This window comes from Prionailurus bengalensis, chromosome B1, assembly GCF_016509475.1.
Source record: "Prionailurus bengalensis isolate Pbe53 chromosome B1, Fcat_Pben_1.1_paternal_pri, whole genome shotgun sequence".
Classification (NCBI taxonomy): Eukaryota; Metazoa; Chordata; class Mammalia; order Carnivora; family Felidae; genus Prionailurus; species Prionailurus bengalensis.
In genome coordinates, this window is record NC_057344.1 from 72156919 (window position 1) to 72217866 (window position 60948).

The window sequence follows — 60948 nt, forward strand, 5'->3', positions numbered from 1 at the left end:
AAACCCAAAGGTTCCACCAAAAAAACTGCTAGAATTGATTCATGAATTCAGCAAAGTTGCAGGATATAAAGTCAACCCACAGAAATCGGTTGCATTCCTATACACGAACAATGAAGCAACAGAAAGAGAAATCAAGGAATTGACCCCATTTACAGTTGCACAAAAAAACATAAAATACCTAAGAATAAATCTAACCAAAGAGGTGAAAAATCTATACACTGAAAACTATAGAAAGCTTATGAAATAAATTGAAGAAGACACAATAAAATGGAAAAGGATTCCCCGCTCCTGTATAGGAAGAACAAATATTGTTAAAATGTCGACACTACTCAAGGCAATCTACATGGTCAATGCAATCCCTATCAAAGCAACACCAGCATTCTTCAAAGAGCTAGAATAAATAATCCTAAAATTTATATGGAAGGAGAAAAGGCCCCAAACAGCCACAGCAATCTTGAAAAAGAAAACCAAAGCATTAGGCATCACAATCCCAGAATTCAAGCTATCCTACAAAGCTGTAATCATCCAGATAGTATGGTAATGGCACAAGAACAGACACTCAGATCAATGGAACAGAATAGAGAACCCAGAAATGGACCCACAAACGTATGGCCAACTAATCTTTGACAAAGCAGGAAAGAATATCCAATGGAATAAAGACAGTCTCTTCAGCAAGTGGTGCTGGGAAAACCGGACAGCGACATGCAGAAGAATGAACCTGGACCAGTTTCTTACACCATACACAAAAATAAACTCAAAATGGATGAAAGACCTCAATGTAAGATAGGAAGCCATCAAAATCCTCGAGGAGAAAGCAGGCAAAAACCTCTTTGATCTTAGCTGCAGCAACTTCTTAACACGTCTCCAGAGGCAAGGGAAACAAAAGCAAAAATAAACTGCTGGGACCCCATCAAAATAAAAAGCTTCTGCACAGTGAAGGAAACCATCTGCAAAACTAAAAGGCAACCGACAGAATGGGAGAAGATATTTGCAAATGATATATCAGGTAAGGGATAGTGTCCAAAATCTACAAAGAACTTATCAAACTCCACACCCAAAAAACAAATCATCCAGTGAAGAAATGGGCAAAAGACATGAATAGACACTTCTCCAAAGAAGACATCCAGATGGCCAACTGACACATGAAAAAATGCTCAACATCACTCATCATCAGGGAAATACAAGTCAAAACTACAATGAGATACCACCTTACACCTGTCAGAATGGCTAACATGAACAACTCAGGCAACAACAGATGTTGGCGAGGATGCGGAGAAAGAGGATCTCTTTTGCATTGTTGGTGGGGATGCAAGCTGGTGCAGCCACTCTGGAAAACAGTACAGAGTTTCCTCAGAAAACTAAAAATAGAACTACCCTACAACCCAGCAATCACACTACTAGGTATTTATCCACGGGATACAGGTGTGCTGTTTCGAAGGGACACATGCACCCCAATGTTTATAGCAGGATTATCAACAATAGCCAAAGTATGGAAAGAGCCAAATGTCCATAGATGGATGAATGGATAAAGAAGAGGTGGTATATATATACAATGGAGTATTACTCGACAATCGAAAAGAATGAACTCTTGCCATTTGCAACTATGTGGACGGAATTGGAGGGTATTATGCTAAGTGAAATTAGTCAGTCAGAGAAAGACAAATATCACATGACTTCACTCATATGAGGACTTTAAGAGACAAAACAGATGAACATAAGGGAAGGGAAACAAAAATAATATAAAAACAAGGAGGGGGACAAAACAGAAGAGACTCATAAATATGGAGAACAAACTGAGGGTTACTGGAGGGGTTGTGGGAGGGGGGGATGGGCTAAATGGGTAAGGGGCACTAAGGAATCTACTCCTGAAATCATTGTTGCACTATATGCTAACTAATTTGGATGTAAATTATATATATATAAAAAGTTAAAATAATAGAAAAAAATAAAAGGAAAAAAAACTTAAAGCCTAATACAGAAACGGACACATAAACAAACAATGTGCTAACTATGGTAAATATTGTGGAACAGGAAGATAAGGAAGGACTAAATTTGCCTAGGAAATAGGAGTTTGCCAGCAGAGTATGGGGACAGAGCATTCCAGAAAGAGTATAGTGGAAAATTACAAAGGTAGGGACTAACATAGAAGGCTGGTAAATTTTGTATGTTTTGCTGGGGGTGTAGAGACAATGGATAGCTATTACGTGATTGTAGGCAGGAGAGTAATTTGGATCTGAGAGAGACCACTCTGGCAGCAATTTGGGAGTGTGGAATGCAGAGGGAGAACGATGGGAAGTAGAAAAACTTATAAAGAAGATCTTGTAACTGTTCCGATTAGAGATGATGACTGCCTGAAGTAGGATAATGTAGGCAGAATAAAGAAGACTTTAAAAAATATTCAAGATGCAAAAACTGGAATTTAAGTGGTTCAAACACAGAGCTGTTTGTTCACTGATGCATTCCAAACATCATACCTAGAAGACTGCCTGCCACAACTAGATGTTCAATAAATATATGTTGGATTCTGGGAAGATGGCAGTGCCACGGTAGTTTTTGAGTCTTCCTGAATCTTCCTTACAAACAAGCATAGCAATTAAAATTGCAAAGCCAAAAACCCACAGGTGCCTAAGCCAAAACAAAAGCACTTACTTGCAACCCAAATGTACCCAAAACCTATGGATTGGGAAACACTGATAACTAAAATCATCAGATGGTGTTATTATCTAGGAAATAGGAGGAAGAAACTGGGTGCTAAAAATCAGAGACTCCAGATATCTCAAATACATACTAGAAAGCTCAGTCAACTAATCTGAGACTTTAGCAACCAAAATGGGGAAGACCAATCGCCAGAAACCAATCACTGAGTAAGCATAAGGAGCCCAAGGGAAGGTCTGATGAGGATGGGATGGCATGGGATGTATGACATCTGAAAATCATCAACAAACTCTCCTTGCCAGAACAAACACCTGTACAGAGAAGAAGGAGCTAGGAATAAAACGCACACTGAACAGGACAGCAGAGTTGGGACAAAGAAAAGTGGAGATACAGGGGGGAAAAAAAGGAAAATTAAGAACACATGATTAAACAAGTCCTGGAACAAAAGAATACCACGTAAAACTGGAGAATTCAAAAATAATAATGATAGCAAAACGTGATGTATCAGAATACTTGGTCCAAATGTTTTTTTATCAGAAGAAATTGTACAGCATTCAATTCTTTGTTTTTGTTTTTGTTTTTAAGTTTATTTATTTTGAGAGAGGGGAGAGGCAGGGAGAGGGAGAGGGAGAATCCCAAGCAGGCTCCACGCTGTCAGTGCAGAGCCTGACACAGGGCTCGACTCCATCAACCAAACAGTGAGATCATGAGCTGAGCCAAAATCAACATGAGATGCACACTTAACTGACTGAGTCATGCAGGTGCCCCATATAGCATTCAATTCTTAAGACAAACATATAACTCGAAATCGTGGGACAAAGAAAAACTGAATTAAATAAATAGAAGGAAGAAATTAGTGATTAAAGCAGAAATTTAAAAGTTGGAAAATAGAAAAATAGTAAAACTAACCAATCCAAAACCCAGTTCTCTGAAAATGGAAAAAAGTCGCTAATTAACAGGATTAAGAGATAAATGAAGAAAACAAACACTATTTCAGGCAAAATAATCTTCAAAAGTGGGAAAAAAATTAAGTATCATAAAGGTTTATTTTGTGTGCCTATTAAAATACTTTTAAAAATCTGAATGAAATGGATAGTTTTCTTTTAAAAAACTAATATTGTTAAGTCTAATAAATTGAAAAGGTAAAGAGATCAGTTCCCAGAGAAGCAACAAAGAATACAATTAGAAAGCTATTCCACAAACCAAACAAAACAAAGGCACTAAATCTGGACAACTTCATTGGAAATTTTTTTCCAAACTGTTAACTATGCCCCCAAAATATTAGGCAAACTTTCACATCTGTTATGAGGAAATGTATGATTAATTCCCCAAACCTGACAAAACATACACAACTACAAACCATTCCTTTTTTATAAAAATTGACATAACCAACAGAGTGAAATGTTAGCAAACAAAATACAGTAACATATTAAAAGATAACACATACTTATTTAGGTTGTTAGGATGTGGATACAATAAGCCATCTAAAGTGGCAAGGAGAAAACCTTGCACAAAGTAGACGTGCAACTCCTGTTAGTCAAGATTATTGGTAGTCACAGATTTGACAAGTGAGATTATTCAAGGATATGAGAAGAAATCTTGAGAAACATCAGTGCCTAAAGGAGCTGTTGGGGAACAAAGTTAGAGGATTCATATTTCCCAATCTCAAAACTCACCGCAAAGCTACAGTAAACAGGACTGAGTGGTACTGGCACTGGGATAGACATAAATCTAGGGAGAGAACTGAGAGTCCAAAAATACACCCTTACATTTACAGTCAATTTACTTTCAAGAAGAGTGCCCAGATAATTCAATGAGGAAAGAATAGGCTTTTCAACAGAGGCTGCTGGGGTAAGTGGACTTCCACAAGCAGAAGAATGAATTTGGACTCCCAGGGTCATCATATACCAAAGCTAACTCAAGATGCACCAAACACCTAATGTAAGAGCTAACACTATGAACAAAACTATGAAGCTCTTGGTAGAAAATACAGGTGTAATTCTTTGTGACCTTGGATTAGGCAATGGTTTCTTAGGTATGCTATCTAAACCATAAGCAGCCTAAGAAAAATGTGCACAAATTTAACCATATCAAAATTTAAACCTTTTGAGCCTCAGAGTGCACTACAAAGAAAGCGAAAAAACCGACATATTAGGTGAAAAAAAAAAGTATTTCTAAATCATGATCTTATTAAGTCTAGTGTCCAGAATATAAGAACTCCTAAAACTCAACAATTAAAAACCAAATAACTCAGGGCGCCTGGGTGGCTCAGTTGGTTAAGCCTCCAACTCAGCTGACGTTATGATTTTTTTTTAATGTTTACTTATTTTTGAGAGAGACAGAGTGTGAGTGGGGAAGGATTCAGAGAGAGGGAGACACAGAATCCAAAGGAGGCTCCAGGCTCTGAGCTGTCAGCACAGAGCCCAACACAGGGCTCAAACTCAACAATTAAAAACCAAATAACTCAGGGCGCCTGGGTGGCTCAGTTGGTTAAGCCTCCAACTCAGCTGACGTTATGATTTTTTTTTTTAATGTTTACTTATTTTTGAGAGAGACAGAGTGTGAGTGGGGAAGGATTCAGAGAGAGGGAGACACAGAATCCAAAGGAGGCTCCAGGCTCTGAGTTGTCAGCACAGAGCCCAACACAGGGCTCGAATTCAACAATTAAAAACCAAATAACTCAGGGCGCCTGGGTGGCTCAGTTGGTTAAGCTTCCAACTCAGCTGAGGTTATGATTTTTTTTTTTAATGTTTACTTATTTTTGAGAGAGACAGAGTGTGAGTGGGGAAGGATTCAGAGAGAGGGAGACACAGAATCCAAGGGAGGCTCCAGGCTCTGAGCTGTCAGCACAGAGCCCAACACAGGGCTCGAACTCATAAGAGATCATGACCGGAGCCACAGTCCAACGCTTAACTGACTGAGCCACCCAGGCATCCCATAGCTGAGGTCATTATTTCATGAGATCATGATTTCACAGTTGGTGAGATCCAGCCCCCTTCGGCTCTGCGCTGACATGGCTCCTGCTTGGAATTTTCTCTCTCCTCTCTCTCTGCCCCTCCCCCACTGTGCTCGCTCTCAAAATAAATAAACATTCTTTTTTTTCAACGTTTATTTATTTTTGGGACAGAGAGAGACAGAGCATGAACGGGGGAGGGGCAGAGAGAGAGGGAGACACAGAATCGGAAACAGGCTCCAGGCTCTGAGCCATCAGCCCAGAGCCTGACGCGGGGCTCGAACTCACGGACCGTGAGATCGTGACCCGGCTGAAGTCGGGTAAACATTCTAAAAAAAGCAAATAACTCCATTTACAAAGGGGCAAATAATTTCTGTGTTTTTCAACTTTTCAGTACCTAAATGTCTTTTATGGATAATGTTATCAATAACATTTTGCAGAATAAACGCAGGGATAGGAAAAATGTCCACAAAATGGTGAGAGAAAACAAAATACCAGGAGTCTCCCAACGAATCCCTCCCACGAGGAGAAAATGATCATTCCTGTATTACAGATAATGATACCCTGAGGTTCAGAAATGTTAACAGGCCTTCTGACTAGCCCCTGCCACGTTCCTCCCCCTCGTGATGTAGTAATCATCCACATTTTCCTGCCTCAACAGTCAAAGATAAATTGTCACACCTCACCAAAGCCCAGAGCAGCTCAGCATGGCTTCCTACACCATCACCATCGCCCCTGGGCCTCTGTGGGGCCTCATGGGGTCTCCAGTCCCCGGCTCCAGAGAGCTGCCTGGATTCCTTTCCGGAGCTGTGAGAGGCCGACCCTGGGCGCCAGCGCCCAAAGAGAAGCGCAGGGGGGGAGAGGGCGCTGGGAGTGCAGGGATGGGGGGGAACGGGAGGGGGGAGGAAGATTAGGGGGACGTTGCAGATCCCCTGGATCCTCCACAGTGCTGCCGGGTGGCTCCTTCTCCAGCTCCGGAGCAGCACCTCCACTCACGCCTTCAAGACAGAGCCCAGCCTGAGGGCAGAGGCCAGTCTGAGGGCAGAGGCCAGCCGGCAGGCGGCCAATGGAGACCCCAAGGGCAGGCTGGTGCCGCCCACCCACCCAAAGAGCAGATAATTTGAATAGGAATTTCTCAAAAGAAGATATACAAATGACTAACCAGCACTTGAAAAGATGTTCAACATAAGCAGTCATGAGGGAAATACAAATCAAAACCGCAGTGCGATGGCACTTCACGCCCACTGGAATGGCTTGGATCAGAGAAATGGACAATAGCAAGTGTTGTCAAGGATGTAGAGAAATTGCAACTTTCATACACTGCCAGTGGGAAAGAAAACTGGTGCAGCCACCTTGGAAAACAGTTTGGCAGCTTGCCACAGTTAAACCTAGAGTTCCATATGACCTAGAAATGAAACTCCTACGTTTAATACCAGAGAACTGGGAATATATATGGACACAAAAGCTTGTACAGATGATCCTAAGTGTGATTCATATTAACCAAAAGTGGAAATAACTCAAATGTCCATGGTTTATGAAGGAATAAACAAAATGTGGCGAATCCGTACAAAAGAATATTACTGAACCATTAACAAGTAACGGAATACTGATTTATGTTACCACATGGACAAACCTTGAAAACTGTATGCTGAGCGCCGGACACAAAATGCCACATATTGTACAATTCTGCTATATGGAATGCTCAGAATGGGTAAATCTTTAGAAACAGGAAATAGATTAGTGTTGCCAGGGGCTGGGGGAAGGGGTTAATTGGGATTTACTGCTAATGATTACAGGATTTTGGGGGGGGGGGGGGCGGTCATGAAAATATTTTGGAATTAGTTGGTTGTACAACCTTGTGAATACACTTCTAAACAGTGAACTGTACACTTCTAAAAAGTGAATTTTATAGTATGTGGGTGAGCGCTCAACAAAAGAAATAAAACCCAGCAGACTACAAAAAGCCAGAATATGAATTAAAAGGGAGTCGCCAAAAAGTTAGTAAATTTTTAAGAAGTGTAAAATCCAGGTGCTTGGTGAATGGTTGTGCCTTATAGGAGTCCTTTAACCTTTTCTTCATGTTTTAAAACTCTTACCAAAAAAATGTTTGTGAAATAACTGAACAGAAACAATAAAAAGAGGATGAAAACAAACAAACGTGAAGGGCTCATCGGGGTCAGTGCAACAGAGACACGTCAAGGAATTGTAGAAATTCGGAAGATATGCAGAGCAAAGTGAACACACAGAACGCGTGCTGTGCAGGAGGCTTAGGCAGGAGAGAATCTGGAGACACTTCCTGAGCATCTGCTGCTGGAAGAGGTCCAGAGTCCCGCTCCTGTGGCATTGATTCATCTTTAAGTGAGACCCTCATAAAACCCTGCCTGGTCTCCCTGCTGCCCCCTGTCCCCGTCTTACCTTGATCCCCTCCTTTCTCATTCTCTACGTATTCTTTCAGTTCCTTAAATTGGATGGACACTACAAATATCACATATTGTAATTATTTGTACATGTGTCTTTCACTCCTGAAAGACTGAGATCCTCAAGGAATGATGTCATTTCCTATCGATCCATGGATCTGTCCCCCCGGGTCTCGTCTTGCTTCTGCATTTAGTTGGTACTGAAGAAAAAGAGCATCTGAGACTAAGCCTATCTAAGAGCAGCCATTCAACGTCATAACAACACTGAATCGAAATTAAAGTGCAAAACAGGGAAAATTATAAAATGTATGTATAAAAATGGCATTAATAACATGGCCAATAATGACATTAATATCATTTTTGGTGAAATAAAAACTGTCTAGAGACAAGTGGAAAAAATAATTTATTGCAGATTTTCTTACACAGGAACATGGAACATTTATACATGTATCGTTGTGCTGATGCGAAATACTAAATTTAAAGACACTCTTACACAAATGTAGTTGCACTATATTTTATAAAGGTAGATATTAATAAATTATTTAAGAACAACAGGCCAATTATTCCAATAGGGATGCATTCTATGTCAAAATTAAAGTTAACTTTTCTGAACCTGATGGCCTGGATATAACCACATTCTTCCAAGCTAAGAAAAAGAAGCTCATTTCGGGAAATAAATGGCCAGAAATGGCTCTTACAGGAGTATCCCAGTAGTACTCCCAATTTTATTCTCAGATGTGGTTAGAGCCCTGACATTTATCTCAAGCTAATGTAATAGCTCACTGTGAAACAGTGCAACTTTTTATAACATGTTGTTAAAGGGATTTAATACAAGGGATATAGTACAAACTACAGAATTTTAGAGGAATTATAATGCCACATGATTTGGGTGAGCAACCAAATATTTTAAGAACAGAAATGTGCATCCTGTATTTTTGATGAAAAATTAGCACAGTTCAAAATATTCATTATTTTCTTAGCATGGTATATTAATTCTTATTTTGGGAATCTGAAAATAAATTGCATTTTTTTCCCCTAAAAGTTAGAATTCACTCTTTTAGAAAATGGTTTCTATGATGATGTACACCAACACGATATAAACTTTGTTATATGTTATTATAGTCATTAAAATATACATGTACATATACATGGAACACTAAACAGATTTGGCAAACCATGATATGATATGTACACACGACCAAATACTGCTCAGTGTCATTTAATTAAATTCAACAACTACTTATTGGGTGCCTACCACTTGCAAATTACCATGTTAAGTAATGCTTGTAGTAGATCTTAAGACACATGAAATTCACATTATCCACATCTAAAGCCAAACTTTAGGTAATATACTAAACCTTGAAAATTACCAAAAGCAGAGCAAAGGTTGAATAACGAATAATGAGAGCTATGCCTAAGAGAAAGGCTTGGGGTCGTTGCAAAGGACAAAGCGAAATCTGTATCCACAGGGAATAATTGCTTGGCGTGTGACAGGGGACAACTGGAGCCCATTCTGCGGTCCCCGTCATCCCACCGTCTGAAATTCAGTTATCATCCTGTGCTGGTTCCTTTAAAGAGTGGAATAAATAAGGGTTCATTTTCAGTGATAATAAAGCTTGTAGTATCCCCCAAAGATTTTCTTTTCTTTTTTTTTTTTTTTAATATATGCATGCACATCTGTTTTTCTAAGTCTTCCCATCATAATTCTGGGTGAAACAAGGACCACCCACCTAAAACGAGCAACACTTGAGGTAGGGCTTAATTTATCAGAAGAGCCTCAGTAAGCATGCCAAAACCACAAGTAAATTATCTAAAGTAAAAACAGCAGAAAGAAGATAAAGATAAATATTTTAAAACTTGGCATTCCATTCCTTTTAGGACTTATGCTCTACCAGCATTTTTAGGGGATGTATACGTTCGGAAAAGGAAATATAATCAAGTAGTCTCACCCTCTCTAAAGAACCTCTACATCAACAAGGAACAAAGTATCAACTTTACTTCTGATATAGCGGCCTGTGTGTGGGAGTGCAGGAGCCCAGCGTGAATCAGGATTCCAGTTTGGAGGGCTGGTGTCTAAAGTCAACTCTAGCACGTAGAAGTACAACCGGAGTATAAACACAGCACTAGCACGGACCTGAGGTTCCCCTATGCAATCATTTAGATTCTGGAAAAGTATAAATCGGCTCTCCTTTCTAGGAAAAACGCACGAGGGCCAAGGATGTCTAAAGATCCCCAAACATTCCACAGGGAGATAGATTGGCCCTTAGAAGGATCTGAAGCTTCGTGATTAAGAAACCTCCCATAACTTGCAGTCCTGACTCTGGCCAGATGGTGATCTCAGAACCCCTTATGGAGCTAAGCAAAGAGGCCAGGGAGTCCCTCATTGTCCTCTCACCTCAGCCAGATTATGGAGGAAGAACCAAAAACTGGTCTTCCCCGTCTGGTGCTTTTAAGTTTAGTTTCATTAGAGGTAAAGCCGGCAACAATAAAGTATCCCCTAAGAAGTTTTCATTGTTCTAACTGGCTCATTAATGTTTCAGTACTTACAGTGCTTTACCTGAGAGTTCATTACAGCAAGTAAGAATTCTTTTCAAAGGAGACATATTTTCAGTGATTATAATTTAGCTCCTTGTATTTATATTCTGTCTTTAAAAAACGTAACTGCATGCTGATTAGTCATACCTGTGTTCCTGTAATTTTTCTGGATAGAAACCAAACTTGCATTGGCTCTTTTTTACCCTTCATGGACACTGGGCCTCTGTGCTCCAAATGGAATTGTGGATCTGAGTTTTCTGGTGTCATAAGACATCTAAAAGATAGGGGACAGGGAATAGGAAAAGACGTCTTGACTATGGTTGTATGGAGAAAGGGACATGAACCGAAGTTCGAAATCGAGACAGTAATGACACATGTTAAAATTGTATTTAAAAGTAACACAGGATTTTAGTAATGGTGGTCATGCAAGGAATTCCTAAGGTGGTGTAGATTCATTGAGAGTGGGAGTGATGATCCATTCTCAAATAAAAAATAAACAATCCTAAGAGCATAAGTGATGACTGTTTAAAAGTAACAAAATCATGCAGAGAGTTAAACCACATGCGAAGAGACATTTTTCTTGCAAATCAGTAAATACCAAGACCTGTTCTCTTACCTGTATGTGTATTCAGACACATTTATTTTTCCCTTTTCTCCAGTGGTTTCTGTTCTGCTTGTGAGGTTAACAGTATTTCCAAAAAGACAATATCGAGGCATCCTCTGCCCTATGACACCAGTAACTACTTCTCCAGTGTGTATCCCTATGGTTATCTGCAGAAATCAAAGCTTTGTTTCAATAAGCTCGATCACCAAAACACTAATTTTTGATTACTTTACGTCATAGAATAACGTAAAGTCATCATAAAGAAATCATAAGAATTCTCTGGAAGAACTCCAAGTGTATTGCAGACAAAATAAAAAACTCTCAGGGCACCTGGGTGGCTCAGTCGGTTTAGCGACCGACTTCGGCTCAGGTCATGATCTCAAAGTTTGTGAGTTCAAGCCCCACGTCGAGCTCTTTGCTGACAGCTCAGAGCCTGGAGTCTGCTTCAGAGTCTATGTCTCATTCTCTCTCTGCCCCTCCCCCACCTGTGCTGTGTCTCTCTCTGTCTCTCAAAAATAAATAAATGAAAAAAAAATTTTTTAAAAAAGAGATTAAAGGAAAGGTAAAAAAAAATCAAGCATTAATATAAAAAAAAAACTCTCACAAAATCTGTCTTCCAAGAGAAAGTGGACTTTTTCTAAAGTCAGAAGATTCCAAAGTTATGAATCTGGCAACTTATATGAGACGCAGGAAAGAGATTTTTAAAAAATAAACCAGAAAGGATAGGAAGTTTGGTCTCATCCTCTTGATTTCAGCACATGGAACAGACTAGGTAGTTTCAAAAAGGTGGACAGATTTCCCATCTCTGTGAAAAAATGTAATACAATGGGTTCAAAAATATTATAGTCTGTTGTCATGATGATGTCTTCCCTTAGACGTAATGACTGCCTGCCAAAGAATGTGAGTCAGTTGACCACAAAGGTCTGCTACTGCTATTATAGTATCTATTTTATTTACTAACCTGAACAGATTCTCCATCTACTTGAACCTGGCCAGCAATTTCCATCATATCCAAGGCCAGGTGGCAAATGGATCGTGCATGGTGGATGCATGGCTCTGGTAAACCACTCACTGTCATATACTTATCACCAACTGTCTCCACCTAACACAGCACATATATTTACACGGTCATTGGTTAGAATAAACATTACTGTTTCATTTGCTACCCTTCTATATAAACAACATTTCCCCAAGGCTACCAGTAACTTTAAACTTTCCTCCCATGAATTCGTTTAAAATTATAATACATTCAATTCCAACAAGATGAAACCTTGTAATTATTTGAAACTTGCACACAGCACTTGAGGTCTTTGATTACAGCCAGGCACGGACACAGCATTATTTCCCCCCTAGTAATTCCTGGTTTCTCATCTCAGATACGCTTATAATTCACTAGAACAATTTATTACCAGTATCTCCCTAAAATAATGATGGTTTATGACACAAGAGCCACTGCCCAACGTCCAATGGTTTATCATGTTCAATAACCATTTACATTTATGATGTGCTCACAAAATGTCACACTGTACCTCAGAAAACCACTATAAAATAAATAGTCCTTGTGGCACTCCTATTACTCCAGATGCCTGGAGATGGTCTGGTTAACATTCTTGCTTTTATGAAGCAATAATCCCCTGACTTCATTTTTTCCAATATTATATTTGTTTTCAATTGAAACAAAGCGCATAAATGCCTTATAAATGTTTATCTTCAGGTCGGTGTAATCTAAAAGCAAACCCGAGTCCCCAGTCCCCTTCTCATGCTCTAAGACTTCTTTACTATGCAAAGCATTTATGTATTTCAGTAAAAATGTCTCCGACAGAGCACTAAAACAAATGCTATGTTTACATGATGGGTGAGAAACAACCTGTGCAGATTCATTAATGTAAGTGCAAAAAGCTGCTGAACATTTCATTTGAACCAGGGAACCATCAGCTCTATTCATTTTGGTTACAGGGAAGAGAAAGGTTTACAACAAGAGGTAAATTATTTAAGAAAATGGTAAACAGTGGATACATGGAGGCCTACTGCACCAAGGCTGTAGGGCTATAGTCAGAGAATGGTGCCTCGGAACATAGGGTCTCAAAATTCAGACTCTGAAGGGCACTGCATTAGGATGTGGTCTGGACTTGCCTTATAAACAAATGGATTTTTCCGGGAGTCAGTCAGTGTGTCAAATCTGGTGTAGAGGTCATTGAGCAGGTTTACAATCTTCATGGCCCCTTCTCCAGATGCATGCTTGCTACAGAAGGCATTGAAGCCCACAATGCCACTGAAGAGGATGGTCACGTTGTCATATCTCTTGGCAGGCACTGGACGCTTGTGTCTCAGCTCATTGGCAACGGATGGAGGGAGGACAGAATACAACAGCCTATTCAGCGGGATGGGGAAAAAGCCGCAGGAAGAAATGCTGGGAATCACAGAGTTTTGATGTTGTTTGTACCGTAAAAACCTGGAGTCTTATAAGACACCCATTATTAGCCATCTATGTAAGTTTTCAAAAATATCATAATTTATTTGTTTTAATCACATGCAACACCTCCAAATCCAAACCAATTCAAACTAAATGGAAATAAGGCAACCAAATAGGCGAAGCAGAACCCTGGCAATAGGAAGTCAGAGTTTTCATCCGTGGTACTGAATTCTGACCTGTTATTACAGTATTCACAGTAGGAAAGTTGTCATTACCAGCACTTAGAACACTGTCTGAGTAGTATAATACCAGGACCGTGTTTATCTCTCAGGAATAAGAAGTTTACCTGAATTTGTGTAAATACCATTAAACCAAATAGATCTCCTCCCAGTCTCATCCATGCCTCTTTCTTCCGTGAAAGAAACGGAAAAAACAGGTGGAGCCTGGGCTCGTCAAGAAAAGACTGTACTTCTATAAGCAATCCTGTGATTTTTCGCATCAGGTACCACGCAGAGGGACAAGTGTGGTAAGCACAACGGGAGGAGAGTGAGAGCCGAGGGACTGATAGGACAGAAGCAGAAACTGGGGTAACCGATGGCTCTTGGCATGAGGATCCAGAGGAAGAAATGATGCCTCTCTACCTTTTTCTTCCCTAAAGCCAGAGGACGTACTGTGCTAAGCTGAATCTTACAAGCCTCATACAATGTGTTATTTTCAAGGATGAAGTTGTACCACATACCAATAAAACCTACAGTTTGAATTTCTTTTTTAAGCAGTGGGAGGAATTTGAGCCGCCTATCCCATATCCTTTTTGAAATCTGCAAAATATGTGGAGGGATTCAGGGATCTGTTGAGGGCCACAAGGAAAGTAAAGAGGCATCAAAGAAACCAGACATAGCTTTCAGCTTCTCTATACAAAGGTCAAGACAAGTGAATTAAGAAGCTATGTATAGACAGACATTAAATGTCGTTCTCTATTTCATCCATGTTATTAATAAATAGTTAACTGGCGTGTTTATGTGTGGGCACAGCATTCATTTCAGGGCAACCACACACATATCAATGCAAAGAAAAGTACAGAAAGTGATGCTGTTATCAATATTCTGGGTGTTCAAGTAGAATGAAATAGTTCTTAGGAGAAGTCAGACAGATCACTTCAATTCTCCGACAAGCCATCAAAAATGAATACCCAAGACCCTGGGTAAAATCTCTCATGAATGTCCAGTGATTTAGTGCCTTTAACGAATATATACAAGCAAGGCCAAGTAGTATGCACAGTGCATATCTGAATGAATTTTTGAAAATGAAGGCCAATTCTAAGTACAGTGTTCACTGCAACCCCGAGAACCCAGCCAGCCCTTGGCACACAGAGGATGCTTTGAACATATCTCTCATATGAAGGAAGGAATGAATGGATACTTCACATTTAAATACATACTTGGATTATTGTATTGATTTTCAGGGAGGTATTATGGCATTTATTCTTTCAACTTAGTTTCTAAAACTAGAAGACACATTTCCACTACCATTAAGACTGATGTATTTCTGTATGCATAATTTCTTTCTAAGTGATATGGAAGATTCTTACCTACTACTCCAGAGTACAACAGGTTCCATGCCTTTCTAGTTTAGTTACCAAACTTAACCAAAGTAGGGTCACAATACACAATGCCCTTCCTTACCCACAAGGTTACATTCTTACGTGTCTGTCTTTTTCTTTTCATCTTCCAAGGCTCTTAACGTGAGCTGCAGCCTATCTGTGAGGATTTCCAGTTCTTGGGTCAGTTTGTATTCCTCTCTGAATTGTTCTCCCAAGAGAACGAGATCGCGCGTGGCATCATGCAGAGGGATGTCACTTAGGTACAGACCTCTCCTTGTCAGATCGTCCAGGTTCATCACACTGATAGATAGGGAAATGAGGCGAAGTCAGTGCCAACTTGTGTACATGCTAACATCAAGCCTGACTACTGTCAAGGAGTAAAATCTGGTCATCTCCTACCATTCAATAGGTCAGGCTAAAGACAAAAAAAAAAAAAAAAAAATGGAGAGTTGCATGAAGACTATAACTTCATTCTTTCATATATTTAAAAATCTATCAAGGAGCAGGGGCGCCTGGGTGGCTCAGTCGGTTGGGCGTCTGACATCGGCTCAGGTCATGATCTTGGGGTCGCGAGTTCGAGCCCCGCGTCAGGCTCTGTGCTGACCGCTCAGAGCCTGGAGCCTGTTTCGGATTCTGTGTCTCCCTCTCTCTGACCCTCCCCCCCTTCATGCTCTGTTTCTCTGTCTGAAAAATAAATAAACATTAAAAAAAATCTATCAAGGAGCAGTGAACGTGACATACATTTTTGCCAAATCTCACTTTTTGATTCCATCAGCCTAAACTGAAAGATAAAGGAGAAAACTATCCTGTGAAAATTAACCTGGTATTTAACACGTGGCCGTTATGGACTGCAATCACATTTTCCCCTCATTATAAAGAGATGGAGAAAACTTTCTTTTTGCCCTCTGTAACAGGGATGATAATGCTTCTTTTGAGAAACCAGTTCATTGTTGCCTTATGCATCCATTGACTGTTGTAACTGGTTGCTTTTCTCTTTTAGATGCAGTGATAAAAAGTTTACAATCAGATTTATGACCTATCTTCCACATGTATTTTATGTGCTTATAACTTTATGACATGTATTTTATGTGCTACTCTTACTTCTCATTCTAATTTCTTCTACTGCTTTTGTTTGCTTTGAAAATTTTTCTCATTTTTGAAATATTATATAATCTTACTAAAGTGTATGCATATTTGTAACCTATGTTTTTTGTTTTTTTTTACCGAAGTTATTTTTAGATTAGCATAATAGGGGCACCTGGGTGGCTCAGTTGGTTGATCATCCAACTTCAGCTCAGGTCATGATCTCATGGTTCATGGGTTAGAGCACTGTGTCGGGCTCTGTGCTGACAGCTCAGAGCCTGAAGCCTGCTTCAAATTCTGTGTCTGCCTCTCTCTCTGCCCCTCCTCTGTCTCTCTCTCTCAAAAATAAACAAACATTAAAAAAAAAAGAATAGCATAATTGTATTGATTCAGTGATGATCTGATAAGTGACTGCTTTTTAAAAATTTATTTTTTGGTTAAAATATTTTAAGGTTATATTATTGGTTTGAATTCTTTAAATATAAAGTAATAACTTCTGGGCATTCACAATAAGAATTTCTCTAAAATGACATAAGGAGTTGTGACTTTACTGAAGAATTTTGGATTAATAAAATGTCTCCTTGTTATACATTCTCAGCAGAAATGTCCACAAATCAAAGCCAACATAAGCATGTCAAAATAGAAAAATAAAATGATCAAAGACTTTAGTAATGAACCATATGGTTTCTTTAGATTTTGTTAAAATGCATATGTATGTTAACCTGGAACAACTCGGCTCAATGGCAGAATAGACTCATCTGAAAAGAGGACAGATCACCTGCTAGCTGATATACAAGAACTGCCCGTGAACAGAGAAAACAAACAAACAAAAAAAGATTATAAGCTTAAAATAAAAATGGCTAAAAATTCTTGTATGGAGTTTAAAAACAATCAAATTATATCTCACTTTGTGTGTGTGTGTGTGTGTGTGTGTGTGTGTGTGTGTGTGTGAAAGAGTACCTGTGTGCACAAGAGGGAGTGGGGGAGGGGCAGAGGGAGACAATCTTAAGCGGGTTCCATACTCAGCAGAGCCCCACACAGGGCTCAATCCCATGACCCTGGGATCATGACCTGAGCCAAAAAGAGAGTCAGATGCTTAACTGACTGAGTCACCAAAGTGCCTCTATGTCTCATTTTTCTAAAAATTTACTTATTATCTTAATGAACTAGTAACATTTTTCCCCTAAATTTAAACTAATCATCTTAGAATTATTTATAAGTAAAACTGCTTTTAGTGGATCTCATTTAACACAAGTACAAATCTTTCTAAATACACGGACAGGTACCATATGACAAATTGTGAATGTGTCAATATGTGACCAATTTCTTCATATGGTAATTAACAAAGAGCCTCCAAATCTTCTGCTTCTGTTTCCAAAGAGACCTTTATCTCCATGAATAGAAATTGTCCCTATTGAACAGCTGTCATTCTACTAAAGCTCAACGTGAAAAGGGCAAAAGAAAAAAAAAAAAAAAAAACACATTGATAGCAGATAAAAATATAGTTAGAACAATGAAAGTGACTAATAAAAAGATATAAAGGGTTGATATTCTCTAAGTTTGTCTCTTTTATTTTCATGATGCATATTCTCAGGAAAAAATAATCATTAGTCTTATGTAGTCGTTAATAGTTAATAGTTAATATTAATAATATTAAAGGAAGTTATAAAGTTATAAAGTCGTTATAAAGTTATAAAGTCGTTAATAGTTAATATTAATAATATTAAAGGAAGTTATAAAGTTCAATAGATTTTTCAGAAATTTTCAGGCAGTATCTTTAAATGAAGAGTGATCATGGTGGACTTTAAATTAAATTTTTAGCCAGTAGCTCAGCAAAACATGCTGTAGTGAATGTGTTACTAAATAATGTGCATATAATGTTTCTGTCATACAAAGTTATAAATACACAAAATACCACCTAAAAAGTTCCAGTTACCTTTTTCTATTTTTCTAAGTAAATTTAGGTATGTTTTTCTTATTCTGAGTTGCCATGCATCTTTTGGTAAAATGTTTTTTCAAATTGGAAAAATACCATCCTACAGTTTTACTTCCTTCTGATGTTCATTACAAAAAACATAATTTACATAAGTTTCAATGTAATAATATATTTTGAATAGTATATCCTGATTAGAGTAGCTAAATATTTTCAATATAGGGTAGTTATATTTTAAATCTAGAAATAACTGTAGAAAGTAATTTTTCGGTGCCAAATATACCCATGTATTTATGTCATCATATTAAATGCTTTATGGAATTTCTTTTCTACGTGGTGCCTCTTTGGAAGATACAAAGCTAAGCATTAGCCACCAGCAGATTAGATTTTCCCATGATCTGATGGCACATACACTTGGCACATTGATTAAGACAGAACAAATTAAAAAAAAAAGAATACAGGATTTCTTCTGAGCTTGTTACAAATGTTAAATGAAATTATCCTTGTACTAGAGTGCTGTATGAACAGGGGTTGTAATACCTAATTATACTTGAAACATGTAGACATCATTAAATAAGATGCTTTTGAATTTCTCTGTTAGCTAAAAATGGGTATTTCTATCTATTATAATTGATCTAAAAATGATTACCTTGGTGAACACAGAAAAAGGATGCTATCGGCTTCAGGTAAGTAGATCATCTGCCCCTTGAGACGTAAGCAGCTGCTCTCAGTCCCAGTCAGCTCATCCTCACATTCTAATTTCTCTACATCCAACAGTCCTTCCTTGAAAAAGCAAGACACAGCTGTTAAACTAGTACCTTTCTCCCTACGCAACAAGTCAGCAAAAAGAAGGACATGTATACCTCATTTCCCACCAAAGTGTCCAGGGGGAATAAGGACACCAAGTAGATCAGGAAGGGCATTTCACAGAAATACTGCCAGGTAATAAGCAAAGTGATTACCTTGCGAACACTGCAGAAAAACGAATTGACTATCTCCTTTGGACCCAAAAAGATAATAGTCTTACTATGCTTGCATATTGTTTTAAAGCTACTGTGAATCTTATTTCTGATTTTCCAGTATGGCTCCAACATATAATACTAAGTTCTATGAAAAAAAAAGAAACCAAGTGTCTCTATTCCCCATACCTGCATTCACAGAGAGGCTGGGAGTAGTTCCAAATACATAAAGTATGTGTGGGTAAGACCTTTCCAAGGGCTTCAGGAAGGACAAAATATATATTCTAGGACACGTTTGCTGTATCACTCCCAAGAACAGAAACTATGAGATCTGGGTACTCCTTAAACATTCAACCAAAAGAATATTTTATCACTTTTAAATTCCCACAAAAATGGCACCAAGAATAATAGACAATTTAAGGAAGAATTAAATCAGTGGCTTTGGGTGAAGTTAAAAAAGTGTATTTTTTTTTTATCAGTTCTTCTGATGTCTAAAATAGTACATCGTAGCTGTACAGGGAGTAAAAGATATTTGTTTTATTATGTGAAATTGCATTGTCCCAACAATACAGTCTCAAAATTTACTTTTGTTAATTTTGATCAGTTAGTAAGAGTTCCAGTGCTGCTCAGGCAAACCAAAAATCAATAATCTTGCCTTTGAAACAGGACTCCCTCTGAGGTTTGGTTTGAATTTTTCTATACCTTCTCCATATAATAGAATAGTATAGTAGGTAACTTTCCATCAGGGACACTTCTAAGATATAACATCCCTTACTCACATTGAAAGAAATAATATTTTGATTACCTTGCTTCTCAATACAAAAACTGTATTGATGTGCGAAAGGATCCCATGGAAACTAATGTCAATATGAGGACGAACCAGAGAGAAGACAGACAACAGACTGCAGTTCCCAGGTTGGAGCTACAATGTGGATGAAAAGAAAGGATCATGTGATCAGTAGAAATAATTCTTATGATTTGAGATTAGATTAAGCCAGCTCAGTAAGACTTTAAAGTAGAAAATCATAATCATTTGGTAGGGGAGTTGCTTATGACTAGAAAGTTACCCATTTTCTCATTAAAACAATAGTATCCCCATGTAATTTTCCCATTGTCCCTGTGAGTGATTAAAACAGAAGAAGAATAAATAGCTGTCCTAGGGAAAGTTGCAATATGCTCAAATACACTTAGCTCAGTTTAAAAAACTTCTGTGATATACGATGTACCGCACATTACATGATATATAATCAATGTATTAAGTGAATAAATGGCCACATATAACAACTCTAGAGCCTTTGCCTCAGACCTCAAGGAAGTGTGATGTCATTTTACCTGGGGAAGCACTCTGTATATGGCATTGCCACACTGAGTAACCACCAGGTCCCGGTCAAATATTATGTGGAAAGGAAAAGCTTTGCAGAAGGTATACGGGCTGATGCGTGATTCCTGGGTACCGTTTTCTTCAAATCTATCAAGATCTTCATAAAAATCTTCTTCTTTTGACTCTTTTTCCTCAATTAAAAATTGAGTATGATCACATTCTTCATTTCTTTGCTGAATAACCTGGATTTTTCAGAGGGGGAGATGAGTTAATTGACTGCATTTCAGTTTACTTAAAATCCTAAATGCCTAAGAAACTGGTTATGAGAATTGCATTTAGAGAGTTAATTTTAAAATATGCATCAATGCAAATACTATGCATGTCTTAAATAGGAAACTATTTCTGGACATTGACTTATGCAATTTGAAGACTGAAAAATTACTTACAATAAAACTGCAAATCTGGTATGAATCCTTCAGCAGCCCAGATGGCTTCTTTGATAGAATTGGGAGAAAATCACCCCCTTGTCCTGGTAGGCTCAGCCCACTCAGCCAGGTACAATTGTACAGTGAATACCCCACAAACCATACAAAGTGGTTTTATTTAATATGATAAAAAATGATATGTGCAAACAGAAGGAAATGAAATAATAGAGCTACATATTTAAAAATACATGCAATGTCACTTTTTATCCGTCAAATAGCAATTATACAACATACCAAATTGGGTAAGATACAGAAAAAGAGTTATCTCGAATACCACAAGTGGGAGGGGATCTTGATTAAATTTTCTGAAGGGTAGATTGATAATATACAAGTAATCCCTAAAAAGTTGTGCATTCTTCAATCTAATTACAAGTCTAGGAACTCATTCTAGGGAAGCAATCATAATAGTGAGTAAAGCTCTATAATTTACAGAAATAGTGACATTTCTGAAATATTACGCATAGGCAAATACATTATTAAGGTATAGAAAAGATGTTTATTCGTTTGAGTTTAAGAAACCAGAAACAACACATCCTCTTCCAAAAGGAAAAACTGTATCTCAACTGTGGCCAGATCCAAATGGGAAGTAGTGGGCACAGTAGTTCTTCAGTTATAGCTCAATGAAGGCAGAATGTTGCTCTTTTTGGCTTTTTTTGCTCATGCATTCCCAGCAGCACACTCTGAGACTTAAGAACAAATCACAATTAACGTGACGCCCTTGTACATATTCTTTCAAATCGTTTCATGATGCAATTAGGATATTACTCCCGGGAGTCACACTCACCTACTACACTGGCTAAATATTAGTATTTTTATCGATGATTTAAACAGTCTGCTTCACTAAGGTTGTTTTCTCTAAAGTTTCATGAACAAAATAAGAGTCAGTCTTCAAATTCAAGCCCAGTTTTGATGGTCTGCTCTGGTTCCATTTTAGCTAAAGGAACTGAATTATGTGCAACCTAAATTTACTAATTAATTCCTCAATCTTGTTCCTTTGTTTTGATTAAATTGTCAAAATGAACTGCTTTTTTCAAAAAAAAAAATGTTTTTAATGTTTATTTATTTTTGAGAGAGAGAGAGAGAGAGAGAGAGAGAGCAGGGGACGGGCAGAGAGAGACAGAGACACAGAATCCGAAGCAGGCTCCAGGCTCTGAGCTGTCAGCACGGAGTCCTACGTGGGGCTCGAACTCACGAACCACTAGATCATGACCTGCACCAAAGTCAGACACTTAACCAACTGAGCCATCCAGGTGCCCCTAAATGAACTGCTTTCTGATCATATTTTTAAGCTCTTGTTGGCATATCACTTCTTGACACGGTATAATATTCCTTAAGTAGTTAAATTATCTGGTAACCCTAGACTCGTTAAGCTTACGGATTCAACATAAGAATACTTCAGGAAATTAAAGGTGTCTTTGACAAAAATTAAATATACCAAATATAACTAAAACTGAAAATATTCCAGAAGGTCTGTGTGGGAGCACTTAAATACATGAAGGTCACAAGGCAACAAAATATTGTATAAAGGAAACCGTGCAACTAAGTAAAATCTTGAATTTTATATAGAGTGTGCTCACGGCTGCCAATCTCCCATGCCAAGTACACTGATAACCATAGCAACTGCAATCTCCAAGTGCGCCCTGATTTGTGTTTTTTTCTTGAAGTTTCTACGTACTTGTCTTTTGCTCAACCTGCCTAAAAAAAAAAAACAAACACAAGAGTAGACACAGTATGCTAAAAGCCCCTGACAAAGGCTCACTAGGCATAAGTGTAGCGTTAGTTTGGGGTCAGGATCAAAAATAAGAAATGAAAGGCATAGAATATTTTGGCTAAATTCCAGTGAGATTCCTAGCCATGGATACATGTTGATTCTCTACCCACAGTTTTAATTTTTTAAATGTCTCTGGATTTGATAATGTCAAGTTACACAGAGTCCTACTTTCTAGTTGTAGAAAAACTAAGGATGCACCTGGGACTCACCAAAAGTGTCACACCAAGAATTGACATCAACTCTTGAAAGAAAGAAAACCACCGAATCTAACATGGCATTACTAGATTAAATATATGGGACACTTTTCCAATATAAACAATTTAAAGATGACAATTTTTATTTTGTATAATATTGTACTTAAAGTTTGGGCTTCTTGTATGTGCTAGAACATAACTCTGACATCTAAGAAATAGCCATAAAGAAAAAAAGTTGAAATAGGATATCTCTCTCCCTAATTCTCTCGAACTTCGAGCAACTAAAAAATGGCTCGTAAGGCTAAGCATTCTGGGCACACACCGAGCAGGTGACTGGGAGAGACTGCAGGGTCAAAAAGAGAGAAAAACAATGGTTTTCTTTATTACATAGCTGATGTAGCACTACCCTGATATTTTCACTCAAAACTTAGAGCACGTATTATCAATAGCAACACATTTTTTAAATATTAAGACCTGACTTCTTTCACCAAGTAATCCAATTTTTTCTAAAAGAACAAAATTTTTAGATCACAAAATGAAAGATCCCAACTATTATTTCAGGAACAGATAAAAAGAATCTACAGAGACAATGATCAGTAAAATAATATCTAATATTATATATGTATATCTTATATATCTTAGAATTTGACTATCCACATTTTGGGTTTTCTGTATTCTGAAGGCTACAGCTTAACCAGTCACTTTTCCTTCTGCTACCCAGCTGATGCATACAGGAAATGCAAGCTAGGTTTCACATTGCCTTAAGCAATGTATAATTGGAGAGAGATTTCTGCTGCCATAGGGACAAAATATCCTGTATAATGATTTCCAAGGCCAAATATAGAATATTGCTGGTGTAGCACTGTTATGGCTCATAAATATGCCTCTGGTGAGGTCCACTAGAAGTGACAGCTACAGGTAAATTCACAGTGTCATGTTTAATATTCTGTATGTCAGATGTGTTCAGAAGAGCCTCCATTACTGACCATTACCTTCATGTCTATTTCAGTGCCATGTATTTGTTGAGCTACTGTTTTGATGATTCCGATGACAATATCCTGAAGTCCTTCTCTCTCTGAGTAGTAGTGCAGAATGAGTCCTTTGCCCTTTTCTGCATCAGTGCACCTAAAGGAAGGCGCACGCATACCTGGGTAGATAGTAGCGAGGTGGTCATGCAGAGCATCAAGATTCTGTAATAAAGAGGAAGTGAGGTGAATAAATGATGCTTCCACAATGGCAGCTGACTTTGAGAAAGCAAGATAAGGAAACAAGGCTCAAATCTGACTTTAGTTGGTGGACTGACTGAATAAACATTCACATAACACAGCCTTCCCTTGTGCACGGAGACAACTACAAGGCAGGAACCACACGTGGAGAGAACTTAAGGCTAAAGTAGTAGAATTAATAAAAACATCTGAGCCTATTATCAGTTAATACATTTTAAAAAAGGATAAATAAACAAGTGGGATGCAAAAAGAATGGGCTAAAGCAAAGATATACGTATTTATAGGAGTTTGGGGAAGTTGTATATGCATGTTATGATAAACAATATGGGTGCCAAAAGTGACCCCATATTACCCTCTGTTTACATTACAAACCTAAAAATCATTCATTCAAAAAACTATATCAGAGTGATAAGCATATGAAAATATAAGCATACTACTTTGTGAAGTAATATTTCAGAATTAACATTTTCTAAATTAAAGTGGCAGAATTTCTTCATATTCATTAGTAGCCTCCAATCAAGATACAGCTTCATAGCTGACCTGTGAAATGATTCTCTTTTGGACCTGAATCTTGGAAAACTAAAACAAATAAATTTACCAATAAGTATTTTCTGTTCTTGCAGCTTTGCCATTAATAGACCATGCCAAACTAGCATGCATGCATTACTCACTAATACACAAAACTTGTTTGCATAAACATCACCAGGAGAAATGGTGCAAACAATATGTTTTCCTTAGTCCAACATGGTTTTTCAAATAACAGTTGATAATGTGTTAGTGTATGTGTGTGTATGTGTGTGAGTGTATGTGTGGGTGTGTGTTACACATATATGGTAGGATACCCACAACATAGCATGGTATAAGAATTAAGAACAAGGTAGCTTTAGAAGTTAGACTTTGATTTAAAACATGACATTGCCCTCAGCCCCATAACAGCATGGAACTGAATTGTCAACACTTAAATGAGAAAGGAAACAATTATCCCCTAGAGACTACATAAAGGGACGTAGCCTTGCTGGCACCTTCATTAGAGTCTAGTGAAACCTTAATGGACCCTGACCTCTAAAAATATAGTATAATAAATTTGTGTTGTTTTAGACCTTAATATCTGTGGTTATTTGTTATGATAGCAATAAAAACTAATACACCAAGCAAATACTAATCCATCAATAACCGATGATTATCACTAAAAACAAATGGGTAAAATAAAATAGTTTCAGAATGCCATGAGCATAAAAGAATGCATCAAAAAGGTGCTGGAGATAGGCCAAAATTGAACTATAGTTCCAGTTCCAAATGTCTCAAAGAAGTCAATTAGGGAAACAAAAGTATCTAGTAAGATATTAAGAGGTGAATACAAGGTAGCTCCATGGGTACCCAAATTTGAGAAATATTCCACCAAGGCACCAATGGCACTGTGGTTTAATTTTCTCTCCTCTCCTTTCAATGATTCATCCATTCTATAAAGTTATTTCATATGCATTATATATTATGAACCGTATGTGGTACAGGCTGGTGGCAGGGTAGAGGTTAAGATACAAATCTGCATGACATAAATCTTGACTTTAAGCAGTTCATGGCTCATATCATAAAAGAAATGTACAGAGTGGCTTTTGACGCATAAATATGAGAGCCAATAACTCAGACTTAAAGAGTGGGGTCCAAAGACTTCAAAGTGAAGAAAAGCCCTCAACTAGGTCGTGAAAGATTGACATTCTGATTCAGATAAATGTTTCCAGTCTTCTTGATTGGGTGAATCTGGTTTATTTTTTAATTGTCTTCATACCAAGTGATTTTTGTTTTCTTTCTAAAAATTACACCGGTTATAATCAACTCAGGCCAGCTCTTGACAAAAATTTCAGTTCGTCCTGTTTGCCTCTAGGGGTTGCTATTGCCATATAAAAGGAATCGAATATGGCAAACCCTGAGTATTGAACGGTTCATGTAAACGACAAGCCGCTGAAGGCCTAAAACTGTTTTATTTGGTTGAGTAGTACGAGGTTCTTCCTATAGTTTTCCTCATGAAGATTCTTCCCGAAAAGGGGAGGCACAAAGACTGTCTGACATAAAGATCCCTTCTACTACTACTGGTGTTGCAAAAAATGTGACAGAAAATCTGGTGAGAAGAAAAATCACCAGAAAAAGCTTGATACTTATTTCCATTTCTCTTAAAGTAAAAATTGAGCTATTTGCTGTGTTTATAGGAAACATCCTAACGTAATCAGCCCTAACGTACGATGCTGTAGCTGATTTCAAAGAAAAAAAAGTGGAGTCCAACAAGAACTTGAAAATATGTATCTTACTTTTTTTCAAACTGTCCTCTACAAAATGTTTAAATATATCATAAAGGCCAATATCATTTCCATACTCACCTATTTTCATCTTGTGTCATATTGTGCCATTAGCACATTTCTATATGCAGCTAAACAGATGACATGAGGCAGTAACAACTGGCACCATTACTGTGAAGCAGCACCATTGATGCTAACGAAGGTCAGAGATCGGCCAAGATAGCCCAAGACCACTTTCCCATGAGTCACACAAAGACAGGCACTGCACCTTAAATGTGGGCCCATTTTCAGGTGCCTGGGTGGGTAGCTCAGTCATTTAAGCTTCTGACTTTGTCTCAGGTCATGATCTCACGGTTCATGAATTCGAGCCCCCCACTGGGCTCTGTGCTGACAGCCCGGAGCCTAGAGCCTGCTTCAGATTCTGTGTCTCCCTCTCTCTCTGCCCCTCCCCTGCTCACACCCTGTCTCTCTCTATTTTTCTCTCTCAAAAATAAATAAATGTTAATTTTTTTTAATGTGGACCCATTCTAATTTAAATAAAAATACTTATAATACTAAGGTATTAGAATTGGTAATAAAATCGTGTTTAAATTTGTCACTTCAAAGCAAGAGGGACACTAAAACACATCAAGTCAGAATGTTCATCTTTGAAGTTTTTGTGGTAACCAGCTCTCCAGAGATTTGCTGTTTTATTGAATTTGTTATTAATTAAATGGACAAGTAAAGTGCTTTCCCGGAGCATAAAAAATTTAACACCACTTAATGTAATATTGATTTTCTTTAGATTGTATCTAACATAAAAAATACTCTTGAGATTTCTTTAGTTACAGCTTTCCTTACTTGGTTTTATTCTCTCAAAATTAAAGTGACGACCGCAGCCTGTTATATTAGAAATAGAATTCATGTTTAAAAATTAAATTGATTTCATTTGAGTATATTTATATTGCTAAAAATGTGCCTTATTTGTAGTTAGATTGTACTTATTTGCAGCAACCTCAAAGGCCACAAAAAACATTCTCAAAAAAGCCAAGGGAAAACCATGCCCACTTTGTCTAATATTATCTATATAAAACTAATTATTCATCCACATGGCTGTAGCAATGTATTCTAGAGAACAAGAGTTTCATATTAAAACTGGTATCCTATTTTATTTCTAAATGTACCCATGGGAGTAGGATTACAAAAAAAGACCTGAATGACCAATTACAAAGAAGTATATACATAAAAGAGACATAAAAAATATATATAGATACACATATTTCAGCACAGTGGATTCCCAGGAAACAATAAAGCAAACCTCAAATATGCTTTGACTTCGTTCTTCTTAGCTTTACAATGTTAGAAAACAAAAAAGGGATAGGGAGCAGGTCCATTCATCTATTTTCCCTCAAGAGGCCAAAAAGGTTGGTCAGGTTTTCTGAATTCACTTCCTAATGTTCTGATATCATTTTACTGCTTTTTCTACAAGCAAAATGAATATACTTTTTCTACTCAGGAATTCTGTTATCCATAAGTCCAATCTATCATGTCACCTAGCATTTATTATTTACAGAAGAAAAATTAGTGCTCTCATCCTGGAAAACTGTGCTGGAGTTCTGGATTCACTACAATCCACAGATGTAGGAAACAAATGAGTATTTATTATTCCTTTCAGAAATACTTTGAAGTTCCATATTTTCAAAGATCTTGGAATGGTTCAAAATAAATGCAAGTTGTCTCTATAATATGCACAGTAAAAATAACTTCATACATAATTACAGAGACAAAGTTTCCAGGAATTAACTACCTCATTTCCCTCCTTCCTTGGCATCTAATGAAAAATCTCTAAATGATCCACATAAGTGGGTGGAGTAAGTCCTTTCCTTGAAAGTTTTAAGAGAGATTTTTCAGTCTCCAAGTAGCCTCTTCCTAGAGAAGGGGGAAAAGGGAGTTGCCTGTGTTATTTGAGAACATTACTGAAGTGTAGAATGGGAAGAAATCTTAAAAAGCAGTCATTTCAAACCTCTCTTTTTTCAAGGAAGGAAAATGAGATAAAGTATCTCCATTGATTTTGCTTCTTACACTTCTGAGAAACACGACCAACACCATTTGTTACAAACAGCCTGCAATTTGCAACAAATTTTGTCGAGTTTGATAAGGAATAAGTCATTTTAGAATTTGAACATAAAAAAATTCAAACAAGCAGGCTCTAAATAAAGTGGAAAACTCAACCCCGTAAAATGGGAAGAACCAAGGTTGGGGTGTGAACAGCATGAGATCAGAACAAGTAAAAAGTTAACACTTTTAATGATATTCTTCCTGCCTCTTGGTGCTACTTCCTGCGATGTAGCCTTCCAACTGGAAAGACACAGAGAATCTTTTTAAAAAGAAATAATGTAAGGGTCTATTTAAAAAGAAATTAGGGGTGCCTGGGTGGCTCAGTCGGTTAAACGCCTGACTTCGGTTCAGGTCATGATCTCACAGTTTGTGGGTTCAAGCCCCATGTCAGGCTCTCTGCTGTCAATGCAAAGTCTGCTTCAGGTCTTTGGTCTCCCTCACTCTACTCCTCCTCCAACCTCTCTCTGTCTCTCAAAAATAAACATTAAAAAAAATTTTTTAATTGTTATCAGAGTCACTAAAATTATTTCACTGGTAATATTTTTAAAACTACATATAATTATCACTACCATCCTCTCAAGAGAAATATTTCAATTAAAGAAAAAAAGACAAATAGTCATAAAATTACCTGCCTAAATTGTTCACTTATTCTACTGTTTTTAAATTCATGTTTAAAAAAAAAATCCTGGTTATTTTGTGAAGAAATATACCAATTACTCAAAGAGAAAAAATATCTTACAATTCTAAAATACTCATCTTCCCTTACTTGTCAATTTTAGAATTACAGTTTAAAGAAATTGGCATTTTAGATGTTGAGAAAAAGTTCCTTTTGAAATTCAAAAGTTAAAAATAAAATGAATGGTGCATTTTTGTCTAAGAAATATTGTAAATAATTTAGGGAAGTATTAGAATTTCACAGCTGTTCAGGAAAATCCTCAGATTTCCCAAAATAGCATTTTGCACAAACATTGAAGAATTTTAGATCTGTCATCAATCCCAGATTGCTCCTGGTGGGCTGGCCAAAGCACAGCGTTGTGCTTTAAAAGCCAAAACCTTGAGCCAACATGAATTTGAGGAAAATCCCATCGCAGCCTGAACAGAGGTGCTCGTAGAGGAACATTCACATATATGAACCGAATGAATGAGTGAAACTGCCAGCATACCAAAATTAGGGAAGGAACCGGTGTTTCCAGAAGACAATAACAGAATATGTGTTTGATATTCAACTGAGATTCCGATGCCTATTTAAGCAAGCTCATAATTTCAATCGTGGCTAACCTCTAAGATGGCAAATTGCTCACTTATTAATTTATTAATTTTTCAATAATCAACCCTGGCAGCTTTCCATGCTCATTGCAATTTCATTTTACCTCTGTAAACTTATTAGGGAGGTAAAGAATATATAATGTATGTAATCATAATGTAACACCACTGAGAATGAATTGGTAGCCGTGCTATAGACTGACTTGGGTTTCATTCCCCAAGGCTATATATTATCCTTATCAAACATGGCCTATTCAAAGCTCTTGACTCATCCATTAATATGTATATAAGTGTACATATATGTAGTAATGAAAATAAAAAGTAATTTTTTTATGTAGACATAAAAAATAAAGAGGCAAACAATACGCAGAGTGCTGTCCCAATTATGCATTCCTGCATGTCAAAGCACCCCAAACTGATTGGCTGGAAACAATAATATATCTCTCACGGTTCTGCCAATTTTCTGGACTCAGGAAGTCCTTGGGTTGGAGTCAGATGAAGCTGGCGATGGTGTCATCATAATACTCTACCAGGCTGTTTTCCCAGGATAGATCACTCAAAAGACTGACAGTGGTTGTTGGCCCTTTGCTGGGAGTTCAGCTCGCGCTGCTGACAACCTACACGTGACCTCTCCATGTAGCTTGGGCTTCTCATTTCATGCTGCTGGGGTCCTGGAGGGAGCATCCTAAGAGCAACTATTCCAAGACACTCAGGTGCAAACTTAAAGACTTCTTATGAACAAGCTTAGGAAGTATCAAAATACCGCCATGTTCTATTGGTCAAATAATCACTAAAGCCAACCCAGATTCAAGGTAAGGCAAATTCCACCTCTTGATGGGAGTGACAAAATCATATTGCACAGGAGCATGTGACATAGATATTAATGCAGTGATTTTTGGAAAAATACGATCTACAATAATACAAACAGGACACTGGAAGTAAGAAGAGCATAAATTAAGTGGAAATGCTGTCAAACTGGATGTTCCTTACTAGCTATTTTTTTCTTTTGTCTTTTTTTTTTTTTTTAATGAAGCTTTCAAATCCTACATATCTCCTGTGGTATTTTAATCAATACAGTAGAGGCTTCAAATAGAAATTTACTACAGTAGCAGCATGAAACTACGTGTTTTATTCTTAATTTAAGAATAAGAAAATGGCAGAATAGAAGAAAAACTTGCTGATATAAGGTCTTATTTTTAGGACAACATATTCAAATAACATGTACACAATTCAAAATTAAAAATGTCTTCCTGTTTTCGTTCATCTCTTTTTGATAAATCATGTTTCTTTCCATTTACTAAATCACCTAAAGGATAATAATACATTCCAAAGTTTATCTACTTTTATCACTAGTCCACAAATCGATGGTTTCACAGGAGATTTAAAGAAAAACAATTCCAAACTATGTAATGTTTAGAAGTGTAATGTTTCTAAAAAGTTTCTTCTGAAAATGCTTCCTCAGTTGGGGCATCTGGGTGGCTCAGTTGGTTAAGCTTCTAACTCTTGATTTTGGTTCAGGTCACGGTCTCACAGTTGCAGGATTGAACCCTGCTTCAAGCCTCCTGTGAGGCTCTGCACGGACAGCATGGTGCCTACTTGGGATTCTCTCACTCCCTCTCTCCTCTGCTTCCCCCTCCTCCCCCCACTTACACACTGGTGTTCTCTCTCCTCTCTCTCTCTCTCAAAAAAGAAATAATCATTTAAAATAAATGAAAAACATAAATAAATAAATATTCCCTATACTTAGCCATTTAGTAGTTTTAGATGTTTTTTGTTAAGTCTTGAGGTAGATTAAAAATAAGCATGGTGTAAAAGTTTTAAAATTTAATTTGGAGGCACAAAAGATAAGCAGGGTCACAAATTTGATATTAGTAGCAAAGCCTTTTAAATAAGAGCTGTTCGTTATTTAAACTGTTTAAATTGTTAAATTTAAATCATTAAATTGTTTCAATTGACTAATCAAAGGAAATGATAAAATTTACATGAGAAACACTTTTCTGGAACTAAAATACAGATAATATCTATTCAGTGTGTTCTTAAATATAATATTTCTATAAAGAAGAAGAATTATCTGAATAAAATAGCTTGAGCCAAATACACACACACACACACACACACACACACACACACACAATTCAGAATTAACTAATTCTAACATTCAAAGACTCTCTATTACTCTTAAATACAGAGAACTGAGGGTTGATGGGGGGTGGGGGAGAGGGGAAAATGGGTGATGGACATTGAGGAGAGCACTTGTTGGGATGAGCACTAAATGTTGTATGTAAGCGATGAATCATGGGAATCTACTCCCGAAGCCAAGAGCACACTGTATACACTGTATGTTAGCCAGCTTGACAATAACCAAACAAAAACAAAAACAAAGACTATTGATTGCTTATTATATGCTGTTCCTGGTACTCAAAACTTTTGAAAATTATTTCAAGAAAAGCAAAAATAGAATATATGTTAAATTCTTAATAATGTGTACAATTGAGAGGCTGAGGACAGACAACTTCCAAGGACATCCTCTTTAGAACCATGATGAATGGTCAGGGCTGCCCAGCCTAAGGCATGGCCAAATGATTTCCCATGTTGTAATTCCAGTAGCTATTATACTGTTGCCTGGGAATTCCAAATGGAGATATTAGGACGATCATTTTATAAGTTTCCATAGATATAAATAATGTAACTTGTACGTTAATTAATAAACACTAATTTGCCCTGTCCACATGCGATGGACATTTCAAACTATAACTCATCTCTAAATAAAATTATAGAGTCTCCTCAAAATGAGTTTTTTTTATCTTTAATACAAGAATTAATCTTGAGCTCTTATTGCATTCGCTTCCTATTTTTGTGGAAACAAGCAAACCTTCATTCTTCAATCTTCAAAATGGTATTTATTCTTTCCCAGATACAAACTGTATCTGTGGAGATACCATCATTAAGAGATTATACATGGTCTCTGGCTCCATGAAGTTTACATTCCAGCCCAACAAACAGGAAATGATAATACAGTCTGAGAAACATGAAAACATGGGAAACAGCAATTGCCCTGAGGCCAGAGATTGGAGAGAGGAGTGGTGTCTTCCTGGACAAGTAGTTTGACCAGCAAGAAAAACAGGATTTATTTAGATGAAAAGTATCAGTAACAGTGCTCCAGACAAAGGGAAGAGCAGGTGCAAAAACTCAGAGGATAGAGACAGAAAGATAAAAACAAAGATTCTAAAGGAAATTCTGTTTGGCTAGGCTGGGGGAAAGGAAGAGGAAGGATGGATAGGGGATGTAAGTAGTTTGAATTGCTTTAAGTACTTTCCACATTTTCCAGTGAGTAACTGAAAAGCATTGAAGGGTTTAAGCAAGAAAATAATATAATGAGATATGTTTGCATTTCAGAAAAACCAGTAGAGTGGAAAAGAGATTGGAAGAGTCTTGAAGGGAGGCCAGGTAACCCATCCAATCTCTAGAGAATGACAGCTCCCACAGAAGGGTAGAGGAAATGAAAAAAAGTGGTAGAATTCTCAAAATACAGTATTTAAGAAACAGACTCTAAGGATTTGATTACTGATTAAAATCAGGGGGTGAAAAAGACAGAAGAGTTTTTAAACTCCATTTATTTTTTAATGTTTTTTATTATTTTGAGAGACAGAAAACATGCAAGCAAGAGAGAGAATCCCAAGCAGGCCCCTTGCTATCAGCCTGATACGGAGCTCGATCCCATGAACTGTGAAATCATGACCCAAGCCAAAAGCAAGATTCGGACACTCAACCAAATGAGCCACCCAGGTGCCCCTAAACTCTCTTTAAAATGAGACCCAGTTTATCTTTCTCTTTGGTGAAGGATTAAAGTCTACAAAAACTAATGTTTTGTTGATTTATGTAACAAAAAATGTAAATTTTTTATATGTGAATGAAGATCTGAAGACAATTTATGAAAATCAGTGGCTTTATTTCATAGGATCTTAAAAAAATTTATTGAAATCAGTTGCTTTATTTTATAATCACTTACACAGAATAAAAATATTCATTTAACTTCTATAGAAATAGGCTAATCATAAGGTAAATACCTACTTTTAAGAAAAGGAGTATTTTAGTACATTCAATTTGCTGTTAAGATATGCAATTTGAAAAAGAGGAAAAAAAAGAATTAGATAAAAAATATATAATGTTGGTGAAAACTTCACAATATTCTAACTTTCTAGTTTCTTCATTTTCACACACTGGGAGACAAAATCATGTGTAACTTAAAGACATGTTAACTAAAGCTGCCTACTGATTTGAGGAAAAGGGACCTAGGCTTCTTTGAAATAATACTGTCCAGTGGAAACAAAAGGCAATTATAGCCACTAAAGCAAGCCACAAATACTAGTCACATGTGTAATGTTCAATTTTATAGCCTTCATGTTTAAAAAAGAAAAAAGAAACAGGCAAAATTAATGTTCGTGATATATTTTATATAACTTTATATACCCAAAATATTATCATTCTAACATGTAATTTATATGAAATATTTATCAGCTATTTTGTGTTCTTTTAGTAATTCTTTTTGCCTTTGAAATCTCCTGTGTATTTTGCACATACCACATCACATTTCAAATATAGTAGTAGGGGCGCCTGGATGGCCCAGTGGGTTAAGCGTCTGACTTTGACTCAGGTCATGACCTCATGGTTCATGGGTTGAGGTCATGGTATCACTGTTCATGGGTTTGAGCCCTGCCTTGGGCTCTGCGCTGACAGCTCATAGCCTGGAGCCTGCTTCTGATTCTGTGTCTCCTTCTCTGCCTGCCTCTCCCCAGCTCACACCTGTGTGTGTGTCTGTCTCAAAAATGAATAAACATTAAAAAAAAAATCTTCAAATGCATATTAGGCACATGTGGCTAGCGGCTATCCTATTGGATGGTGCAATTCTAGAACCTGGAGAAACGCACCAATAGGCTGCTTGCTCCCTTCCTGGGCCATTACAAATTTAGCAAAAGGTCAATGAATAAAGGTTAAAAAAAAAAAAAAATTGTTACGATCCTTTGGATAGTTGTTTCCTTATGCAGATGTGGCCACTGAGAACAAAAGTTAAAAGACAGAGGAATCACAAATTGAAACTTTGCTAGTAAGGTGCCAAAAGGCAACAAAAGTATTAAAAAATGGAATTATGTATTCAAAAATCCAAAATCCCAATAAACTTTAAGTATCAAACTTTAATCCATTTAAAATAACTCATTTACATACAGCCTTTTAAAGTTTAATTTAAAAATCTCCTGGCAGCGACTTCATTTGGAAGTGGCAGGTTTTTTGTTTTTTTTTTTTTTGACACCAGTAGTTCTGTAAATCCATGGCAGGGGATTGCAAACCAGTTTCCATCTTGATTTAATGCTGTTTTAAGTTTGTAAGAAAAATGTCACTATGTAAACAGCAGACATTTTGATTAAACACGAAAGTTCTTATTTTGGCTGTTAAATCAATAATGCAGCTGGATTGAAAGTAGTTTACATTCCCTCAAAACTGGGCTTTGGTTCAGCTAGTATTGCACTGACATCATTTTCCAGCAAGATCTGGCTGCCTTCAGCAGCTGGTGTAGAAATATCCTTTACAAACAACCACATAATTTTCAACCTTAACACATTTCAAGAAGAGGGTCTTACAAATTCCTGTGCTTAAAATAGGGCGGTCAATCCAAAAATAGTCTCTCATCTAATGTGTAATTTACTGGTAAAAAATTTTAAGGTAATTTAAACAAGAATAGAAGACAAAGGCCTCTGGGGACATTAGTTCTTTCATTTCACCTGAAACCAACTTTGGAAGAGCGTTCCTACTTTCCTTTCTACAGTAGGCTAATTAATATGTAACTGGGAGCAATGCTTCTCACACTTGTTTTGAAAGCTCCTGAAAGTCACGGTGCTTTCTCCTCAACGTTGAGCCCAGGTCGAACTTCACAGATACTGATGTACTATTTAATTATGCTATACAAACTAGGAATGCCTTAAAAGAGAAAATAAGACCACATTATATACATTTAAAACATAAAACCAAGGGCGCCTGGGTGGTTCAGTCAGTTGAGCGGCCGACTTCGGCTCAGGTCATGATCTCACGGTCCCTGAGTTCGAGCCCCGCATCGGGCTCTGTGCTGACAGCTCAGAGCCTGGAGCCTGTTTCCGATTCTGTGTCTCCCTCTCTCTGACCCTCCCCCATTCATGAGCTGTCTCTTCCTGTCTCAAAAATAAATAAATGTTAAAAAAAAAATTAAAACATAAAACCACAATTACCAGTACATACAAACCATTAAAAAGGAGGCAGTGAAACAGATCACAACAGACCATGTTGAGATTTTCAGAGATCATTAATTTACAACTTGAATATTCAAGATCAGCAATCAAAAGTTAAAGAAAAAATATGAAACAAAAATGCTAAAATGTATGCAAGACTACCCAATAACCATAATTTTATATGAATTAGAAAAAGTCACTATGATTCCATTTTGGTAGGAAGACAACTCTCATCTAGTTGGCTGAGCAACAGTATTCTAAAGCCTCTGCTTAAGAATCCCTAACTCAGAACTTTTAACTACAGGACCTCAAATCGCTTACCTGTAGAAATTCTCTGACATTAGATCCCAGGACACGCAAGATTGTATCATAACCAGATTCTTGACAAAAGACAAAAAACATCTTCCCAAACATTTGGAGGATTTCTCCAGCATTGAGATCTATTTTATAGATTTGAGAGAACAACAATAAAATATATTATAGCTAGAATATTGTTAGTGGGAAGAATGAAAATAGGTGCGTAATGTAAAGTCAAAACATCCTCAATTTTTGTGCAAGTAGACATAGATTACAAGAGAAAATAATGGCCTGAACAATACAATGAAATCTTTGAAGACAACACATTGACAGGTAAGCAGTGTCAATTTGTACTTATATGTAAAATAATCAGTTTCTCAGCTTTCACGAGAAACTACTAAATTAATTTCTAGCTTTTTAAAACAGATATTTAATGTATTAACTTATTTTTTCTGCAAAGTACAGAAGGAAAATCATCAAGAATGCACATGACTTCATTCTGTGGTGAAAAATGGTTTTCTTCAGGTAAATACACATATTTAATAAGTTGGTTGCATATAGTGTCCCCCAATATTCTCTTCTTTCTTAATGCTCAATTATTAATATTTCCTAAAATCTTCAATTTTTTTTCTATAACATCAATTTTAATTGCTATCTCATTAACACAGGAACACAACAATTTATTTAATCAATCCACTCTTATGGAAAATGCAGACTTTTCCAATTTTGATAATACAAGTAATCCTGAAGTGAAAACATACATAAATCTTAATGCAAAAAAACATAATAATTATGAAAAATTCCCAAAGGGTTTGTAGATTTATTTAAGAGACTTTGACTAATGATGCAAAATTATTCTCTACAATGTGTTAATTTACCATCACATGAAAAATGTGTGCAATTTCCCCTTTATCTCTACTTTTGATTACACTAAACATTTAATTTTTTAAAACTTGCCAAATTTGTATGAAAAACTTATTTCAGATTTTTTTCAGTTTTGATTACTAATGAGGCTGAATATTTTTATTATTAACAATTTACTGTACTTTCTTTGTAATTCTTGTATTCTGCAATAGACATTTGCTCTTCTACTCACAGTTGGCAAAGCTAAAAAGCATCTTTTTATTCTACCCAAACTGTAGCCTGGTTGTAAATGAAGCACTGTGTCAATAACTTTGAGATCAACTTTTTTTTTCCGTGAAGCTCTTTTTAAATTTTGTCTACTTTGTATGAGCTTTCCCTGGCATAGACCTCAGTTTCTTGTTTCCTTTACCAACAGTTAACAGAATCCATGATCGCAAGAGAGATTTGAGGACAGTTTCCGCATACTACCCTTTTGTAATTACTATGTTGTTGACACCAAAATTAAAGTTATTATTACATTAAGTGTAATAATTTTTTTCCTCCCCCAACAGATGGCTTTCTGTGAGGGGGTGCAGAGAGCTTCTCCATTCTCCAAAGAGCTTGTAAAGGAAAACTGGGTCTCAGTGTAGCCTGGGCCTTCCCTCCACCATTGTGCAGTGTACAACCTGCATAACTATACAATGGGATGTTGGTTTGTGTATTCCTTTGGGCTTCTTCTACATGTAACTTAGACAAAGAACGAACATCACATTCAACTTACTGAGGACTTTGCTTGCAGCAGCAACCAAATCGTAAGTTTTAGAATCATCATATATTATTCTGACAAGAAACTGTCCTTCTTCATCTAACTGTGCCTCTTTTCTGGAAAACAAAAACAAGAGACGGGAAAAAAGTTGAAATAAAAGAGTAGCTACCACAGTTACAATGATTGCATAAACCATGGTTTTATACCTGAACTAGGATATTTTTGGCAAGTTTGTTGAAATCAATGTCATTTGCCTAAAAGTCTAGTGCTCAAGAAGGGATTATTTCACATTCCCCTCCTCAAATTAAAATGATATATTTAAGCATATTTTAGCAAAACTTACATGTATATAGTAATGCCCAATGCAATACCTGATAGTAAACAGAATCAAGAAATAAGTTTCGGTTTAACAAATGGTTGGCAAATATTTGTTGAGTCCCTATATGTACCAGGCATTGTTCCAGGGATTAGGGATAGAACCTTTAGCAAGTTAAACAAAAATACATGACCTCTTGCAACATATGCATTCTAGGAGGGGAGACAGACAGGAATAAAACTAGTACGTAACATATAATGGCAAGTAGTGTGAAGAAAAATAAAGACAGGTAGAGGGGGAGGGAGCTTGAGTACAAAAGCCAGGAAGCCTCACTGAGAGGCAAGTGAGCAGAGTCTGAAGAAGCTTTGGGACTGAGCCATGAGCAAGGTGGGGCGGGCTAGGCAGGAGCAGTCTGGGTGTCTGAGGACCAGCAGAGCCCAGCGTGCCTGGAACAGAGGTGGGGGGCAGAGTAGCTGTAAGAGAATGAGTCAGAGTGGTAACAAGGAGGCCGGGTGGACATTTACTTGAAAGAGATGGATAATTCTGGCCCTTGTGATACGAGCAGTGAGACAAACTGACGTAGGTTAAAGGACTTAATCGTGCTGCTGCATTGAGACCAGACCAGAAGGGTCTAGGACAAAGTGAGGAGACCAGCTAGGAGGCAACTGTCAAAACCCAGGCGAGAAAGGCTGGTAACTTGATTCAGAGTGGAAGCAGTGAATAGAGGAAGTGGTCGAGATGAAATATATTCTGCAGGCAAATCCAACATGATCTACGGATGGATTGGATCCAGGGTGTGAGAGAAGGGCAGGGCACACAGATGACACCGAGGTTGTAGCCTGAGAAACTGGAAGGGTGTTGTCACCAACAGGAAACTGGGAAAGGCCAGGCCGTTGGAGGCGGACTGGAGGGGTGTGGGTGAGGGGAGGTAAGATCAAGAGTTACGTTTTAAACACGTTTGAGGTGCCAAGTGGACTGATAAAATCTGCTAACAGATCCTTAGCTTATTACATGCAGTAGCTCAAAATATATAGAGTATTCATTCATTTTTAATAGTTGTCATATATAAATACATTTATTTTGATAGGATTTGGATTATTTTCTCAAACACATGTCCAAAGGAGAAATCTATTATTCACAACATTGCCAGCTGTAGAAGAGAGCTGACAAGTTTGCAGATATCTTTTCCAATGCTAAATTCACAAAAATACGTGGAGCTTGGGTATCAATCTGACTCCCAATCCAATTCCTCTAAATCCCTGTGTGCTGCCAGAAGAATGCAAGACCAACTAGCCACTGTCATCAGGGGAACATGAAACACTGTAGCTCAAATAGCTCCTTTTGAAACGCTGCCAAGGCAGGCCACTTCTCTCTCTCTCTGGAAGCTGCTGTAATCTGTATCACAGCTGCTGTTCATGGTTGGAATACCAGTGTCTGCTCAGGGGAAAAGCTCCAAATGGTGGCATGTCTTAGGTCCAGGTGGGATGTAGCTATTCTTAAAAAGTACCCTGTGTTCTTCATAGTATACTACATGTGTCCTTACAGTTATGCATAACAGTGCATGTAAAAGACAAAACGAAACAAGAGAGCCTGATTTCGGTAGGTATGAAAATCTGACTTTCAGAGCCTGGAATTCACCAGCTGAATAAACATGGACAAATCACACAAAGCACATGGGTATTAAACCCTCACTTTTTAAAAACAAGAGCAATAATATAACCCAACACCTACACTGTAAGAGAGACAGTATGCAAAAGTATGTTCTAAGTTGTTGAGGAGTCTGTGTGTATATATATACACACACATTATAATATTATATATATATACATACACACATATATGTACACATTATTATATATATACACACATACATATATACACACATTATTATACATACATATTATATATATATATAATTAATGACAATAGGGCTTCTTATGTCTACATATTCAAAAAATTACACAGCTGTACATAAGATGTGGAAATCTTCCTTTTACTGAACATGCACAGCTATTAAATAAAAGAAACACATGTTCCAAACCGTAAGTGTTTTTAATACCAGAAGTCAGTGAAATATCCCCAAATTATGAAGATACAATGTACAAACACTGACTTACCTTTTGATAAATGCTATTATGTGTCTTGCACATTATAATTTTTAATTGTGTAAAAATATAAAATAAGGAAAGGAAAAACTTTTTAAAAATCCTTCATTATTCCGAGAGAACTACTGCTAATATTATATTAGAGTTGTTCATGTTTCAATACACTTGTACGTATAACACGGACCAGATTAAACTGCTTTAAAATCTCCTTTTTAGACTTAGTATTTGATGGATATCTCTTCATGTCAAAAAATATATTTCTATACTTTGCATAAAATTGCATGTGTAGGCACACCGAAGTTTTAGTATGTATTTAGATTGCTTCTATTTTTTGCAAGTATAAACAATGTTTTGATGCCTACCTTTGTAGCTAATTGATTATATTTCTATGTAAAAATAGAATACATTCCTAGAAACAGAATTGCTGATTTGAAGGATACAGATAGCCTAATTTTTCTCATTTTGCCACTGACATTTTATCACAAAATAGCATTGCTCAACAGATTAGAATTCTGAAGCCTCTGAGGTGACTGGGTGGCTCAGTTGGTTGAGCATCCTACCGGCTCAGGTCATGATCTCACGGTTCATGGGTTCCAGCCCCACGCTGGGCTCTGTGCTAACAGCTCGGAGCCTGGAGCCTGGAGCCTGCTTCCGATTCTGTGTGTGTCTCTCTCTCTGCCCCTTCCCCACTCCTGCTCTGTCTCTCTCTGTCTCTCAAAAAAAAAATAGAAATGTAGAGGCGCCTGGGTGGCTCAGTCGGTTAAGCGTCCCACTTCGGCTCATGTCATGATCTCGCAGTCCCGTGAGTTCGAGCCCCGCTTTGGTCTCTGTGCTGACAGCTCAGAGTCTGGAGCCTACTTCTGCTTTGGTTTCTGTGTCTCCCTCTCTCTCTCTGCCCCTCCCCAGTTTGCACTCTGTCTCTCTCTCAAAAATAAACATTAAAAAATCTTAAAAAAAAAAAATGTTTAAAAAAAGAATTTTGAAGCCTCTAACTTAGGGCATTCTAATAAAATATAGATATGTTTTAATTAAATATAATATAATAAAATATAAATTAATTTATGTTTTCACTGTGCCCTCTTCCAATGGGGTAAATCAAATGACGTAAATTTCTGTAATAAACTCACTTTCTCGGAAACACTCACCAATCTATAACAAGAGTTAAATGAATGAAGTATAAGCAGTATACTCAATCTCTCTTCATAAAATAGAAGAATGGCCATTTCCCTAGAAATCCCCTAACCATGAGTCAATGCATTCCTTCTTTCCTTTCTCTTGTTTTAATAAAATAAGCTCCCTTATCTTTTAAGTTTTACTTCCTGAAGTGATCAGACCCACATGCTCCCTGGAGGGAGCCTGAACTATAAATTAAACAGTAGTACATGGAAGGAAATCATCATCTTCTTTGAAAAATGTTACACTAAATTCTAATTAATTATTTAAAATACTTAGAATTCCTTATTTACATTTATTTTAGAAATCTTTTGGAATTTTGGGTGGCCCTTTAATTACTCTCCCCACCCCCAGCCCCAGGAGGAGGTATTTTGCCACAAATATTTGAGCACCTATTACTCCCCAGGCATTTTCTTAGGTACGTTTGATACATCAATGAAGGAAATAAAGATCCCTGCCCTCACAGAGCTTACATTTTAACTGGCAGAAACAATGAGCAATAAACATATCCTCAAATTTTATCATCTATCATGAGGTGATAAATGCTACAAAAGAAAGTAGATTAGGATAAAAGGATAAGAGTAAGGATGTAGGAAGAAGAGGAAGGATGCACTGTTAAATACAGTGATTATGAGGAGTTTCCTTGGAGAAGTTAATTTCCAAGCAAAATTTTAGCAGGTAAAATTGATCTCCATGACCTAATCTTTCTGGACCCATTTTCCTTCCTTCTGGAGCTCATTCTTCATTTTTTTCCTTCTTTGGGGGAAAAGTGAATTGGGGATATCACAGACACTTTAGTGCAAAATGGTTTAATACATTAGACTGAGCAGGAGAATTTACAGTGCAAAAGGAATAATATGCAAAGGAATTAATTTCAGGCAATAGGGTCACTGAAGCTGCTAGAAATGCTTGCTCAGTGTGTCTCCATTCTCAATACTATTTTTCTTCTAACCTCTGGACAAATTTATATTTGTTCAGACTTTATACTGTCAAATGATTTAGCCTCCAGAGGATGCAGAGATGTGACAATAATAATCTCAGAAACATCTTCCAAGATATGTCTGCCACTATTTTTTTGAAGGAAGCTTCAATGGGCTTCCTTCTGACCTTATCTCCTTGGTTTTGGAGATGTTTTTTCACTAGCTACCTACAACCACAGAGGGTAACCAACAAACGTGAGAAAAGCTGGGAAGTAAGAGGATATTCAGATTACATAAACGATTTATACAATTCAAGTAATATGACTTCACCTCATAAATCTCCATTAAGTTTCTAGCTTTTTTCATAAAAGCAAAAGTAAAGGATGCATCAAGTATATAGATATGACATTTAACAATATTTAAGGCTTATTTTCTGGAGTTTCTTTTGTGCCTACATTATCCAAATTCAGCCAAGTACACTACCCAAATTTTCAAGACTCACTTATCTTTCAGAATATATTTTCTGAGCCTTAATTTTGTTTAAACTGCTGCATACACAAAGCAATTATGTAGTTCTCTGTTATTTAAATTATATTTAGTTGAAAAATTATATTTAGTTTACATGCGAAAAAAACACAGGCTTTTCCGGGAAACATAATTTAAAATTTTCTCAAAAACTAAGTATTTTTTTCCCAATAACTTTTAGATCACAGCAACTATCATATAAAACCAGAAGTAAATTGAATTAAAATTTATTCGGCAGTGCTCATCTATCAAAGGGCAACCAACAGAACTATTATCATCATATATCCTAGTTTGTATTATTACATCCTCCTGCTTCCTATTATTTTAAATATTGCTTGGATGACCCCAAAAGAATATAGTCTTCCCCTATTTCCAAATAGTATACCTTGCAGGCATTCGTGTTATCTTTACCTGTATATGCAAGAACTGTGTTTGGATTAAGCATTAAATTTTTCTACTTAGTAGTGTATTACTCAATAAAAGAAGTCAGCTGATAGTAAGACATAGTTAGAGGCTCATTTTTTAAATGGCTTAAATGAGGTTTGATGAAGTTAAAAAAAAAAAAGGTATTTTCTTTGGTTAACAAGTAAACCTAGGTAGAGAGAAGCCCATTTGGCTCCATCTGTATGGTAAGTCATGGTGTTTTCTCACATGGTGTGCAAAAGCACCAGCTAAGATACTCCCACATGCAATTGCACTAACCTGGGCCAAGTTCACCTCTGGGGTTTTGGTTTCCTCATCTGTGAAATAGAGGAACAGCAGTACTTACATGGAGTTGTGTTGGTTGGCAAATTTAACCTATGTACTGAGCTTAGAATAGTGTTTCCCACCGACTTAATGCCCAATACACCCAGCTAACAGAGGTCTAGCTGTTGAAGATGATGAGGGAGGAGGGCTGAAGGAGGGAGACAAAATGGCAGGTGGAAGACGAGAAGGAAAGAAATGACAACCAAATGTTGGGAATTTTGATTTAGCATCAAAAGAGTCAAACTAAAGGTATACTTAATTTCTTGTTGATTCGATGGTAAGTTTTCTTTCTTTTTTTATTTTTTGTAAAATTTTAAATGTTTATTTATTTTTGAGAGAGAGGCAGACTTCAAGCAGGGCAGGAGCAGAGAGAGAGGTAGAGAAGGAATCTGAAGCAGGCTCCAGGCTCTAATCTGTCAGCACAGAGCCTGACGCGGGTCTTGAACCCACAAACTGTGAGATCATGACCTGAGCCAAAGTTGTGGGCTTAACCAACCGAGCCACCCAGGCACCCCTAGATGGTAAGTTTTCTTAATTCAAAGAGCTGAAAACAAATAAGTCCTATCTCTTCTCACCTGGAGATGAAATGAGAAATCATCATATTCTATGTATCTGTAGCCACAATAATTGTTTAAAAATTAAGTAGGTGTACATGAAAAATTTTCCCAGTAGTAATTTCCCACTTAATTTTAAAAATGGCTATTTGTTGGAATTTAAATTGATCATTTATTTACACTAATTGCCTTTCCCCAAAAGAATAGTAGGTATTTTTATTATGGTGTTTTGTGGTTTTGGTTTTCACCTTTTGCTTTTTTAATCACTGGGGCTTAACCCACGTGCCTGGAATAGAGCATTGTGCTCAATAAATTTGTACATGTTTTAAAAGAGGTGAGGGGCGCCTAGGTGGTTTGGTCGGTTAAGCATCCGACTTCGGCTCAGGTCATGATCTCACGGTCCGTGAGTTCGAGCCCCGCGTCGGGCTCTGTGCTGACAGCTCGGAGCCTGGAGCCCGTTTCAGATTCTGTGTCTCCCTCTCTCTCTGCCCCTCCCCTGTTCATGCTCTGTCTCTCTCTGTCTCAAAAATAAATAAACGTTAAAAAAATGTTTTTTTAAAATAAATAAAATAAAAGAGGTGAATGGGGTAATTAAACACATTTCCCTCTCATGTTTCTAAGCTGCGTACTAAAAATCAAACAATCAAACATTACTGGCAAAAGTAAACAGTTTGTTTTCAAACTACTATTTAATTTTTAAAGAGTAGGCGCACAATTTGTCAGAAATATCCAGGCAGCATTTTTCATAGCTCCATACTTAAAGAGATGTTCCTTTTTTTAAAAAAAAAAATGTTTATTTATTTTTGAGAGAGAGAGATACCACGTGAGAGCAGGGGAGGGGCAGAGAGAGAGGGAGACAGAGGATCCGAGCGGGCTCTGCTCTGACAGCAGAGTTGAGGAGATATTCCTTAACTGTAAAATGGGAACATACAAAACCTGAATCCGTATTTGGTCACTGAATTCCTGCTGTTAGACACTTTTCAGATAAGTTTAGTATGCCAGAGGGACCTGGCTTTCAGGCACAGAAGTTTCCCAGAGAGGTATGGAAACGGGTATTCTGTGATGGTAGACCCTGAATACAGGCATTTTGAAAATAAAGCCTCAAAATCGGGTCTGGTCTCAGAAGGAAAAGGCCAGCATACATGATACAAACAAACTGACCAGTGGCAGTTTAAAGGGGTACTCAACCTTTAAAAACCATCATGACAGAACATGCTTAATTAAAAGACAGACCGTAGATGTTGTCTTGACAATGAACCCCAAGGTGGTCTATTTTAGTGCACTGTAAGGACATCATAAATGCTGAATGGTGTCCAACCATTACTAAAATTGAAATCTCCCACTATAACACACAGGTAACTATATATAATATCTAAACAGTTAAAAATTCACATTGTTTTTTTTCTGAGTGGCTGTGAAGTATTAATGACATCTCAATTTTCAATAGTTGATTCCCACTAAGTCTGAATCTCCAGAGAAACTGGTTTGAGGCAGCTACCGCAGGGAGAGACAGACCCTTTAAATGCAGTGACAGCTCTCTGCTTGGAGTCTCTTGCAGTTAGTAAAGGTTCCTCCTGAAGTCAAGGTGTTTGCTCATCCGAGTACTGTAAACAGTAACAGTAAATGCAGTCAAGAGTGACACAGATGGCGGCAAAGTGACATCATTCTTAATATATAATTGCAATTTTTTTCCTTTGTACGAGTTGCCATGAGAGTCTAATGAGAGTCTCATTAGTAACTGCCTGAATTCTGAAGACACATCCACAAACGTCTCACATGAACCCTTTTCAGTAGCTTCATCAGACCCAGGAATTCACTTAGATCCCTCTGTGTGCCCTTCAACATTAACTCACCTTGTAAGCAGAGTCACAGCTCTTTTAAGATAAATAGGTTGCTCAAAATTTCTGAGGCTCTGACTTTCTGCAATAGATGTGCGAGTTGGTGAATAAAACCACCTTTAAGAAAGTCATAGCTTAAATCACCCGTGAAAGTGCTTGAAAAGTCCAGGAAAACAAAACAAAAAATGAGTAGTACTAATACACATGCATCTGGCCAATGACGATGCTAAACTGGCTTCCTTTGGAAAGAAGGTCATAGGTCCTTCTCTTTAGGGAAAAGCACGTAACGTGATTCTTGCAAGCCTACCTGCATTCACGTCCCTGCTCTGATGATTAACAGCTGAGGGATTTGAGACAGCGTTTTAAAGTCTTGAAGACTCATTTATTTCCCTTGTTTATCAAATCAGGACAATGAACAAATCTATTGTCTACAGTGGCTGTAAGGATTAGGGGACACAATGAGTATAAAGCACTTAGGACTGTGACTGAGGAACCAATGGCAAGTGTGCAATATATATGAGCTGTTACATTCACAACTGAACGACCTGATGAGCATTCTCATCTGGTTTTTACATTTAATTTTGGCATTACAAACATTTATCTACAGTTTATAGCACTGACTTTAAACAGCGCCACATCTACCCGACTTTTAGACACTTGTGAAAGGATTCAATCTTGTCCTGAATCCAATCCAGTAACTGTTTTTTGGTATATGAAACTGGTAACCCAACAGCAGTATTTTTAATTGTTTCATTACATCCATGTACACAGGGAAATGACATAGAAGAACTCTGACTCTTCCAAAAGGAGATGCTATAATATACTGCTCTATCTTCTGCCTTTGCTGATATGTAAAAAAAAAAAAAAAGTCCATTTCAACAGAGCTTATATTGTGTTAAATGGTGACACAAAAAATAGTGACATAATAAATTCTGGTTACATAAATTCTGACATAATAAATACTGGTTACAGAAAAAAAGTCTGTGAATATGTATGTGTTCTACTCTTTAGAAATTAAAAATGTGAAGGATTATAAATATACATATATACATACACATACACACATACACAGAGGGAAAGAGAGAGAAGAAAAGGACAACAATCTACCAGGCTCTTCCCTAGGAAATTTTTACAAAGGCTAGAATCTACTAAGACAAAACGAACATTAACCAATAGTAGAAATACATGATCATAAACCCTGGTATGTACTATGAAGAAAAATCAGCTTTGGAGGTGACAGAAGCTTTCCTTTAAGAAGTAAGTAACTCTTGTTCTGGGGTGCCTGGGTGGCTCAGTTGGTTGGGCGTCTGAGTTCAGCTCAGGTCATGATCTCACAGTTCATGAGTTTGAGCCCCGTATCGGGCTCTGTGCTGACGGCTCAGAGTGTGGAGCCCGCTGTGGGTTCTGTGTCTCCCTCTCTCCGCCCCTCCCCACTCATCCTCTTGTCTCTCTCTCAAAAATAAACGTTAAAAAAAAATTAAAAAAATAAAAAAGAGGTAACATTTGTTTTGCCATCTCAAGGCTGAAAGATGTTTCCTTTTATGGGTAGGGGATAGGGAGAGGGAAGATGAGAACTGCTAAGCACAGGTGTTATTCTCACACATAAAATTCAAGGTTTTCAGGAACTGAAAACTGGCCCATTGAGGCTGAGCGCTGAAAGTGGGAGCTGTGGACCGAAAGGTCCCTATGTTTGAGTGATTTGAAAACTGATCACAAAGAATTCCAAGAAGGCAACAATTTAATATTTCAGGATTCAACAATGAATGGCAAGCAGATCAGAACAGGCAATGGACCCATAGCCACAGTGACAAAGAGATACAAAAAATACTGCAGAATATTTGCCTGTGCCTGGAATAGAAAGATCTTGCAGGCGGACATAGATGTCGGTGTGTAAATCCCTTCACATACCTACCAGTGAGCTCTTTTTGTAGGGCTCTCCCAGAACCTGGATCATGTCTGCTGAGCAGACCTCAGTATCTTTTGACATAAAAAAGGTGCTCCGTTTTACTAGACACGAAAACACCATTTTCCCACCATTTCCTCTTTAATGAACAGGGAGGAAAAGAAGCAGATGGAGAAGCTGCAAGTACTCATGTCTTCTGAGTTGTCACCCTCTGAACTGGGCCAGTTGTACAGATTTCCTAAAGTGTGTTTTCCTGTTGATGTGCACACACTATCAGTTCATACCTACTGCTTTCCAACACACTGAAGAGAAGCATGTGTTCAAGTCCCTTATCCTGTGGACAGGAGAGAGAGCCAAAAGGACATCGCTCCTTGCGAACAGCAGCAATGTCTAGCTAACATCTGCCCCAACTAGGTCTGGGTGTGCTAGAAGGGAGAATACAGATTTTCTAATGTCGCCTCTGGCTCTGATTTTACCGTGCGAAGCTCCTTCTCTGAGACACCCCATTAAATAATATGTCTCTATGCTTCGTTTTCATTCTCGAAAATTACAGAAAGTATTTGCAAGTATCTCAAGTAAAACAAAAACCTGGCTTGATTTCAGGGGGATACTTCAAATCATCAAAGAAAAACCCCAAGATAAGGCTAGGACCTGGCCTATCACCTAGCTGCTCAGCAGATATGGTCCAGGTTCTGGGAGAGCCCTATGGAAAGAGCTCACTGGCAGGTATGCGAAGGGGTTCACACACGGACATCTACTGCCACCTGCAAGAATAACTTCAAATGCTAGTGAGCTTATCAGCTCATGCACTATGCCTACCTCTATCTTTCGGGGTGACTGGCAGGTCTTTCTACAGAAGAAGGTCTCAATCCTAACAATGATCAAATTTACCCATTTTTACCTGCACATTAATTTGTTTATTTGTACTGAAGAAGCTTCTAGGCATGACAATATGGTTTCCTTTTTATACGTATATTATATTTGCCCCTATTTCTATCTTAAGAGAAACAGTAAACTGACACCAGAAGAGCAGGATTGGAGTCCTGACCTTTCAGCTTCCTACATATAATCCCCCAGGACAGTCATTTCACCTCTGGAAACTCAGCTCAATCATTAAAAACAAGCCTCAGACAACATTGAGCTCACTTATATGTGGGGTCTACAAAGGGCAAACTCAGAGAAACAGAGCAGAGTGGTGGTTCCCAGGATGTGAGGGTGGGGGAAATGGGGAGCTATTGTGCAAAGGGGAAGACAGTCAGTTGTAAGATTAACAAGTTGATTATAACTAATAACACTGGATCATATACTTGAATGTTGCTAAGAGAGTAGATCTTAAATGTTCTTACCAGAACAAAGAAAGGGTAACTGTGTGATAGGAGAGAAGTGGTAGCTAATGCTATGGTGGCAATCATTTCACACTTGATCAATGTGTCTAATCAACACACTGGCACACCTTAAACTTACACAGTGTTATGTATCAATTATATCTCAATAAAGCAGGGAAAAAATGAGCTGGAAAGGGCTTTTCCCATCTCAGCACTCAACTGAAAGTGCATAGAGGAAAGGACTTGGGAAGTTTTAAACAATTTTTATAATATAGAGTACCATTAATAGATAAAAACCTACTTGAACAAGGGTCAGAATGATATAGAAATTTAGTTATATGGCCTCAATGAATATGAAAATCTATTAAAACATGGCAAAACATGGTGCATTCTTTTGTTTGTTCTCATTTATTTTCATAAAATAGATAAGGAGAAACTGCTGCTACTCTTTCAAGCAATGCATAGGGATGAGGGGAGAGGGAACCAGAAAAGTATAATGTAAGTGTGATTCCAAAGTGGGACGTGAGCAGAAAACCAGCATAATGAAAGTAACAGTCTTCCCTTGATCTGCAAAATAGAGAGACTGGGACAAGCCTGACACACAGAACCCAACCAGGGTGCTGTTCGAGCGGCACAAAAGAAAGTTCTAAGAACCAGAATGCAAGAAGAAGAGAGTCTAAGGGGCACTTCAAATTTAAAGAACTGGTCTCAGTTGCACAGAATGGACAAAAGAGAAAAACAAGTGACAGTGACAGTGAAGTGACTCATCTACACCAATGAGGGAACATTTAGTCTATGTAGACTTCAATGACCTACTATTACTCAAAAGAGAACTTCATTACCTTTCAGGTGAGTTGGGGAAGAGAAGAGTCAAAAAACTCTGGCTCTAGAGTAAAATTAATAATAGCTACCATTTATTATTAAGCAGTTACTTTTCAAAATCTGTGTTAAACATTTTCAGGCAGTTTTCAGCATATTATAACAACAACTGTATACAGTAGGTATAATGTTTTCTTACGCAGGGAGGCTTGGATAGTTGAGACAACGTGGGAAAAGCCACATAAGTAGCTGATAGCAAAAACTTGCTAATATGAACAATAATGACTGATTTGTGACTAGCAAATTCAACTAGATACATTAATTTCAAAACTGGAAGGTCCAAATGTTTCTATGTTTGAGTTACAGGCAGAAAATATCCTGATAACTCTGATAAGAGTTAGTAGTATGATAAGACTTTATTTGAAGCAAAGGAGCACATCTTACTTTTCTACCCTCAGTGCCTGACGGACTACACTATGTTCATTAAAAATAAGCTTAACTAGAGAATGAAAAAAGGAATAAATCAATGAATGAAAAAGTATGCTGCCCTGCTGTAGGTACATCAAATAAAACCATACTAAACATACACAAATTCTTTACTCAAGATGATCAACAGCCTTCTAGAGGAATTTGCTCCAACATGTTATCAACTAACAACGCGATTACATTATTTTCAAATCTCATACCAAAATTTTGATCCAAATATTTATCTCATACCTTTTAGTGAAACAGAGAAGGGATAAGACATGTACCATATAGCACTTGCGAATTTCAAATCTATTTTTTTTTAATTTTTTTTCAACGTTTTTTTATTTATTTTTGGGACAGAGAGAGACAAAGCATGAACGGGGGAGGGGCAGAGAGAGAGGGAGACACAGAATCGGAAACAGGCTCCAGGCTCCAAGCCATCAGCCCAGAGCCTGACGCGGGCCTCGAACTCACGGACCGCGAGATCGTGACCTGGCTGAAGTCGGACGCCTAACCGACTGCGCCACCCAGGCGCCCCTCAAATCTATTTTTAATTCGTTCCTTGGACCACTCAACTCTAGGCAAAATAATTAGTTGTTAGGTATTTTTTTGGTTTGTTTTTTTATAAACTTTCAACCATCTTAGATTTTCCAGTGTTTTTAATCCATCCTCATGCTTCAGTGAAGTTAGGCCAATCTAAATTTGCACCCATTAATTTGATGCAATTATCTGTTTCGCCAGGGATGATGGAAGGATAACAGAGATAATTAAATCGAGTGCTTAGGTGCTCTTCTATTATGTATATCCTGACTTTATTTTCTCTGAAATCATGATTTTTTTTTTTCATCACTTTGGAACCATGGCTTCTAGAAAAGACCATCTGAAAATTGAAAAACCAACAAAACAAGATTTGAGGTAGATTCAGAGGTCTCTTTTGCTTTTTCATATGTATTTATGGTCTAGATCAGAGGTTAGTAAATGGGTTAAATCCAGCCCACTGCCCCTTGGATTGTCTGGTCTGGATTGTTAGTTGAATAATTTTTACATTTTAGATGGTTACATTTTAACAGTTATATAGGTACCTACATAATATCCTCATTATTGACTCTTAGCCTACAGCACCTGAATTATTTACTATCTTTATAGTATATATTATATATATATATGCATATATATATATATGCATATATATATATATTACTACCTTTAAGAGAACATTTGCTGATCCTTAGTCTAGATGATTTTTTTTCTTAAAAAGAGGAACTTAAAGCTTGTGTGAAATGGTTATATGATTGGTAAGAGTGTAAGTGTATATGGAGTTTACAGTGAAGCATTTTTGGCTCCTACCGCTTAAAATTTTCTGTCTGGAATCTGTTACTTAGAGTTTTATTTGTCATTAAATGTTTGGTATTCCTTCTCATGGAGGATATATGGCCATTTCCTACTAAACAAAAAAAAAGTGTTATATATAACTTCTATAAACATCAATTTATGTAGTTTCTCAAAAAGACCAAAGAGGAAGATAGAGATGTTTGGTACTTACTAAGACACACACACACAACAAATCACAGATTTAGTTTTTCATAAAAAGTTAAAACAGAAAGTGTCTTGTACCATTGGTTGCAATGATCCTCCCTGGACAAGAGGATGAAGTTGAGAGGAGGCATCAGAATCTCCCAAGGAGCATTTTAAAGTTAAGCTGCTCCAAATTTTCCTCTCCAGCCCCCAGGAAGTGAGATCTCTTTGCTGTGCTAAGCAAATACTCTTCCAGGGAGAGCATAGTAACCCCTCAGAGGTGCTGACTGGGTTGGAAACCAATGAGCTGCTTTAATCCCTCTCAACACAGAAAACTGAACAATGTTCTCTATTCCAGATACTAAGTGGTACCCAAGACAATATGGTCTCCAACAAAAGGGATGCTCAGACAAAAAAAAGAATCAAAGTTAACACCTGCACTACAACACTAGTTTAATAGTATTCCTCTTGCAGAGGTACATAATTCTTGATGTAAACATATATATGTATATATATATATATATATATATATATATATATATATACACACACACACACACCCATATGGTTTGTTTCATGTTATCAGGAAAAAAACATTTTGAATGATTTAAGTTTTTAACACTTGAATCGGTTAAGAATACTGTTCAGAAATAAAGATAAATTAGTGAGTCAAAGGATACTGATGTGTAATTAAAAATGCATTGTTTTGTAAAGTAGAATGTAACAATATTCTTAGCCTACTTTGACAAAGTTCTCACACCAGTGGAGTTTGAATATTTTTAGATAGTTTGACCTTCTCTGGGGAAAATATGGCCAATCCAAACAAATCACTTGATAATTTAATTTTTGAAAACTGCTAATACATTCCTCTTAAAGTGTAATTTTTCATCTTTGTATTTAGCAGTGATTTAAATTGATAATGGCTAGGGCATACACTCTAAATCTGGTTAAAACACATAATGCCTATTTAGCCATGATAGATTTTACTGTGCTCTCAAAATTTTAAACATATTGTCGTAGGATTTTCATCCAGAAATTTGGGGATTTCTATATTATGGGTGGGAAAACCTGTGGGGACATGCATGATGCTTTCATAAATTCACAAAGAAAGGGGCTTAAAAATAACCCTATACTAAGTTACACTGTTTAAAATCTTGCTTTTGATGTCTGCCTTCTCTGTAACTCTACCAGGCAAAATAAAAATTACGAAGGTATTAATAAGGCAGACAGATTCAAATCCCAAAGTAAGCTTTAGTGCCTAAATACTCATTTGATTTAAGCCATAATTTCCAAATCTCCACTTCTCTTCTTAATATGTAAATCAGCCCTGTGAGTAACAGAAATGGCTCATGGAACATGAACCCATGCTCAACCATACAAACCCAAGGAAGGGAAAAGTTGCATTCTAGTGCTTAATATTTAACCCTGACCATTTCCATGGAAAGAGGTATTTAAAAGAAATCATTATCATGTGACTGTATAATAAGACCTGTTAGCATTGATTGCTAATGACTGGAATATATTTGGGGGGGGGAGCATGAAAGCATCACCCACTTGATATAACAAAATGAAATCAGTGAGATTAGGAAATGAAAGTAAAGAATAACAATGTGTTTGTTCTTTTCTGCCCACCCAGGTAATCACTCCCTGTATCTCCATTTCGATGTGACAGATTGGTGTTCCAGTATGAAAACCCATATACAGTATACGGCTTTGCTTTATCTAGTTGGTTGTGCCCATCCATACAAGTTAAGTGCAAATTTCACCAGAATAAGAGAGAAGAAAAAGAGAGAGAATTTTGTTAGATCAAAATGCTTAACATGCCTGCAGAGATGACCCATCGTTCCAACAGGTTTAAAGTCTCAGGTGGCTGTGGTATTTCGGTCCACAGCCCAAGTACTGGGTTCCCCGCGCGAGGATGCTCTCCTGCGAGGCAGCCTTCGCCATAGTAGACACCAAAATTTTGAGAAAATGAAAGAAAAAAAAAAAACATTCCAATTTTACTTCATTTCAAATGAATAAATGCACTTGATTCAATTGCTCAAGAAATTGTCTCAAGAGAAGTTGAGTTTTTGCACACTAAAAAGGCTCAGCTGTTTTACGGGTCTGCGAGGTGTGTCAATCATAAAGGAGTCCAGGTTTGCCGTCAGTTCCTAAGGCCTCCGGCTCTTTGAACGTCGCGGAAGCCTTAGTGGTCCCCCGGGCCCCACTCCGCGTGGGAGTCGCCCAGCCTGCAGAGCTCCGGAACCGCCCCGGCGCTGGTAGAGCATTCCCACGCTCAGGCCGGGTCGGGAGGCCGCGGTGACCCCAGGGGCTCCTCCGCCTGGCTTTCGCCCTCGCAGCCCCGCCCCGGCCGCCCCTCCTCTCCGGGTCCCAGCTCCGGAGCGTGGGAGCGCAGCTGCAGCCCGGAGCGGCGGCCGGAGGCATCTCCGAGGATGCGCGCCCACGACCCAGGCAGGAAGCGGAGGACGCAGCGAGGCGCGCGGTGCAGCGCCGGGGCCGCCCCGGGACCCCCGCCGACACTGCTCCCACCCCCCCGCCCCCGCCGCCCCACACACGCGAGCGAGCGCGCGCGCAGAGCCCGTGCTAGGGGAGCCAGTCACTTACTTGATGTCTTCCCACACCTCCGGGCCGTAATTGCGGATCACCAGCAGCTCCAGCGCGTGATTCACAAATCCGTACTGCGGGGACAGGGGAAACCTGAGCGTCAGGGACCCGCAGTAGGTGGGCAGGGGCTTGCGGGCGAGGCTGCAGCCTCAGCTGCCACGGCTCTGGTTTAACCTTCTGCCCTACCCCGTGGCTCCGCTCGGTTCGGAGTACTCGGTGTTAAAGAGGGGCATCCGAGGCGCGCCACCTCCGCCCCAATAAAGGGCAGATCCTCTCCGTCCCCGGCCGCCCCACCGCCTGGACACCTTCTTACCCCTCCACTCACCTGTCACCAGTCCGAGGCAAGTCGGGCATCCGGGAAAATGTGGCGAGGGGGACGCGAACCCGGCACCTCCCCGCCACTGGCCCTCAGCCACTCACACTGATGGGGTCACCCTGAGCCGAGAAGCCCTCGCGCCTCAGCCGCACGTCCCCTTCCCGAGTCTGGGGAGTCGCTGCGCGATGCAGAGTGGCGGACCCTCCCCTAAGAAGCAAAGGCACTCACCGCCCCTGTCGCGACCCCCAGCGTTCCCACTACCACCCCCTCTCCCCCCCCCCCCCCCCCCCCCCCCCCCCCCCCCCCCCGCCCTGGACAGAGGCAAAAAGGCGAGACGGCTCCTGCGACCCACGGTGCGCTTCCCCGGCCCCCGCCCGAGCTCCGGTGGCGCGGCCGGCTCCCTCGGGCAACCAGGCCCGGCGCAGCGCGGTGTGATGTTCCAGCCCGACCCGGCTGGAAGCACTCACCATGGTGTCTGCGACCGGAGCCGAAGAGGCAGCCCCCACGCAGAGGCACGGCCGAAGGGACCCGGGTGGCGGCAGCAGCAGCGACAGCGCAACAGGACCGCGGCGGCAGCATAGAGCTGGAAGCGGCGCAGCCGCCTGGGCCGGCCCTGATTGCCACCTCCTCGCAGCCAATGAGGAGTCGAGCCGCTGGAGGCTGGTCATTGCCTCCCAGTTTTCAACCAATCAGCGACAGAGGAGGGAATTCGGTTGCTCGCAGGGCTGCTGCGCTCCAGTGCCTTCCAACCCCCGCCCTGGTGACAAGGTTTTTTTATTTGAGGCCATTACAATGACGACGGAGAAGCTCCAGTCTTGCTTCTTGCATGAATTCTGGGTGAGGAAGATTGCAGCTGTTGTGGTCGCACCAAATGTATTCTTACGCAAAGACTTGCCTTCAGGGGTAACAAAAACTAAGGGTGTGTGTGTGTGTGTGTGTGTGTGTGTGTGTGTGTGTTGCAATGGCCAAGCCCTAAAAAGGAATACGCGCCCATAGTCAGCACCCTCGTGTTCATCCTTGTTTTGCAGATAAGAATTTCCTTTGTGGCTTGATCCCTCAACAGCTTTTGGCAAACTGAAAGCTAATAGTACTGAGCTTAACACATATTATTTGTAGTTAATGAGACTAGTTGAGTGAGCCAGCTAAAATAATGAGTTCGGTGAGCATAATAATACAGTTTGGTGAACATTGTGTCAAACCCAACTCTGCCCATTACTAAACATCCCTACAAGATTCAGTGTTCTGTGTTTGATCCTGATGGGACACCTGACCCCACCCCATAGACGGTATCCATGACTCCAGGGAGTTTTTAACCGTCCAGAATTCAATTTTCCTCCTCTTTCTGAAAGGTAACAGATGACCTGGAAAAAGCCCAGTACAAAATGAGCAATGTTTGAATTAATCTATCTCCCAGTCTACATTCTACCAGGCACTCAGGTTAGTTAATGCTCTGAGCCCCACCGCAGAGAAAAGATGAGAGGAACAGGAACTGTCTGTTGATTAAAACTCTGTGCCTGATGTGCATGGATATGGTTAACTAGTGTTAGGTCAAAAGTGAGGAAGGAAAAGCAAGCATTGCTTCTAGGTCACCATTCTCAAGTGGACCTGAGAAGCCAGGATACTATTCTATAATGTGAACAGTTTACTGTGAGAACAATCTCAATACCATTAGAGAAAATGCCAAAGCAATAAAACTGTACTGGGATTGGTACCCAGAGACCTCTGTTGAAGTGTAATTGATAAAGAAATACTTATATAGAAAACTAACAAAACAACAACAAATAACTTATGAAAACACTGATTTTATTCATGATGAAAGGATAGAATAGAGTCTTTTATACAATGGAACACTTTATACCATAATTAAAATACAAAGCCATTATTTAGTATTAACTATTGATTTTTAACCATTGAAATAGCCTATTACTCTCTACAACTCTGGGAAAAGATACATAACAATACAGAATAATATGTTGTTCAATAAACAACTGACATATGAATGTAATTAGCCTCAATTTTTTAATGGTTATATAGAATAAAATGCTATTTGGTTAATAAGAAAACACACACACACACACACACACATTGCTATAAGCATAATCTTTGGGAAGGTGCACAGGAAGGTTTTGATATGTCTATTTTCTTCTATTGGAACCAGTGGCTGGAGACACCATGACTCTTGCAATTTGTATTATGACCTTCTGTACCCGTTGATATTTTTCTATGAAGATGTAACAATTTTTTAACCTGTTAAAAAGAATTTTGGCCCTACGTCGACCTATCCTCTTTTGACCAGCAGTACACCCCTGCTACGTCTCAGTCTGGAGTGTGCTGTGGTGTCCTCTACCATAGATTTTTTGTAGGTAAAAGATAGGGAAAGGAAACTGCTTGCTAACTATGAAAAATGACAAAAGTCTACCAGGAGAAAGATATGAGATGAAATGAAGGATGAGCATCCCTATCGACTTTCTTCTCTCTCTGAAGTTCAAACTTCCCCCATCATTGCTCTTTCTGATAACTTTTTGCATTTATTGCCCTTCTATCCAACACCTATCCGCATTTGTTAATGTATTTTCTGTTCTGTGTTCTAATTGTCTTATATTCACTCTGAATCCAAAGGAAGTTCTGTCCACTAAATCTTTGCCAGTTTCTGTTTGGTCCAGAAGACACCGCAAAGGATATGAGGTTCGAGGAGAAGGGAGTGCCCACAAGCCATAGAGGAGCCCAAGAGGAGGTCTCTCTACTTCTGCAACACCCTATCCATTGTTGCCACTGCTGACAAGGAAACATAGGAATACAGTCACAAGTAGACTAAGTGGCATTCGCAGAAACAATATATTACTCTTGTGGGACCAAGGGCAGACCACCTCAAGATGGACTGCTTTGACATGCAGACTATTTTTTAAAGGCTGGGTTTTTAAAAATGTTTTATTTTATTTTTTTTTATTTTTTATTTTTTTTAACGTTTATTTATTCTTGAGACAGAGAGAGACAGAGCATGAACGGGGGAGGGTCAGAGAGAGGGAGACACAGAATCCAAAACAGGCTCCAGGCTCTGAGCTGTCAGCACAGAGCCCGACGCGGGGCTCAAACTCACGGACCGTGAGATCATGACCTGAGCCGAAGTTGGCCGCTCAACCAACTGAGCCACCCAGGCGTCCCCAAAATTTTTTATTTTATCTATTTTTCTTAAGTAAACTCTATCCCCAATGTGGGGCTCAAACTCAAAACCCTGAGATTAAGAGCCACGTGTTCTACTGGGGCGCCTGGGTGGCCCAGTTGATTAAGCATCCAACTTTGGTTCAGGTCATCATCTCACGGTTTTTGGGTTCAAACCCCACATCAGGCTCTGTGCTGACTGCTCAGAGCCTGGAGACTGCTTCGGATCCTGTGTGTCCCTCTCTCTCCGCCCCTCCCCTACTCACACTGTCTCTCTCTCTGTCTCTCTGTCTCTCTCTTTCTCAAAAATAAATAAACATTGGGGCGCCTGGGTGGCTCAGTCAGTTAAGCGGCCGACTTCAGCTCAGGTCATGATCTCAAGGTCTGTGGGTTCGAGCCCCGCGTCAGGCTCTGTGCTGACGGCTCAGAGCCTGGAGCCTGTTTCAGATTCTGTGTCTCCCTCTTTCTCTGACCCTCCCCTGTTCATGCTCTCTCTCTGTCTCGAAAATAAATAAATGTTAAAAAAAAAAATTAAAAAAAAATACATTTAAAAAAATAAATAAACATTAAAACAAGTTTAAAAAAAAAAGTCGTATCTTCTACTGACTGAGTCAGCCAGGTGCCCCGGGATGCAGACTGTTGTGAGCTAAAGGCAATTGAGACCCTGCAGGCTCAAGAGAAATTTTACCCCTCCCTCAACTACATAGAAGAATCTAAATTGAGGGTCTTTTTTTTTTTTTTTTGCAAAATAAGGGTTACCAATTAAATTGCATCTGAATGACCCATCTGTATGGCAGGAAAAACATCTAATTATGAAATATCTGCTCTTCTTACTGCCCTGTGAATAGGATTTCTTCTGTTAAAAAAAAAAAAACAAAATTAAACCAAGTAAATTTGAAGATTTAACTGGCTTTATTAACTAATTCATGAATCTGTCAGCACTGTAACTAGCAAGTAGAGAGGCTCACTGAAGAGTTGCTCAAAATGGAAGGTTTTTATAGAAGAATGATGGAGGCAAGAAGGTTTTTAGCAAAATGAAAGGATTGTTTCAGGTGATGGTGGTTTCTAGGAGGCAAAGCAAGGTGTCTCACGTGGAATACCTCATCTTTCTTTGGGGGATGGAGAGGATCCAGATGACAAAATCAGTGTCACAGATTGGAAAATTCCTGGCTGAATAGTTAAAGACTACATTTCTGTGGGATATTGAACTGCATTTGGGTTATGTATCGGGCACTAGTTTGGGAACTCTGTCTAAGTGACTCCATTTGGGGCTTGTGTTTATTTTTCACTGCGTTCCTCTGAAGTCCCAGACCTGTAGCCTCTTCTCCTTAGCTCAGGATGACATATATACCTCATTTTGCCTGACAGTCTTTGTAATCTCCATGTCTGTGGATTGCCTGTGTGTACACAATTAAATTTTATTATCTCCTGTTAATATGTTATTCCAGGTAGAACACTTGAAGGAGACTGGAATTCTTGCTCTGGGACAGTTGGCATAGTTGGCAGGACACTTTAACTTGCTGGACACTGCTTTCTCTGGACACAGCTGCAGCTGAGAGATCCTGGGACATCTGACTTACAGCCGGCACCAGGTAGGATTTCTTACCATGCCAGCCTGCTGGAATCTATCTGGGAAGTCCAATGGAACAAGAGCGGCAAGAGTCGTTTTTCTCTTTTTCTAAATTTAGATTAGCAGAAGAAAATATGTGTGGAAGTTGTTCCTTGGGCTTAACAACTCTTTGGTTACTGATCCCTTTCCTCCCAGAGATGACTTTGTTTTCTTTTGTCTGTGTCTTTCATGTTGTTTGTCAAACAGACTTTGAATGTACACATGAGGGAAGGGCTATTGCTGATGGACACCTTGGAAGCCAAAGCTGCAAAACCGGTGGACAGGAGGCGAGCATTTAAAACCTGGTAGAGCGCTTGCCACTGAACTCAGAGACTCCCATGATAGGATACCTTGGTCACAGAATGGGTTAGATTGACACTAAGCTACCCACCAACTTCAAGAAAACTTCTGTGCAATCAGATACACTATAAAATGGCACAAGATCCCCAATCCCATGGCACATTTCTCCTAGGTATTAGAGTGGCTCCAAGAGAAGACCCAAAGCTTAGATAAAGCTGTTAATGTACATATTCCAGAAGTGATTTTTCCTTTCACCTTGTTCTATGTCCTAAGAGCTTGGTTTTGTGGCCAGTGAGAACAGTCTCTTTGGTCTCCACCTTTCAGACGGTGCACTTACCAGGGTGCATTTCGATGGCCAAATAGACTAGAATTCCAGCTGTCTCAGTTCTGCTGTGTCAGCTCTTATGGGAGTTTGTCATGAGAGGTACGAGCCTACAGGAACCTTTGTTGTCTCAATCTTCACTGTTTGCTACTGCTGAAAATTTCCATTTCAGTAACAACAGCCTGGTGTCACAGATTAGTGGGCCTGTGACTGGAGGTATCTCATGTTTTTATGGGAAACCAGACATACACCATTCTTACTGCCTGTGCAAGGAAGCCCTTTGAGGTTTTAGACTAATTTCAGGAGTAAACTTTTGGATCATGGGGGTTGCATCATTTATACCCTCTCTAGACACCTCTTGTGTCTTTCATTAAACAATTGAAAAACATACTGGTCTCAGTGGGTAGTAATAGATCTTGCTCATTAATGGCCGCCTAATGGATTCTTTAAATTGACTGGGGGTG

The 60948-nt window shown here is 38.5% G+C and overlaps 1 protein-coding gene across 2 annotated transcripts; it reads right to left on the reverse strand.

Annotated features, from left to right (window-relative positions):
- Positions 1-8411: 8411 nt before the first annotated feature.
- On the reverse strand, positions 8412-55708 carry GUCY1B1 (guanylate cyclase 1 soluble subunit beta 1). Of its 2 annotated transcripts, none has more exons than XM_043566823.1 (14): positions 55562-55708; positions 54779-54852; positions 37979-38079; positions 36379-36497; positions 23916-24113; positions 20485-20715; positions 19958-20074; positions 18843-18976; positions 15280-15477; positions 13298-13535; positions 12126-12266; positions 11177-11331; positions 10708-10834; positions 8412-9593 (listed from the first exon to the last, which is right to left on the reverse strand). In XM_043566823.1, the coding sequence occupies exons 1-14, from the start codon at positions 55562-55564 to the stop codon at positions 9570-9572; spliced, it is 1860 nt and encodes a 619-aa protein (XP_043422758.1). In that variant the 5' UTR covers positions 55565-55708; the 3' UTR covers positions 8412-9569. The 2 variants fall into 2 exon arrangements, with proteins under 2 accessions (XP_043422758.1, XP_043422750.1); XM_043566815.1 differs by lacking the exon at positions 8412-9593 and adding an exon at positions 9625-9835 and having other exon boundaries at positions 55562-55698.
- Positions 55709-60948: the final 5240 nt, after the last annotated feature.

Bases quoted from the DNA above. Each gene is read 5' to 3' on its own strand.
- GUCY1B1 (XM_043566815.1), bottom strand. The intron at 36,498-37,978 runs GTAAGTTGAATG...TCTATAAAATAG, and splicing joins TGCTGCAAGCAAAGTCCTCA to ATCTCAATGCTGGAGAAATC. The intron at 11,332-12,125 runs GTTAGTAAATAA...TGATTTCTGCAG, and splicing joins TAGATGGAGAATCTGTTCAG to ATAACCATAGGGATACACAC.